Raw genomic sequence first — 71,478 nt, forward strand, 5'->3', positions numbered from 1 at the left:
ACATCCTTTTGTTCCACCACACGTCTTAAGGCACTATCATTCATCATTAAACTCCTACCTGGATTTGACTTTCCAAAATGGAAGACGCCACACTTATCTAAATTAAACTCCATTTGCTATTTCTCAGCCCACTTCCCCAGCTGATCAAGGAACTGCTACAATTTCTGATAACGGTCCTCACTGTAAATAATGTCTCCTAATTTAGTGTCATCTGCAAACCTACTAACTTTGCGTTGTGCACTCTGGTCCAAATCATTGGTATAGATAACAAACAGCAATGGGCCCAGGACCGACCACGAAGACACTCCAGTCCGACAAGCAGACCTCCACCATAGCCATTTGTTTCAGAACATTAAGCCAATTGTGTCCCCAATTTGCCAGTTTACATTGGAGTCCATGCGATCTAACCTTCTAGAGCGGCCTACCATGTAGAACCTTATCAAAGGCCTTACTGAAATCCATATAGACTATGTCCACCATCTTTCCTCGTCAACCTTCCAAGTCACTTCCTCAAAAATCTCGATCAAAATTTGTCAGGCATGATCTTCCACGCACAAAGCTATGCTGACTGCTCCAAGTCAAACTCTGTCTTCTCAAATGCATCCATATCTTATATCTCCAAACCTTCTCAAGTGGTTTCCGAAACAGATGTGAAGCTTACTGGTCTATATTTCCCAGGCTTTTCTTTGCAGCCCTTCTGAATAAGGACACAACATTTGCTACTGCCAAGTCTTCTGAGACCTTGTCCCTGAACTACCTTCTCTCGCCTTGTGCAGTGCTCTTAGATATATCTGGTCAGGATCAAGAAATTTATCTGACTGCGCATTCTAATATGTCCAACAGCAACTCTAATGTGATATGGACTGTACCAAGATATCACAACTAACCTCCCAAAGGTCACAGGTCTTCATGTCTTTCTTCATGATAAATACAGAGGGGAAATTGAGGACCTCACCCATCTCTTGAGGTTTTACACATACATGCCCATTTTGGATTGTAAGGCGTCCTATCTCCCTCTCGTTGTTCTTTTTATTTACTATACTGAATTTGGATTCATCTTAATAGCTCAGCCAAGGCTATCTCATACCCCATTTTAGCCCTGCTGATTTCCTTCTTCAGTAAACTCCTGTAACCCCTGTGTACCTCCAGAGATTCCCTTGGAACCAGCTGCCTGTACTTGAGTGACGCCTCCTTTCTTTCTGGTCAGAGCCTCAATATCTCTTGTTATCCAGGGTTCTCTCTTCCAGCCTCACTTTCCCTTCACCCTCACAGGAACATGCAGACCTTGAACTCGAGCTATCTCACTTTGAAGCCCTCCCACTTGCCCTGGATCCTTTTATCTGGAAACACACTACTCCAATCAAGCCCTGCAATCCCCTGTCGAATTTCAACAAAATTCGCCTTGCCCCAATTTAGAACTTGAATCTGTGGGTCAATTCTTTTCCCTACCATACCTATTTTAACATTAATACATCTCTGGTCACTTTTCCCAAAATGCTCCCCCACTTTACCTCCGTCACCTATCCTGCCCTGTTTCCCAACAGTAGGTCGAGTTTGTCCCTTCCCGAGTAGGATCCTGTACATGCTGCTTGTGGAAGCTTTCCTGAACACACTTAACAAATTACGTTCCATCTAAGTTCTTAACCCTCTGGAAGTCCCCATATATGTTAGGATAATTAAAATCAACTATTATGACTACCCTATTGTTCCTGCAAGTCTCGCCAGTCTTCCTGCATATGTGTTCTTCTAATTCCCATTGATTATTTGAAGGCTTATTGTGCAACCACTATAACGTTACCAACCCCTATTATTGTTTGCATCATTTACAAGATCTCATTGGATATTATCTCAATTATTTCATCTTTAAATACTAGAGTGATACACGCCTTAATCAGAACTATTGGCATTTGAATTGTTTCCATTTACTTCTCTTCCTCGCAGTGACCTTCACATTAGCAGCATCCCTTGTCAAGGCACAGTGGAGATATGGAGCTGTAAATGGATGGGAGCTGCACATCCTGTCAGTTCCAACATTGGTTGCAATTTCCCCACACTGAGCTGCGATCGAACACAGTGTAACCGAACAATGCAACAATCTGGGTTGATATATTAATGAACCAGTGCGGACTGCACAGCCCCCCCCCCCCCCCCCCCCCCTCCACGCTGGACATTTAGCCCAGGATTATAGATCCAGCATTGGTGTGGGCTGCACAGAGTTTCACTCTGGATATAGCTGGGTTGCATTCAGCAGTACACTAGCCGGATCTACACAGTGGTCCATCCTGAATATGTAATGGTTATGTGAGTTAGATTGCGAATGTGAGAGAACTAAACATCTGGCTATGCCTTTATTTTTGTTTTAATTCTTGTGATTGGACTCTTCAAATCCTGACTCATCCGGTTAGACCAGACCCTCTGGATGAGTCATGGTGACTGTTGTTACAGCATCTGGGTCTGCAACATGACCAAAAAAATGGAGCAGAGGCTGCAGTGAGGGGCAAATCTGTAAAATGGAATGAGGGAATCACCATCAGATCAGCCGTGGTCTTAGTGAATGTTGGGGCAGTATTGTGTGGACCACTGATGCATCTTATCATATATTTCTGTTTGTTCCAGGCAAACTCCCCTTCTCTCCCAGTGTCCCATACTGGTGGGGAGTGAGTCACCTCCTCCTGTTCCTGCGTAACAGGATCCTCGGGCCTCAGTAGCCTCCAGATTTCCCTGTGACCCAGTTTTTAGCAGTTTAATAACTGGCTCCTGTTCCTGTGTCCCTGTGTCGAACAGTTGAGTGACTCCCTCCTGTCCCTGTGTCCCAATTTCAAGCAGCTGAGTGACACCCTCCTGTCCCTGTGTCCCAGTCTCGAGCAGTTGAGTGACTCCCTCCTGTTCCTCTGTCCCAGTCTCGAGCAGTTGAGTGACTGCCTCCTAATCGAATTTTTGTGAAAGTAGATGTTCTCCTCCTCCTCCAGAGTAACAGGCTCCAATCGCTCTGTGCTCACCTGCTGCTCCTGTGGAATGGAGGTGAGGGCCTGAATGGCCTCTTCACATTCCTTACAGCTTCTCTTGACTAAAAGCCTTTCTCCTGTTTCTATAAAACACCATCAAAATCTGAATGATGTATTTTTGTATTTGACTGTCAGTAATTGAGCAAACCAGCTGACTGACAGAATTCAGAAGCTGAATAACCTCCTTCTGTTCCCGTGTCATACACTCAAGAGGGAATAGAGTTTCAGAGATGTACATCACGGAAAAAAGACCTTTCAGTCTGATCATCCATACCGACCAAATATCCTAAATAAATCTCGTCCCCCTTGCCAGCACTTGGCCCATCTCGCTCTAAACCCTTCCCATTCATGTATCCATCCAAATGCCTTTTAAATGGTGTAACTGTGCCTGCCTCCACCACCTCTTTTGTCTGTTCAATCCATACACACAGCAGTCTCTGTGTGAAAATGTTGTCCCTCACGCCCCTTTTTAACTATTTCCCCTCTCACTTTAAACCTTTGCCTTCTAATTTTGGACTCGCCTATCCTGGGTAAAAGACGTTGACTGTTTAAGTTTTCTATGACCCTCATGATTTTATAAACCCCTTTAAGGATCCCCCCCCCCACAGCCTCAACACTTGAAAATAGCCCCAGCCTATTAAAACTCTCCCTGTAACTCTAACCCTCCAACACCTGCGACATTCTTTTAAATCTCTTCTGCACCCTTTCAAGTTTGATAACATCTTTCCGACAGGAGAGAGACCAGAATTAATGGCAATATTACAAAAGTGGCCAAACCAATGTCCTGTACAGATTTAACATGTCATGCAAATGCTTCGACTCAAAGCACGCACCAATAAAGGGAAGATCACTAAATGCCTTCGTCACTGCGCTGTCTACCTGTGACGGCACTTTCAAGGAATGGAGAACCTGCACTATGACGATAGCTTTGCTGCCTCACAGGGCAGTGACCTGGGTTGAATTCCATCCTTGAATGACTCGCTGTGTGGAGTTTTTACAGTCTCCTCGTGTCTGTGTGAGTTTCCTCCGGGTGCTATGTTTTACTCCAACTGTATAAAGATATACAGATAAGGGTAGATTGGCCATGCTAAATTGCGCACCGTACCCAGGGATGTGTAGGGTAGGTGGATTATGGTAGATTATGGTAGATGGGAAATGCAGGCTCAGAGGGATAGGGCAGGTGTTTGTCCAGTGGGATACTGTTTAGAGGTTCGGTGTGGCCTCGATGGGCCGAAAGGCCTGTTTCCTCACTGTAGGGATTCGATAATTTCAATGGAGTTCTCCTTCACTGGCAGCTTTCTATACGGCACTACCTGTAAGTCTTACCATGATTTGTCTTGCCAAAATGCAACACCTCATATGTAACTAAAATATACTCTATCTGCCACTCCTCGGTTCACCTAAAAAGGGCCCATTATAGTCTGAGAGATCATTCTTCACTGTCGACCACACCACCAAATTTGTTATTATCTGCAAACTTACTGACAATACTTCATATACTCAAAAGTAAATGATTTGTATCAGTGACAAAAGGCAGTGGAACCACTATTGATCTTTGCAGCACGCCACTGGTCACAGGTCGCCAAGTTTAATGAACAAATGTCCACTGTCACGCCCTGTCTCCAATATTCAAGAAAATTTCGGATCTAAACGGCGAGTTCTCCCTGGATCCGATGAAGTCTAACCTTGCTAACCAGTCTACCATGTAGAACATTTTGGTAATCTTACTGAATTCCATAAAGACAACATCCACTCTCCTGCCTTCATCAATCATCTTCATCACTTCGTCAAAAGATTACACCGAGTCAGTGAGACGTGAGCTCCAATGTACAAAGCCCACTTCAGTCCTTGTGTTTTCAAATGCATACACATCCTTTCCCACAAAATCCCCTCCAACAATTTAGTCACCATTGACGTCAGGCTCAGCGATCTATGGTTACCTGTTTTTTTTTCCTTACTTTTTAAATAAAGACACTATGTTGGCTGCCCTCCAGTCTTTTGACACCTCACCTGTGGAAATCAATGATACAAATATATCAGCAAAATGCTGACCAATTTCTTTCCTAGCTTCTCACAAACATTTGGGACACATCTGATCAGGTCCTAGGGATTTGTTCACCTTTATGTGTTTTAAAATGTCAAACACCTCCTTGTAATATAGACACCTTTCAATGTTTCACTATATATTTATTCATTCTCTCGCCCTTGTAACCTCCTCCTCATTAAATACTGAGGAGAAATTTTTGTTTCATATCCCTCCAATCTCGGGTGGTTCCACACATAGGTAGTCTTACTGATCTTTAAGTGGCCCAGTTCTCCCCCTAGTTAATCTCTTACCATTAAAGGATTTGTAGAATTTCTTCAATGCCTCGTTAACCCTATTTCTAAATCCATCTCATGTCCACATTTTTCTGGCCCGAATTCCCCGTTGACTATATACTTATTGCCCTTATACTCCTCTCGGGATTCACATAAACTCAGCTCTGTTTACCGGACATATGCCTCCTTCCTTACCTTGACCATAACATCAATATATCTAGCCATCCAGCACTCCCTTCACTCACCAGCCTTGCCCATCTCACTAATAGGAATACGTTGGCTCTGGACTCTCTGAAACCAGGTTTTGATGGCCTTGCATTTTCCAACCATCCCTTTACCTGTGAATGGGGTATTCCAATCAACCTTTCACAGGGCTCGCCTAACACTTTCAAAATTGGCCTTGTTCAAAGTTAGAACATTAATGTTGACATCAGGTATTTCCTATTCCACAACTAATTTAAAACTACTATTTATGCGAAACAGACTTGAAAATTAAATTAACACTTCCTGCCCCTCTATAATGGGCTTGACAGTCTGACTAGGCTCCTCCTGTCCCTCTGTAATAGACTCAAGAGGCTTAATGTCCTCCTCCAGTTCTCTAAACACACTCGAGAGGCTGCATGGCCACCTCCTGTCCCTGTGTAACAGATCCGAGACACAGCAACCCGTGGATTACGAGCAGCCGTTAAACTGTATCTGATGGAGGTCCATCCTTTCTCAGATACAGAAACACAGACAACACAATGTACTCCAGGTGCCCTCTCAGTTACACTTTATGCAGCTGCAGCAACACATCTCTTTGTTCTGAATGATTCTGTTGACAAAATGTGCCAATATTCCAGCTTTCCACTTTTTCAAGTAGCAACAGGCAAATATGGGCTGAATGGTCTTCTCTTCTCCCTCTGTAAGAGGCCCATTGGGAGAGAATTTCTTCGGCCTGTTCCTGAGCAGTAGTCCCAATGCTCTATCTCAAGGTTATGAAAGGATTTGATAACAGGGCATTAAAACCAGGAGTGGCCGCACACTGGTCAATAAGCACCATATTTTGTGTTCACGTATCTAGAAACTTGCCCCCCCCCCCTTTTTTTATGCAGCCGATCTGTTATTTTATAACTGCCCCCTTTCATAGACAGAATGGAACATACATAGACCCCTGCAGCGTTCTGTTAATACTCTCATATACAAGGAAAAAACGATATAAAATATTGAAAGATTTATGGTCCATCCCTCAGCAACCTTATCCATTCCGTCCAAAACCAGTATATGAAAAGTGATTTATTGAACAGGTTAACTGAGCCTATTTGTTCAGTGACTGCGATTAATGCCAATCTCCATGGATTTTAATTATCCCAGTGGAGGGTTTCCATCTTTTAATGATAAATGGGCTCCGTTTAATGTGTCAACCCATAACATGAGCAGAGCATCACCGACAGCACTGACAGGGATCAGCAGATCCAGAGAGAGGGGAGGAGAGATCAGAATCTGAGAACATGAGACTGGAATGTTTCAACAATGGATCAGAATTTGAGAACATTAGACTGAATTATTCCAACAATGGATCAGAATCTGAGAACATTAGACAGGAATATTCCAACAATAGACAGGAGCTTAGCCGATTATGTTTGGTGTCTTTCTGCATTTGATTGGATGTCATTATCATCGCGGATCTATTACGCTCTTCTCATTATTCAATAATTTTATTATCTCTTCCTGCTATCTTTGGTGTTCCTGGTGAGTGTCATTATCCAGATTTTGTTTTCTATAAACCAGTTATGACTGTATTATTGTTATTTCATATCGTCTACACTTCCTGCCACTATAATTGTTCCAATCCAATCCAATCTCTCAATCTAGATATTCACTCTACAGACCACTACTAACGACATCAATGAAGGTCTTCAATTACTGTCTCCCTCTCTGCTCTGACAGTGTTACTCACGGATCTCTATGTTGCACTATTCAGTTTCAGGGGAGAATCATAATGCATCGTATCATTGCCTTTGCTGTTCAGAGCATGGAGGTCACTGTCTACTGTTCTGGTTACAAACTCCACTTCCTTCCACTGTTTCCATCCCATCCCTGGCCAATATCTGCAGCTGAAGCAGACAAGTCACAACTGTGGTAGATCCCTTTGACAATGTGCTGATTCTTGACACCATTCCCTGACATTTCTAACTTGAAATACTCACTACTCCAGAATATATCTCACTGGTTTATTCCATCTGCTGTTTGAACCTTGAGCTATGAAGTACAGGCTTAATGAAGCCAATAATCTGCTGCTGATGCTCCCGGCTTCAGACCTGCCGAAGCAAATCTGATTCGAACTCACACCAAACTCCCATCCATCTGTCATTCATGTGCACGCAGATGTATATTGCTGTTTTGTCTGGCAATGCCTTTATTTTAACATTCTCAAATACTTTACCTCATCTGTCCATGAACCTTCCCTCGTTCTCTCTATTGACAAACAAAAAGCCTGCCAGTTGTTCTTATTTAAAATTGTTTTCTCCATGTGCGTTCCTTCTCAAACAATGAGTTTCACATTCAACTACGCCTATCGCGCACACTCTCACAGTCTCTGATGAACACACAGAGAGAGCAAACCTTCCCATTATAGGCAGTAATCTGATGCGACTATAGTTAGCATATGTTAGTAAAGTTTGCAATACTCTCCAGATAGTGCAGTTCACTGAGCAACACACTAGCATGGTGTGCACAGCTCTCCATGCTGGACTGTCATCTTGTCCCAGTTTATGTTTGTTTGTGGTGTTCGGTGAAGCAGATTCAGAATTTGATGTAACAAACCATTCCAGCTGATCTGACAATGCCTTTATTCAATGTTCTCATTGTTGTAATTTTACTCACGAAGATCTCACTTCTGCAGTTAGTCCCACTGCCCTGTCTTTTCCCCCAAATTTACACAACATCTTTTCAGTTAATTAACTGCCTGTTTCTGTCTTTAATGTGAATCTCTCTGTCCCTCTGTATCTTTCCCTGGCCTTGGGTTTTGTCTCCCTAGTGTATCGAGTGCTGGCATTGTGTAGCTCCGAAATAATGAAATGGCGTGTGTCAGGCTGTTGTTCACTTCCCGGTATGTCCCATGTGCTGGTTCATGGACAGGTGTATTTCAGAAGTTATGAGATACATCCTTGTAACTTGGTGTGTACCTGTGGCTGTCCCTCTCAGGTGACCTTGCGATCAGTAACACGAGAAAGACCACTGAGTAAAGGACCAGGCATCTAAATTGCCTGACAATGCTGTCACTTTTTAAATAAAATGTTATTTTCTCCTTATTTTTAGTAAGAGGTCTTAAAGGCCAAACTTCCTACTGAAAACGGCTCAAGTAAATAACTTATGGGGGTTTTAGGTTTTTAATAAATAGTAGTAACCATGGCCAGCTCGCATCGACCAGGCTTTCTAGGTTTCTTTTCATTGTAGCAATAATAATCACCAGGTGCTTGGGGTCCCAGAACGGGTGTAAGTTTTAGTAAATTATCCCTAGCTGCTATTCTCTCTGGAAGCTCACTTGATGCTCTTTCCTCCTGGATTGGAGAACTGTATGCAAGAATGCATGTTTGAATCTTCCTTTTTGCCAAGGGGTGTGTTTAGGTGATTGTAGTATATTGGAACAGTTCTTTTGTAGAAGGTACTGTATCCATTATTCTGTTATGGTTTCCAATAGTTAAGTTAGTCTAAATTCCTCTTCATTGTGTATGGATTTTGATTACAGTGTTTAAATACATTGTGTTTTGTTTAATGGCGAGTGGTTTGACGAGTACCATCACATCTGGAACACCCACTTCACATCTTCCTTTAAAATAAGGAAAGGTTGGCATCCAAGATAGCTCCTTAAACAAGTTTGAGTCAGTCTGGTTGGTCTATTGCAAACTGGAGACTCTTATCTGGTTCTAAATCGGTCACACCAAATTGGGTTTAGAATTACAATCCCTACAGTCCGCAAACAGGCCATTCGACCGAACAAGTCCACACCAACACTCCGAGGAGTAACCTACTCAGACCCATTCCTCAATCCTATTATTACACATTTACCCCGACTAAGGCACCTATCCCACACATCCCTGAAAACTACAAACAATTTAGCATGGCCAATTCACCTGACATGCACACTTTTGGATTGTGGGAGGAAACTAGAGAATCCAGAATAAGCTCATGCAAACACTGGAGAGTATGCACTGGGAGGGTATTGGGTTCAAAGGTCCTGTATGGTAGTTGTTAGTGTCTTGGGTTCCGGATGTTGAATTCAGATGGTTTAAACAGTGTGTTGAGTAGAAAGACAATTTTCGTCACGAAGAGTTCTCTGGGTGTGGAAGAAGTAAAGTTAGGGGTTTTACAAAAGGTAATGAAGGGAAGCTGTAGGAATTGGCAGACAAGCTGGAGTTGGGGTTGTGTTTGTCTGTGCGAAAATGAGAGATAATTACAGCTAGAGCTCGGCAATTACATTTGGTGGAAACGCCATCAGAGTCTTTGGAAATGGCTAGAATTCAATTTCAAATGAGGCTCCTTGAACATGAAAAGGAATTGAAACAGTTTGAATTATGATGAAAAGTTGAAATAAAAAAAAGGAAATGAAGACGAAAGAGAGAAAAAGAGAGAAGAAAAGCAGAGAGTTTCAACTTCAAAAGTTAGTAATTCGAGAGGAAAGTTGACATAGAAGGTGGAGATGAAGGCAGACAGTCGGCTGGATAAGGAGGATAGTGAGGATGAGCAACCCCATATAGCAAAAGGACTGATGGGAATCTGTTTAAATACATCCAGGTATTATCTAAATTTGATGAGAATGATGGAGGGAGCCTTTTTAATATCATTTCAGAAAATGGCTAAACAAATGCAGTTGCCAGAGAACATGTGGATATAGTTGATTCAAAAAAAGCGGATAGGCATGTGCATCCCTATCAGAGGAGGTGTCTGCTGAGTATGAGGAGTTAAAGAAAGCTATTTGAAGTGCATATGAGCTTGTGCAAGAAACTGACAGACAGTGTTTCAGGAATCTAAAATAGCATGCCTGGTTAAACGCACGTTGTGTTTGAAAGGATCAAACAAATTTTGAAAGGTGGGGAAGGGTATTAAAACAGAGCAAACCTATGACCCTGAGAGAGATTCTTATTTTGGAGAAGTTCAACAATTTACTTCCTGCAGTCATGAGAACCTCATGTGGAAGAGCAGAGAGTAACAATGGGAAGGTTAGAAGCTAAAATGGCTGATGATGATGATTGAGTTCAGAAATCAAAGTTTGGTTTCTGTGAGAGATTGAGAAGAATGTGTGAGATTTTCTTAGAACATATCCCTGTGAGAGTAAAGTTTACTGGCATAGGCCAGGAGTAGCAGGTAAAGAGGTTAAAGCATTAAGAAGCAAAGAAGGAGGTAATTCTTTTATGCTGAGACATGAGGAGCTATGTCATTCAGAAGGACTATGGGAGAGATGAGAAGTGCTCCATTATGTAACGTGTGGTTGGAGTGTCCAGTGGAAACACCAACAGATTGATTCCCCAATGGGGAAGGAGGCCTTGAGCTTGGTGTTGGTGTTACAACATTTCAGCATTTAAATTGCAAATAACGTATCTGAGACAAATCGTTTTCACTGATCGTGACCCCTTAAAGTTTTTGGAGATGTTTTGGGAGAAAAATACCAGTCTGTGTCGACTGAGCTTATTATTTCCGCCATTCAATATGAGATTATACATGTGACAGGGTTAGAAAATCTAAGTTTTGACACGTTGTGGAAACTTGAGTGAAGAAAGACAAAGGCATTCTGTGGCAGGAGTAAAATGACTGAAATCGAATCTCGTGAACATTTGTATGCTCAGAGTCAATGTAATATATATGCATTGCAGTCAATAGACAATAGACAATAGGTACAGGAGTAGGCCATTCTGCCCTTCGAGCCTGCACCACCATTCAATATGATCATGGCTGATCATTCCTAATCAGTATCCTGTTCCAGCCTTATCTCCATAACCCTTGACTCCACTATCTTTGAGAGCTCTATCCATCTCTTTCTTAAATGAATCCAGAGGCTGGGCCTCCACTGCCCTCTGGGGCAGAGCATTCCACACAGCCACCACTCTCTGGGTGAAGAAGTTTCTCCTCATCTCTGTCCGAAATGGTCTACCCCGTATTATTAAGCTGTGACCTCTGGTTCGGCACTCACCTATCAGCAGAAACATGTTTCCTGCTGCCAGAGTGTCCAATCCTTTCATAATCGTATTTGTCTCAATCAAATCCCCTCTTAGTCTTCTAAACTCAAGGGTATACAAGCCCAGTCACTTCAGTTTTTCAGTGTAAGGTAATCCCGCCATTCCTGCCACTCTACTCATAGAGGAAGATTAGGAGGTCTAAAATGAATCACTTTTTGTATATTGATGGATCAGTTTATTAAAGGTGGAGTTGTGAGTATACTATCACTATAAAAAGGTTATTTTATCTAGGGATTTTTTTTTGAAGAGAGGTTATAAAGACAGAGGTGCAGAAATGCTGTCTGAAAACAGTTTAAGTAAATAATTGAGAAAGCCTTTAGGTTTTATTAAAACATTGGTAACAATGGAAGGGCAGCGGCCAGCTCTCCCAGACCAGGTTTTCTTGGTTTGTTTTTAGCTGCAGCATTCAGAAGCTGTTGAGGATCCCGGAAAGGGTTGGAAGTTTCAATACCTGATCCCCAGCTGCTTTTCTCTCTGAGATCTCTGTTGATGTTGATATCTCTTCGATCGGAAAACTGCATGTAAGGATCTGTATTTGAATATATCTTTGTGCCAAGCAGTGCATACCAAGAAGATACGGTATCTATTGTTTGTGTAAGTGTTCAAACAGAAAAGCTATTTCAAAATGTTCTTTTCTTTAAGTGCATTTTAACTAAAGCATTTCAATAGATTATATTTTGCTTAATGTCGAGTAGTTTGACCAATCACAACATATCTGGAACGCAAACTTCACATCTATTTTAAAAATAAGGAAAGGTCTAAGCGACCTTCTTAAAATATTTTGCAGGGATCTGGTCTGGTCTACAACACTTATAGATGAGGAGTTTCTGACTGACTCCTGTTATTAAAAATGTAGTGGAGGGGTTGGGGATGGTTTGCTGGAGGTTGTGCTGTGAGCTGCCTGAGACATTCAGGGAGACATGAGGATTTGCTGACCCATCTTTGGGTGGAGCCTGGGGACTGTAGTTACAGCATCTGGGTCAGTAACATGAGCAACGAATGGAGTAAAGGTTACAGAGTGGGGAAACTCTGAAAACACAGTGTTAGTGTATGTGTGGAAAGGGATCTGTTGGAACCACCCGAGTTTTCCATTAACAGCCTCGCAAGCTACACTTAATCCAAGAGCAGAGTGTGAGGGGACACTGATTAAACAAGGAGCTGGTCACAGAGCAGTGTCACCTCCTTTAACGCGTCCTGCAGCTTCACCCCAGGGGAAAGGACGGTGCTGCCAGTGGCTGTTCGGGTCACAGTTTCATTCAGCTTCTATGTTCTGGAACTTTCCAAACAGGACTGGGTGACATAGCAGTCATAGCCCAGTATGTTGCCATCAATGTAACCATTCGGTGACAGAGGATATATATGGTGGATGAGGTAAATACATTGTTTCACCCTCAGCAGGGAGCTGCCGGGTGTATCCAGTATAATGGGATTCCCGATGGTGTACATGGCATCTGCAGAGTACCCATGTCAATGGGGAGAGGTAGAGGAACTGAAGTAGCTCTCTCTCTGTTAATGTTACCGTGTGGCCATGCACAGTACACTATGTTGGTGAATACCTCTCTCCTGACAGCAGCCACAGTTCCTTCATTCACAAGCAGACAGCATTCCCATCGTCTTCGGGTCTCCATGTAGAAAGGAATGAATGTATCTTGGATAAAGGCCGTCCCCTTAATACATGCTTGAAAACAGTATCCCCATCACCAACCAAACACTTCAAAACATTCCATGGGTACGGAGAGCAATGGGGTCACTTGGAGTGTCTGGGAGCAGACGATCAAGATGGAGAAAAACCTCACATGTCTGAACGGGTCTGAGTGAACCCCCCCAGTACACAGTATCATTAATCCCTGTAATCCCTCTCCATTTCAGTAACATACTGCCTTCCATTATTACTGTAAATGAAATTACAGGTTATATCATGTTATATTGCACCTGCCAAATTATTATCCATTGCCTTTACATCTCTTGATAATTTAATCTCTTGCTTATCACAGCAACATGACCAAACTCAGTATCTCTATATCTGTTCCATCCTCCTGATCATTGATTTCGATTGTCAATAGTGGAGGACCCAGCACTGGTCACTGTGTGACTCCACTGGTGACGTTCTGTCAAAGTGATTTAGACTGATTTTTCCGGAGTACCTGCTTCCTGTTTGATACACAGTCCTCCCCCATTACTGTGTAACACAGTGGAAAAGCTGAATATGAATGAGGAGAATCAGTCAGGAATCCAAACTCTCGAATCTGCTCCGCCATGGAATACAATCATGGCTGATGTCATCGCGACCACTGTTCCACATCCCTGCTATCTCTCGATCGTTAAACTCTGGTCTCTTGTTGGAGATTGCGGCTGATGAAAAAAATATCCACTCCACATCTGCACTTTCAATTATATTTCGCATTTTACAGACCTCAATGAGCTCTCCTATCGTTCTTAAAAAATCGAGAGTATAGGCCTGAACTGCTCAATTTCTCTTCATAAGACAAACACTTCAAATGTGGAATCATTCTAATGAAGCTCTTCTGAATTGCGTCCAATGGAAATACCTCATTCTGCAGGACACCCAAACTGTACTCCAGTTGCAGCCTCACTAATGCCTTGCATAGCTACAGCAACACTCCCTACCTTTCTACTCTATCCTTTTACAAATAAACGATGAAGTTATACTTGCATTTCTCAGTATTTGAAGTACCCGCAAGCAAGTTTTCTGTGATATGCAAGCAGGCACCCAGATCCCTCTGCACTTAAGCTCTTTGAAGTTTCTCTCCATTTAGATAATAATTTGCCTTTTTATTAGACTGGCCAACTTGAATAACCCCATATTTATCCACTTTAGTTTTCATTGCCAAATGTTTGCCCATTCATCCAATCTATACATATAGTTTTTAAATCTCTTGCATCATCATTCCGAAGTAATTTCCCGCCAATGTTAGTGTCATCTGAAAATGTAGCTGTAGTATTTTCTATCCCGTCAACCGAGTAATAATGTCGATCCCAAATGGTTGAGGCATGAGAACCGAAATCTATGGCACCCAACAAATTGCATTTTCCAATATAAAATGATACATTTAATTCATCTGACTGCATTTTGTTGGTTTACCAATCCTCCATCCAAGCCAATAAATTACTCCTAAACTGATGCTGTCTGATCTTACCACTCACTCTTTGGAGAAGCGACATATCCGATGCCTTCACAAAGACCAGATATATTCCATCTCCAGGATTCCCACTATCCACCTTGTTTGTCACAACTTTAATAATTCAAGAAAACACCTCAATCGTAGTTTATCTTTTGTAAAACCATGTTGAGTCCGATGGATTGTGGTTGACGTTTGCAAATGTCCTCAACAATGGATTCTAATAATTTGCCTTAAATTACAATACTTTATTGTGACATTTTACTCCCTAATGTATACAGCTATTTTAAGTTCTTCCCTTTCTAAAACCCTTACGTTTTCTTTGAATTCCTGTTTGATGGGCAAAAGGGTTTTAAGAGATGTGCTCCAATTGCTGCATAAGCGGTATTTGTGGCTGACTGGACTCATCATCCTGCTGGTGTACAAAGTCAATGGGATGAAGTCTTTCTGGGGTTCCCATGTTGTCATCCAGAAGGCCAGAATGACCACCTCCTGTTGATGCGTTAGAGGGGTGGGGGATTATGGAATCTTCCCGTTGCTGTGTAACATTTTGAGAGGCTGATGGGTCTTCTCATATTTCTCCATAATAGGTGAAGATACTGAACGGTCTCGTCATGAATCCCAGAGATGGGACGAAGGGAGCAATTGGTCTTCACTTGTTCCCATACAACAGACACATGTCTGAATTACCTCCTCCTTTCTCATGAAATAAATCTCAGATAGTTTTTATCCTAACACATTTCCCTTGCAACAGATTCGGTGGGTCTGAATGGCCTCCTGTTATCCCAGTGTAACAATCTCCAGTCATTGTGTGACCTCTTCCAGTTCCTTTGTTACGGACTTGAGGAGGCTGAATGGACTGATCCTGTTGCTGTGTAACAGGATACTGGTGCAGCATTGCCTACTCTGGGTCCAGTGTTATAGATTCAAGGGGCTGATTAGCCTCCTCCTATAAATATACATCAGGCTCGAGGGGCTGAACAGCCTCAACCTATTCTGGTGTAACAGGCTCGAAGGCCTGAATATCCTCCTGTTGTTCCTGTGTAACAGGCTGGAGAACGGAATGGATTCCCCCACGATCTGTGTAATTCTCTTCAGTTCTTGGCTCCTTACTGTCATCAATGTTGAAATAAGATCATCCTTTATTTTTGTAAACTCCAATGGATACTGGATGAACCTGATCATCCTTTCGTTATAAGCTAGCACCTTCATAGCAGGAATCAGCTGAGGGAACCATCTCTGAGCTGCCTCCAACATAACAACATCCTTTCTTCATTGAAGAGGTTAAATCTGTACACACTACTCCAGATGTGATCTCACTAAGATCCTGAACAGCAGCAGCAATGCTTTACCAGCCTGCTGTAAGGTTCCCACCCAGGTTAGAGCAGTCTCAGCTCTCTGGGGGAATACAGAGCATTTATGAACGATCATTGTCCTTCTCTACTCCACTAGCATAACGGGAGATCTGGAGAAAATGTCACAATGATGCTTAAGAAGATCATAAATGATGTGGCGAGATGATCCCTACCATTACTCTCTCCAAATCCCACATCGCTCAGATTCTCCAGAATCTAGTAAGGTGGAGTGCAAAAACAGCAAGGAGAAGGAAACATTGATGGGAGTTATATATCAAAGTGAAAGCTTCAATACAAATGCTGGACATGTTATAAAACAGGAAATGTGATATACACATTTGTGTCTACTGCAGTAATAACATACTGTTGACATTATATCTAAACTGTGTTAACCCAACTGAATGCTAATGCTGATAAAAATGGATTTCATGAGCATGTGTTAGATAGCTGGCATTAACATTTTGTCGAGCACTGAGCGAGAGATCAGGTTATTTAGAAATTGATGTTGAATGATCAAAAGAACTAATTGAAAACTTTGCTGTAAAGGAACTTTTGGGAACAGTGACCACAATGCATTGGCTTTCTTTTATGCTGTTTGAGTACACTGTAGTTTTTGTTTTATTTGAAGTAACTGTCATAAATCTGAATCATGCAAGCTCTGAAGGTGTGAGGAGAAATTGGGGACTGCAGATGCTGGAGATCAGAGTCGAGGAGTGTGGTGCTGGAAGATCAGAGTCGAAAAGTGTGGTCCTGGAAAAGTACAGTCAGGCAGCGTACTAGTAGCAGGAGAATTGACGTTTTGGGCATAAGCCCTTCATCAGGAATGAGGCTTATGGATGAAGGGGGCTGAGAGATAAATGAGAAGGCGGCGTGGCAGGAGGGAGTTAGCTCAGAATGCGATCGGTAGATGAAGGTGGGGTTGAAAGTGATAGGTGATGAAGGGAGACAGAACGCCTCATCTACTACATACATTAAAGCCAGTGTGGTCTTCTCTACATTGGTAAGGCAGGTGGATCATTTCAGAGAACATATCTGGGATAGCCACATTGACCAACTCCACCGCCTTGTGGCTGAGCACATTAACTCCCCTTTCCACTCTGCCAAGGACGTGAGAGTCCTGGGCCTGCTCCATCGCCAAACCCTAACCACCCGAAGCACAGATGAAGAAAGGCTCTTCTTCTACCTTGGGACCCTCCAACCACAGAGGATTAATGTAGGTTTCACCGGTTTCCCCATTCACCCTAACTCCACCTTTTCCCAGTCCAATCTTCCAACTCAGCATCCTCCCCCCTTTTGAACGTTCCTATGTGTTCATCTTCCTTCCGATCAATCTGGTCCACCCACCTCCCCGACCTCACCCTTTCAGCCTCATCTTCCACTATCTAGTAGATCACAGGAATTAGCTTCGAAAAATGCCAAGTACCGTAGTAAGCCAGGGGATTCGGAGAAATATAGGACCCAGTAACGGATGACCAAGAAAAGAAAATCAAAAAGCGAAAAAGCATAAAAACAAAAGAAAAACATAAAGACTGCTAAAAAAAAGTACATCAGTGTATGAAACAAAAATAAAAACAAGGTCAAATATGGAACATGGGTGTGCGGACAGAATAATTTATTGAAGACAACAGAGAAATCGCAGGGAAAAGAAACAGTTTCTTTGTGTCTATCTTCAAGGCAGAATATCCAGAAATTCTCCCAGAAATACCAAGTGACCATGGGGCTTGTGTAAGTAAAGTCTAAGATTATTCTTATAAGTGTTGAGGTCATGTTTTAAAAGAAAGCTGGATTGAGTATTTATAAATCTGACAGATCAGATGTACTTGATACAAGAATTTCAGAGGAAGCAGCAATAGGCATATTGATAGCATCGCAGATTATCACGTTGTTTTCCAATACATTCCCGAAAGATATTTAGCCAATCTGGATAAGGCAAAGGTTACAAATATTATCCAACAGTTTAAGAAAAGATGAAGATGGAGAGTGGTGAACTACAGATCAGTAACTTGTCATCCGCGGTCGGGTGTCTGTTGGGCTCGATTATAAAGAACGTGTTACTGGATATATAGAAGGTAATGGGAAAACTAGGGAGGATGATAATGCATCGATGAAACGAAAACCATACGTGGCAAACATTTTTTGGAATGGTTTGAAGATGATTCTTGTGGACGTAGGCAATGAGGAGCTAATGGATAACGTATCTTTGGATATTCAAGAGGATCTTTTTTTTAAGAACTCTCCCACTAACATCATAAGAAAAGTTAAAGTAAAAGGAATTGGGAAGAATTAGGTGGCACAGTGGTTAGCACTGCTACCTCACAGCGCCAGAGACACGGGTTCAATTCCCGCCTCAGGTGACTGACTGTGTGGAGTTTGCACATTCGTCCCCTGTCAGCATGGGTTTCCTCCGGGTGCTCCGGTTTCCTCCCACAGTCCAAAGATGTGCAGGTCAGGTGAATTGGCCATGCTAAATTGCCCGTAGTGTTCGGTAAGGGGTAAATGTAGGTGTATGGGTGGGTTGCGCTTCGGCGGGTCGGTGTGGACTTGTTGGGCCGAAGGGCCTGTTTCCACACTGTAATGCAATGTAATCTAAACACAAGCAAATAGGAAACGAAAAATTAGGTTTACATTCATGTGAATGTAATTGAAATATAGAAGATGCCATGCGCCACCTGCACAGAGTGTTGCTGAGACTAAACTGAGAGTATTGTGTCCCGTTTGGAGTCCCAATCTAAGATAGAATATACTACAGACGAACTGCAAAAGGTATTCTCCAGATTAATCCCTAAAATGGCAAGATTGTCTGATGTGGAAACTCAGCCTGTGATCTCGAGTTTTAAAAGATGAGAGGTGATTTTACTGAAACGAAGAAACATAGAGGGGAGAGAATAACCGAGGGACATGAAGAAGTGCAAGCAGGAGAGATGAGGGAGAATCCCATGATATTCTACACGGACAAGTAGAACAGAATAATCAGCAAACAGTTAGTATCCATTAGAAACCAAAGGGGCAATCTGTGTGTCAACCTGGAGAACATTGATAGATTGTTACATGTAAACATCACAGCTGTTTTACTTGGGAGAAGGAGGATGCAGGTACAGAATTCAGGAAGATGGACTGGAAAGCTCTTGGAAAGAGATTGATGTAAAATACGAGCGGCGGTTTGAGGCTTTGTCTGGTATAAAATTGGACCAATCTGCAGGTCTGGATACTGTTGGAGTCAAGGGAGGAAAGACGCTGACTGGAAATTTTAATTAGAATCTGACAATAGGGGAGGTGCCAGAGGACTGGAGAACAGCTATTATGATTGCACTTCACAGTAAGGGTGGTAGAGATAGACCAGGAAACTATAGACGAGCGAGTATTAAATCACTGTTCGGGAAACTACTGGAGAAAATAGAGAAGGAGAAAATTGAACTCCAATCAGAATGGCATGGCTTGATCAGGGATAATCATCATGACTTTATCAGAGTGAAGTCACACTAATGGAGTTGATTCAATTAGTTTGAGGAGGTCGCTTATTTAGTTTTGATGCAATGCCTTTGACAAAGTTCCACATGGGAAACTGAAAAAAATAAAGTAAAATCTCAGAGTATCAAGGATAACTTGAAAAGTTACAGCGAAAATTGTCTTAGTGTCAGGAGGCAGAGGGTGGTGGGAGAAGGCTGTTTGTGTGACCGGAGACCAGTGTCCCCTGGTGTACCACAGGGATCAGTGTTGTGTCCCTTATTGTTTGTAGCATTCATAAATGGGAGAGATGTGAATCTGGAGTGGGAGTGGGTGGAGGGGTGGGAGATGTGGTAAGCAAGTTTGTGTTTGACACAAAGATTGGCCGGGTGGTTGGCAGTGAGGAGGAAGTTCTGATTTTACAGGAACATACAAGTGGAATGATCATTTGGGCAGATCAATGGCAGATGGAATGTGATCCTGATAAATATGAGGTGATGTACTTTGGAAGGAGGAACCAGACATAGGGTGTACACAATGATTGGCAGCACACTAGGGAGCTCACAGGGTGTTTCTCCACACATCCCTGAATGTGACTGAACAGGGTAATGGACTAGTTAAGAATTAAACCTTGGGTGGAGCGTTTATTAATCAGGGAGTAGTTTATAAGTATTATACAGGGCTTGGTTGAGTCCATGATGGAGTACTGTATATCGGTCTGGGAGCCTCATTATAAGGAAGGATGAGATTGGACTGGAGGGGGTTGCAGAGGAGATTCACCAAGATGTTCCCTGGAATGGAGCATATCAGCTATGGAGAGAGGCTGGATAAGCTCAGGTTGTTTACTTTTGACAGAGAGGCTGAGGGGGGATGTGATTCAGAAGGATAAGTTAACAAGAGGCATCGACAGAGTGGACAGACAGCAACTGTTCCTTTTATACAGAGGATCAAGAACAAGGGAGCACACTTGTAAAGTGAAGGGTTTGAGGTTCAGAGAGGATTTAAAGATGACGTTTTCTTCACCCAGAGGGTGTTGGGGTCTGGAAAGTACTTTCTGAGAGGGGAGTTATCAAGGTTAACCTCTCAACTGTTAAAAGTATTCGGCCAAGCACTTGGAAGTGCCATAACATTCCAGGCTATCAGCCTTTTGTCGGAATGTGGGACTAATATAGATCGTGCTGTATTTCTGTTGGCACAGAGACTATGCTCCTGTGAGTATATGATGTGGAAGGTCAATGATTGAGCCGCTTTACACAAGAATTGATGGGTTTCTGAAGATAATGTTCACAAAGGTTATAAGAGTGAACTGTTATAGCTTGTCAAATTATGTCAATGTGAGAAGTATGAAAAAGAAGTGGAGGTTTTTTCCAGTTTGAAACCAGAGAATGGAGAATGGGAAACAGGGAAATGGCAAAACTATGAATCCACTGCTTCAGTTCTGTCTTCACAGTACACAGACAATACCAAGAAAACCAAGTCTGGCGTGGAAAACGAAATAGTCCATGGAACATAGAACATAGTAAGTAAATCGTTTGGGAGAAATTATTGGGACTGAAAATAATGGTCATAGTCAACACTAACACAGATTTATGAAATGGGAATTATGTTTGAGAAACAGACTGGGAGACAAATGAAAGAGAAGCAATGGATGTAAAACATGTGGATTTTCAGAAAGATTTTGGTAAAGCTCCAAGCCTAGTTTGCAAAATCAAATCTTCGTGGATTGGGGTGAATATATGGCCATCCTTCTAGAATGGGACAGCTGGCAGGAGACAGTGAATAGAAATAAACAGACTTGTGAAGCAACAGCCTGACATTGTATTTAAGGTCTGATTCTGTGAGTATGACTATACCCCTGACACCCCATCACCTTCCCCGGATATCTCCTCTCTCACCAGCAGGACAGACAAAGCAGAAGTGGTGGCACCGTGGGATACAGTTTGAAGGGAATTGTTCTGGGAGTCCTCAACAGTGTCTCTGTATCCCATGAAGTCTCATGGCGTTAGTTTACACATGGGAAAGGAAACCTCCTGCTGATTACCATGTACCAGCCTCTTCCAACTGATGAGTCAGTACTCCTCCAAGCTGACCAACACTTGGAGGAAGCTCTGAGGGTGGCAAAGGCACAAAATGTACTCTGGGTTAGGGACGTCAATGTCCACAAAAAGAGTGGTTCACAGCAGCATTACTGATTGAGCTGGTTGGGTCCGAAAGGATATAACTTCTCGACTCGGTCTGCGGCAGGTGGTGAAGGAACCCACAAGAGGGAAAAGCCATATTTGACCACAGCCTTACTAATCTGCCAGCTGCAGAAGTATCTGTCCATGACAGTATCGTGTAAAAGTGACCACTGCATAGTCATTGTGGAGATAAAGTCACATTTGCGTATTGCGAATAACCTCCACCATTTTAGGTGGCACTGTCACCATGCAAAATAGGACAGACTTTGAACAGATCTAGCAGCTCAAGTCTGGGTTTCGATAATATGTTGTGGGTCATCAATAGCAGCAGAATTGTGCTCCAGCACAACCTCATGGCCGAGCATATCCTCCTCACAACAATTACCATCAAGCCAGAGGATCAACCTTGATTCAATGGAGTGTGCAGGAGGGCAGGAGCAGCACTGGGAATACCTGAAAATGAGGTGTCTGCCTGATGAAGTCACCAACCATGACTACCTGCGTGCCAAACAGCATAAGCAGTTCGTCATAGACAGAGCTAAGTGATCCCACAAGCAACGGTGCAGATCTCAGCTCTGCAGTCCTTCTACTTCTAGTAGAGAATAATTATGGACAATTAAACAAGTCATCGGAGGAGGACATTCCACAAGTATCCCCATCCTTAATGATGGAAGAGCCTAGCACTTCAGTACAAAAGATAACGTTCATGCATTCGCAACAATCTTCAGTCAGAAGTGCTGAGTGGATGATCCATCTCGGCCTCCTCCAGTGGCCCTCAACAATTCAGTTACCAGTCATCAGCCAATTTGATTCACTCCACAAGATATCCAGATTCAGTTGGAGACACTGGATACCTCAGAGGGTACATAACCTGACAACATTCTGGCAATAGTACTGAAAAGTTGTTCTCCAGGCCTTGTCACTGCCCTCACCAAGCTGTTCCAATACCGTTACAACAACATTTCCCCGATTACATGGAAAATTACCCCAAGTATCTCCTGTATATAAAAAGCAGACCAAATCCAATCCGGCCAATACCACCGCATCAGTATACTCTCGATCATCAGTAAAGTGGTGGAAGGTCTCAGTGCTTTCAAGCAGCACCTGCTCAACAATACCCTGGTCAATGACGCCCAGTTTGGGCTCCACCAGGGCCACTCAGCTCCCGATCTCATTACCGTGGTTCAAACATGGACAAAAGAGCTGAATTCCAGAGGTGGGGTGAGAGTGACAGCCCTTTAAATCAAGGCTGCCTTCGCCCAAGTGTGGTATCAAGGGGCCTTAGCAACACTGGAATCAATGGGCATCAGGGGCAAACTCCCCGCTGGTTAGAATCATACCTGACACGGAGGAAGGTGGGCATGGTTGATAAAGGTCAGTCAACTCAGCGCCAGGATAAATCTGTAGGAGTCCCTCGGGCAGTGGCCTAGGCCCATACATCTTCAGGGCTGCTTCATCAATGACCTTCCCTCCATTTTAAGGTCAGAAGTGGAGATGTTTGCCAATGATTGCACAATCTTCTGCAACATTTGTCGCTCCTCAGATACTGAAGCAGTCCATGTTCAAATACAATACCTGGACAGTATCCAGGCTGACAAGTGGCAAGTAATATTCACGTCACACAAATGCCAGACCGTGAACATCACGACTAAAATACAATCTAACCTGCCCCTTGGCATTCAATGGTGTTACTGTCACTGAATCCACAGTGGTCTGCAGCGGTTCAACAAGGCAGCTCACCACCACCTTCTCAAGGGGCAACCAGGGACAGGCAATAAATGCTGGCCCAGCCAGTCACACCCAGATTCAGGAAATAAATATCATTTTTAAAAAGAATAACAGAGGAAGTTTTCTGGGATATCACAGAGATCGGTGCTCAGGTCCCAGTTGTTCACAATACCCATTAAACATTTGGTTGCAGGAATCAAATACAATATATCCCAACCTGCTGATAGAACTAAAGGATGTTGGATTGTGAGTGGGTGAGGAGATTGTAAAAAAGCTTCAAGGTGACTAAGACAAGTGGAGTGAATGGGCGAATACGTGGCAGATGGAGAGCAAGGTGGGTTGAGGTGACAGTGTGCCCTTTGGTTGGAACAAGAGATTGGCAGCTTTTCGTTTGAAAAGGGATTGTTTGAAACATGTTGATCTGAAAAGCGACGTGTGGGCCTTTTTGTTGTTTCCTTCTGCGCGGCCCTTCGAGGTCCCTGCAGCACAGTGAGGTCTGAACCCACAAGGCAATACTGGGAATGGCATTCACACACTGCCCAGTGTACATAGACCTACCAAGTGGGGAGCTGTAACATTGCAAAGGATCTGGATCTCCCTGTAGACCAGTCACTGAAAGCAATATTGCAGGAGCAAGAACCAGATAGGAAGATCAATGATGTGCTGACCTTCATTTCAGGGGGATTTGAGTCCAGGAGTAAGCGTGTCTTACTGCAGCTGTAGAGAGCTTTGGTGAGACCCTATCTCAAACACTGTGCAGTATTCTGTGCAGATTTGGTCTCAGTACATAATAACGGACAAACCTGACATTGAGGGAGAGCAGTGAAGGATGACCAGACCGATCTCTAGGATGACAGGCTTGTTGTGGGAGCAGAGTTTGGGGCGACTGGGCCTGTATTCCATGGGGTTTAGGAAAATGGGTGGAGATCTCAGTGAGATATATAAAGATCTGACAGGGTGAGATGGATTGGAAGCAGGGATTATAATTCCCCTGGCTGTGGTGTCTAAAACAAGGGCCCACAGTATTAGGTACAGACAGACCATTCTGCAATGAGATGACAATAAATGTCTGCACTCAGTGACTGGTGAACGTGGGGAATGCGCTCGAACCTGGAAGCCAAGACACTGAATATAAATAAGGATTTAGAGATAGTAAAGGAATGGTGGGAGAGAAGGAGAACGATATGGAAATAAAGGGCCAGGTATCATGATATTGAATTGGGTAGCAAACACGACAGACCAAATGGACTACTGCACTTCCTACTTTATAGCTTCCTACAGTAATTCACATTAAGGGATGTGTACAGTGTGTGGAAAAAGTGCATTGTGTACATATTTGAACATGAACTGGAATGTGGAAGGCTCAATGTGTTGTATGACCTACTCCATTCCCGATGTTTCTGTGCAGTCTGTAAATGTTGTCACAAGCTCTCAGATGTTAGGAAGGAGGTCTCTGCAGGGTCAACAGGACTGTGTTTCTCATTCAATTATTCCGATACGGAGGCTGGGGCCGGGTGTTCTGTCTGGTTTTATCCTTTAGACCTCGGAAGAGTTTGATACAATAGAATGTCTTGTTTGGCGGATTCAGAGACCATTGAAGAGTTTATCACATGTCTGTGTGTCTGCAGTCACGTTTAGGCCAGACCAGGAAAGCACGGGAGATTCATTTTCTAAAAGGACATTTGTGAAGCAAATTGGTGTGAACAATCGACATTGGCTTGAAGGTCACTATTTACGGACACCAGATTTTGCATCTTAATATTTTGTCAATTGTGTTTAACTTCCACCAGCTGCCAGTGCATTAGCCTGGTCTGGATTAGTAATCCAGTGACCTTTCCACAGCAGCACCATCTCTACATGGGGACCTATCTGAAATCATACTGAGCAGGTTATTTCTGTGCTGTTTGATAACTCTGTCAAAAAGAACTCCCACCAATTTGACTGTCGAGGTGGGTCTGAGGGGGAGGTAACTGGTCAGATTGTAATTATAATCCTCTTAGGAACTGGACATAGTTGAGTAATTTTCCACATTACCAGGGAGATGTCAGAGTTGGAGCTGGAATGAAACAGTTTCCCCAGGGACACGGCTTGTTGTGCAGCACAAGTCTTCAGTCCTATTACAGGAATGGGGTCAGGGCCCATTGCCTTTTTCGTACGTACTGTGTTCAGCTGTTTTTTCATGTCACGAACAGCAAATTGAATTGGTTGAAGACGGGCATCTGTGATTCTGTGGGTATCATGGCGAGGGTGAGGTGGATCATCAACTCCACACTTCTGGCTGAGGGTGGTGCAGATACCACATCCTGGTCTTTTACACTGATGTACAGGACTGTTCAATTATTTAGGATGGGGATATTTGTGGAGCCCTTTGCTCCAGTCATTTGTTTAATCATCCATCACCATTTATGACAGAATGTGACAGGATTGCGGAGCTTCGATCAGATCTGTTGGTCAAATGTGGTAGCTTTAATGGGTTCACGTCAGGTTTAGGTTCACGTGGTTCTGACCCAGTCATGTTCACTCACAGTCATTACTGAAACATAGATCGTATTGATGGTAATGGCAGACTGAGGAAATTATTCGAGGCTAAAAGTTACAGGTTGTGGTTGAATGCTGTTTTGCTTCTCCTGCTGTAGTCTACAGCACTACATAAATACGCAGTTTTGAGCTGCAATATCTGCAATGCAATTCTGCTGTCTGTCCCTTAGTTCACATCGATACCCATTCACCCATCAGTCATGTACTCAGTGACCTACTCTGGTTTCTGGTGTGGTAACACTTCCATTTTCATACTCTCATTCTCCTGAGGGTCTCTCCCTGGGTCATGCTTTCAATCTGACACATTCTGCAAAACAATTAACTGATTTTAATCAATTGTTTAATTCATCTGAATCTTTTTTCTTGAGTAATACCATTTTCTGTGTTTAAAGTGAATGAGTTTCCTCTGTTTCTCTCCCTGACCATGATTAAGAGCTCTGTTGTGTCAGTGATGCCAGCCTTATGGAGTTTCAGAGCCAATGAATTCTCTGGATTCCCAATCATCTTCACCACATTGTATGTTTCTTTTTTTGGTTTGATGCCTTATTACTCATGGTTGCCTTGTCCTGCCATGAGTATGTTTCATCTCCTTTGGGATGAATTTCTGATATCCTCCGAAATATCCCCAGAAATTCCTGCTTTTGCTGTTCCATGGTCTGCCCTGCTCGGCTCCCCTTCCAATTAACTCTGGCCAGCTCCTCCCGCATGCCTTTGAAGTTACATTGTTCAATTATAATCACATTACATCAAGAAGAGAGCAATAGATATAAACCGAAAGAAGGAGCTTTGAGAGAAGAGACGCAAAGAATAATTGGTAAATTTCTTAACTAGATACAAAGAGAGAAAGAGCGAGACAACATAGATGAGGAAATGTGAAAAATGAGAAAACTAGATCATCGAAAGAAATAGATGCATATCCCTCAATGTTTTGGCAATTCCTGTGCGCTGTGGTCCTTTGTATAGTGCATGGACAACAGAGCAATGTGTTCAAATGCTGGCTCTGATGCCAGAATTTTTATTTCCAATAATATGACAGACACTAGCTTTGGAAAATATCCAACAGGCCAACATATTGAATTCTGGTAGAAAGGGGATTAACTGAAATAAGTTGGGACACCAGAAGCAAGCATTTATAACACATCCTGATAAGAAGGAGAGATTGGAGTGGAGAATTCCAGAAAAGGAGGGATCGTTGAGAGAAAGGGAACATATCATTTTAGATGAGAATCAAATGATGTTTTAATGTTTTATAAATTCTTTACATCATATGCATCACTTTTTGTTAACTGTGTCTCCGTTATTCATTTAGAATGTGTTGTGCACATATGAAAAATGTTACTTATCTGCACACACACATTGATTAAACAGTGCATATAAAATCATTGTTCCACCATTGAAACTGTCCTGTTGTTGTGTTACGCGGATACACGAACACCAACTAGCCACCAAAAGACAGGACGCACTATCACTATGTTCCATACATACAGACAAAGAAGGGCACCACTTTGACTGAGACAAAGTACACATATACTAAGACACGCAAGGACATTCTGAGAGGAAAGGCATTCTGACCAGAAGTCCATCAATAAACGCATCAATTTAGATCCTATCTATCTACTCTTGTAAAACAAAAGAACTGGAAATGACATCACCCATCTTAAGAACCCAAGACCTATAAATAGAGAGGCGCAACATACCACCAGCACTTCAGCAGAGACTCTCACTGATGATGTTACCTAGTCATAGTATCGAATCATCAGAAAACAAACCTTCAAGCACAGCGGGCTAACTTGCATACATACAAACTGTTATTTTTCTTTTATTAGTGGAATTTGGGAGTTCTTTGTCACTCATGTATTAACAGATTACGAGGTGAGGTGAGCTTTCTTGGGTTTGTGGTTTTAATTAACAGAAGTGCTCGACATAGATGTCTCCACAGTTTGGGGCCATGCCGTAATGGACTGGGACAGATTTGAACAGATTTCAGGTACAAAATGTCATAGCAAATTCCAACACGTTGCAATTAGTGACCTAGATCTTCAAATAAAACCGGTCTGAAAATCTGTTTAATTTTGTTTACTGGTGGTTGTTTAAATTAAAAGTGAGGGAAAATGCTTTTAAAATTACTAAAGAGGTTCCCAAATTTGCCAAGAAAGTTTAGAAAGACAGAAGCAGGACATTTTTTAGAATTAGCAAATAGGTTGGAATTGGGTTTAACCAGGGACAAAAGGAAAGCTGAAATTGTAATAGATTTGGTCAAGCAATTTGATGTATCAAAGAAACAGACAAGTGCAGTCGAGTTAGAAAAAACTTAAATTGCAAATATGGCAACTGAAGTTAGAAGATAAAGAAAGAGACGGAAACAGAGAGAGAAAAAAGAGGAGAGGAAAAAGAAAGAGAGAGAGAATTTGAGATTCAGAAGTTGGGAATTAGACAAGAAAGTTGAATTAACAGGATGGAGATGAAGGGAGAACGTCGGGATGTATACAAATATATTAGTACCTTGCCATATTTCGGTGAGAAAAATGTCAAAACTTTTTTTATTTCATTTGAAAAAAATGACTCGGCAGATGACGTGTCCAGTGAACTTGTGGGGAATGCTCGTTCAGACTAAGCTGGTGGGCACAGCTGGTGAGGTATGTGTAGCGCTGTCAGATGAGGGATCAAGAGATTATGCAGGTGTCAAATTGGCTATTTTGATTGGCTATGAATTGGTACCAGAAGCATGTAGACAGAGGTTCAGAAAAATAGAGACGGAACCAGGTCAGACTTATGTTAAGTCTGAAAGAATTAACTGCAGTCATTTTGATAGTTGTGTGCTGGACTTAAAAATAGATAAGACCTGTGAGGCTCGAAGGGAGATTATTATGCTGGAGATGTTTAAAGACTCATTTCCAGAGATGGTAAGAATTCATGTGCACGAACAGAAAGTTCAAGAAGCGAGAAGCGCGGCAGAAATGGCAGGTAAATATGCATTGGTGCATGAGATGAAATTTAGCTTCCGGGAGAATTTACATGCAATGAGGGATAGAAATTGGGAGAAGGGAAGTTCACACATTACAAAGCAAACAGTAGCGCACAATAGTTTACCACAGGTGAAAAAAGAAGCCCAAAGGGGTTGAAAGGAGGTGAAAGGCCTCAGGTGTTCTCAGTATAAGGGAGTGGAACACAGAAAATGACAGTGCTGATGGTTTAAGGAGGGCACTGGGAAAAGGTGTTTTCATTGAAGTAAGCTGGGACACACTGTGATGGTCGTTGAAGGAAGGCACTTTGGGGAAAGATGCGGTAGAAGAGGCTAAGCCAGTGGCATTAGTGAAACTGGTAAAGGAGACCCTAAGTAGAGCGAGGAGCTGCTGGAGAGTGCACAGCCGAGGCAGGGTCTGGGTATGGAGTCGGTACCTGATCTCTGAAAGAATTCACCTCTGTAGATAAAGTTTACTCTGAAAGATCAGGGGGAGAAGGACATGTAGTTATAATTTTGTGAGATATGGGATCTGCTCAGTCTCTAATAGTTGAGAAGAGAGACGCTGGAAAAGCACAAAAGATCAGGCAGCATCCAGACAGCAAGACAATTGAATATCAGGCAGAAACCCATCGTCAGGAATTTGGGGGGGGGGGCGGAGACAAGGGGGCTGAAAGATAAATACGAGGGTAGTAGCTGGGCTGGTGGGAGGGTCACCGGGAAGGCAATAAGAAGATGTAGGTTGGAGTAATAGTGATATATCGGTTTGGAGGGTGGAGTCGGTAGGTGGGAAGGAAGATGGCCAGTTAGGGCAGTTCAAGAGGGCAGTGCTAGGTTGAACGGTTGGATATGGGAGAGGTTGGTGGAGGGGAGATTTGGAATTTGGTGAAGTCAACGTGGATGATGGTTCTAGTTTGAGGGTTCTAGTTGTCCTACCACCTATCCACAACACCCTCCTCTCCGAGCTATCACCATCACACCCCACCTGCGTCTACCTATCGCCTTCCAAGCTATCTTACACCCAGCTCCACTCCCACTCTCCTATTTATTTCTCGGCCCCCTTCCCCCTCCCTTACCCCACCTCCCACTTTCCTGATGAAGAATTTATGCCTGAAATGTCAACTCTTCTGCCCCTCAGATGCTGCCTGGTTGGCTATGCTTTTCCAGCCCCACACTTTTCAACTCTCACCTCCAGCATCTGCAGCCCTCACTTTCTCTCGGCCTCTAATAGTGAGAGATGAAAGTATTTTCACTCTTTCTGACATATTAATCAAGATCGTGACAATTTGTGGAATGGGGTTAGAAATTAAGTATTCCCTTGTGTAACATCAGGATGGAATGCCAAATCAAGGTTGGGGAAGTAACAGTGACAGTGAGTAACAGAGTGTCATTTCCAGCAATACAGTTTATTCTTGTGAAAGATTTAACAGGATCCAAGGTGGGAGTGGCACCCCTTGTGTTGGAGAAGGCAAAAGGAAAACTAGGGAATTGGGGAGTTAAAAGAAAAATACCCAGGATTTTTTCCAGACTGTGTAGTAACAAGATTCCACTGTCATAAGTTAGAGCAGGAAGGAAAACCGAAATAAAAAGCCAAAGGAGTTGATGCTCAGTGAACTGACACCCTGTTTGATGTCACGGTGCAGGAAAAACCTGAACAGGCAGAGGATCAGGCAGAGGGGTTTAGTCCAGAAAGGCTCATGGACTTACAACAGATATATACACACACATTCACACACACATTCACATGCACACACACAGAAAAGGAATCAGAATATATTGTCGAACATTATTAACTTAAAGATAGAATCATAAAATTAAAATGGAGACCCCGATAGGTTACTGCAGAAGGGAAATGGGCTGAAGTGCACGATATTGTGTTAGCAGTAACATACAGTGTTACGGGTAGCACATAAACTAACTGCAGGGGGTCACCTAGGTGGACAGAAGAATCAGGTTAAGGTACAGAGGCATTTCTAGTGGCCTGGAATGCACAAGTACGTGGTTTTTTTTTTGTTGCACATGTCAAACATTCTAAACGATAGGTCAGTCACAGGCAGTAATAAAACCAGCACCTTTGTTACCAATTCCTGCATTCGAAGAACATTTCACGTAGGTTATGATTAGTTGTGTCGCTCCCCTATCTAAAAAAAAGGTGGAAACCATTATTTGCTAGCCATAATGGATGTGTCTACCAGATTTCCAGAGGCAATTCTATTATGGAGTGTTAAGGTAAAAAGGGAGGTGGAGGAGTTGGTATCTTTCTTTACTCACTGTGGGCTCCGCAGAGAGATTCAGTCAGACCAAGGTCTCATGTTACCGCTCAGCTGTTTAAGGAAGTCATGGATAGCTTAGGCATACAGCAGTTTAAATCAAGGGCGTCCCATCCTGAATCCCAGGGAGCCTTGGAAAGTTAGCATCAGACGCTGAAGACCATATTAACAGTGTACTGTCAGGATTACCGGAATGATTGGAATGAAGGTGTCTCATTGAATTGTTTGCCATTGGACAAAAATTATTTGCCCCAAATAAATCTACTCAGTTTACTTCCTTTGAGTTAATATATGTACATGAAGTGAGAGGTCCTTTGAAATTAATTGAATATAAATTGACAGGACCGAAGTCAGAGATCTCACACTCGGATTATGTATCTGAGGTGAGGGAGAGATTAGATGGAGTCGGTGAGTTCGCTAAACAGCACCTGAAGGGCACAGCATAGAATGAAGCAAGTGGCAGATAAAAACTCTGAAATTTTGACGATTTCCTGTGGGGATGACGTATTAGTATTGTCACCAGTGATAGGAATTCCCTTCACAGCCAGGTTTAGTGACTCAGGAACAGAGTTACAGTCAGATGAACAAATTGTGCAGTTTCGCTGTATGATGTAGTGACCTTTAGCAAGTGATTGCAAGTTCACACGTTACAGTTGGCAGAGCATGTTGAACGATTACAAGAAGCAAACTTGGTAATAAACTTAAAGAAAACAGCATTCACGAAGGCAGAGGTAATGTTCTTGGGACATTACATTAGACATGGAAGATTGACCCCATGGAACACAAAGACGAAGGGCTTTGAGGAATTTCCACAACCATCCTCGAAGAAAGAGGTGCTTCGATTTTTGGAACTGAGTGGATTCTATCGGAAGTTTGTTCCAAACTTCAGCAGCGTATTGGCACCACTGATGGACTTAGTAAAGAAGAACACAGAATTGTGGTGGACAGAACAATGCCAGGAGGCATTTGAGAATTTTAAAGCAGGATTAATCACCGCACCAGTTTTAGCCATACCAAATATTCTGAAACCCTCGGGATATAGGGGTCGGAGATGTATTGATTCAGAAAGATGATGATGGGATTGAATGGCCAATTGGCTACTGGTCAAAAAAACTCAATATCCACCAGAAACAAAATACAACAGCTCCATTACTGAAAAAGAATGACTAAGTTTCGCACTGGCCTGACAATATTTTAATGTTTATGTGACAAATAAATTGTTGGAGATGGTTGTGGACAACGACAAACCTCTCGCGTTTTTTGGAATATTTAAAGACCAGAATATGAGAATATTTCATTGGAGTCTTATCACGCTGACTTTAAACTTACACAATGTACATGCTGTGGGTCCTAAAATGTGATAGCAGATGTGTTATCGCGGATTTAAAGGAACAGGTGTTGATAAGATTTGACTTATCCCAGTGTTTTATATGTGTGCAAAATTAATATGAATGATATAACTGAGATTAATACTTTTGTATTTCATAATAATGGGATTAAGAATTAGAGGAAAGGAAACGAAGCCATCTTTTCATTCTGATGGTTCTTTTTTTTTCTGAAGGGGGGTGGTGTTATGAAGCCGAAAGCAGGTCAGGTCACTTTAAGACAGAACGGGTTTTGTTGAATACAAAGTACAGCACAGATGCCAGCTAAATGTCTGATTGTTCCATATGTCACAATTAGCTGGGAAATGATACCTGGGTTTTGGTTGCTGTTTTGACAACAATTCAAATACAACCAAAGAGTTTAAATAACGTTCAGGATACCAGAAGCCAACGGAATTTGAATATTATTGTTTGGGTACCTGGAAAGCAATCAAATGTGAGAATTATTGTATCATTGGAAGTATATAAATCCAGCATTTTGAACACTCGAGGGAGAGCCACTGCCATCCAACAGCAGAGTAACTGCTGTAGAGCAGGAGTGCTAACTGACCATCCCAAACACTCTCTATCAAAGATACATGTTCATGTAAACCTACTTGCAATAAAAACATGACCCAGGGAGATCAGCAGCTGGAAGAGTGAACACAGCGGGGAAGATGGAGACTGTGTGGTCTTGAGATTGTTATGTTTCATATGTGGGTTGTTGGAACAGCAGATTTTGACAGAGTCAGAGTCAGATAGTAAGTAGCTAAGAAAAGAGGGGCTTGTATTTGTGAAGCCCCTCTAGTGTTCACTATTAAAGTTAAGAAACTAACTTGTTAATTTTTGTTTAAATAGTGGAATGTAGGAGATCGCTGTCGCTCATATTTTAACAGATTACGAGGTGAGGCGAGCTTTTCTGGGTGTTTGGTTTTAATTAACAGAGGGGTTCGAGTCCACCTTGTAAATGTCCATCCACGCTAACCCCAATTCCCTGCAGTTGGCCAATATCATCCTAGACTTTTCCTATCCACATATTTATCCAAATGCTTTTGAAATGTTGTTAATGTACCCCCCTCAACCACATCTGCTGGCAGCTCATCCACGTCCCAGCCCTCTGTGTAAAGAAGTGGCCCCACAGGTTCCCTTTTATTCCTTCCCCTTTAACCTTAAACTGATCCCCTCTAATCCTCGATTCTCTACACCTTGGAAAAAGACTGAGAGCATTAACCCTACCATCGTGATCTTATTCAGCTCTATAAGGACTCCCTCAGTCTCCTTCACGCTAAAGAAAAGGTGCTAGCTTGTCCAAACTCTCCCTATAACTCAGACCAATGGGTCCTGGCAACGTCCTTGAAAATTTCTTCTGCACTCTTTCTAATTTAATAGCATCCTCCCTATAACAATGTGACAAAACTGAACACAATACTCTAAGTGCAGCCTGACCAAAGTCCAGTATAACTGCAACATAACTTCCCAGCTTCTCTGTACTCAATGTCCTCCCTGATGAAGGCCACTGTGCAAAAAGCCTTCTTCACTGCCCTGTCTACCTGTGACTCCACTCTTAGAGAACCGTGCACCTGAACTCCAAGGTCTCTCTGCCCACTACACTCTTGAAGATCTTTCCATGCACCATGAAACTCCTACCTTGATTTGAGTTCCCAAAATGTAAGACATCACCCATCTATATTAAATTCCATTTGCCATTTCTCGGCCCACTTCCCCACCTGATTAAGTCCCTGCTGCAATTTCTGATAAACTTCCTCACTGATCACGCTACCACTTATTTTAGTGTCATCTGCAAACTTACTAATCATACCTTGTACATTCTCAACCAAATCATAGATAACAAACAGCAATGGGTTCAGCCTCCGGTCTGACAAACAACCTTCCACTAAACCCTCTGCTTCCGACCATCAACCCAACTGTGTATCCAATTGGACAGTTCCCCCACCATTCCACGTGATGGAACCTTCCTGAGCAGCCTGCCATGTGGAACCTTCTCAAAGGCCATACTGAAATCCATAGAGACTACGTCGACTGCTCTGTCCTCATCAACCTTCCTGGTCACTTCACCAAAGAACTCTAAGAAATTTGGGAAGCATGATCTCCCAATCACAAGTCTATGCTGACTGCTCCGAATCAAACCCTGTGTAAGTAATGGGTGCAGACAATGGTATGCTGTCCTTCATTGTAAGATGATTCGAGTACATGAGTAAAGCCATCTTCCTTCTGTTGTAGAGCCTTGCTGAAAGAGCATTTGGGGCACTCTGTGCAGATTTGATCTCCTTTGTAAGGAATGATCTCCTTTCCACAGACACGGGTGATGGTAACATGAGGATAGAGTGAATAAGCTGAGTGTTTAATCTGTAGAGCTGTGAGAGACGAAGAAATGGTGATGCTGAAACACGAGGAGTGGCAGCGATCACTTATTTCCAAAAGAGACATTGATAGGGTGAGAAATTCCATGCTTTACCCAGGATTGATTGGTTTGATTTATTGTCACGTGTACCTCAGTACAGGGAAACACGTTGTTTATGAGCAGTGGGGGAAGATCATATTAAGCAAGGCCAGACAAATCATAGGGTGGAAATAGACTTGGACAAAGTAAGGCACACAGGTTACACTGAACAGGACATGCACTAGACAAGGTCAACATGAACAAGATCACCATTATTTGAACTTAGAGAGTCCATTCATCAGTCTATCGTGACTTTCCTAATAGTTTATTTGCCTAAATTAACTCTCCCCACGTTATTGTGCAGTCGGCGTGTGAACCCTGTACTGAACATCAGGTTATTCACAATCCCCAACAGCAGCCACAATACCTTCCATCGGAAACAGGTAGCCATTCCCACCAGCTTCCACCCTACATAGAGAACACCAGGCAGCCTTCTCGGAGATGGTACATGCCTTCTTGAGATTTCACACAACACATATGATTTCCCTGCTCACCGCGAGTAACCCACGTTAAAGTCCCACATGTGTATCATGAGCGTTGGCGCCACGAGGTACTACGTGGAGCAGTCTGTCTGTGCAGCCTCTGCTCCAATTGTTCATCACGTTAGAGCATCTATTAGGAGACAGTGAGGACTGCCCATGCTGGAGATCAGAGTAGACAGTGGTTTGCTGGAAAAGCACAGCAGGAGAGTCGACATTTTGGGCATAAGACATTCATCAGGATCAGCATCAATTACCCTATTCTGCCCCCGTGTAAGTGCATTGAGGTGGAAATGGCCTTCTACTGTTCCTGTATAAGTGGCTCAACTGGCTGAATGGCCTCCTCTTGTTCATGTGTAAGTAACTCAAGGGGCTGAATGGCCTCGTTCCGTTTCTGTGTAATTGACTCAGGGGACTGAATGACTTCTTCCTTGTCCAATTGGACAGGGCCAAGGGCCTGACCTTTTACCCCTGGTTCCTGTTTGAAAGCTCGATGTACTGACAAGTGTGATGATGCTGCAGCTTTAAGAGGTTATTTTGTCCTGGTTTCTTTTAAGAGAGAGATTGAATGATCGTTACCAAGCTGGTTAGTTAAGACCACTTGAGTAAACAGCGAGGGAGGCCTTAGGTTTATTTTAATGCAGCCTGAATGGGTGTGACCAGCTCTCACAGATTAGGATCTTTGAGTTTGTGGCAATCTGTGACTGAATATTCAGTTTTGCCAAAGGCTGTCTTTATGGGATTTTCGTATATCGGAACAGTTCATTAGTAATATCTCCACGCTATATTATTCTGATAACTTGTCCAATAGAATTAAGTTATTCTAATTTCCTTTTTCTTTGGTTTCATTTTATCTTTCGTGTTTAAATAGTGTTGAGTTTCACACCGAGTAGTTTGACCAGTCACATTGCATCTGGAACAGACAATTTACATTCCCTTTAAAATAAGAAAACATTAGAGTCTAGGAGACTGCCTTCCAATATTTTCGAGGGGCTCTCGTGTGGCCCATCACACTAGACTCCTTCTCTTCCTGAGTAATAGGCTGGAGGCACTGAATGGGCTGTCCCTGTTCTTCTCCAATAGTGTCAATGGGCTGAATGGCTTCCTCATATTCCTGTGAAACTAGCGTGAGGTGCTGAATGAACTCTATTTTTACTGGGGCAATGTGCAGTGACAGGCAGTGCTGTTACATGAATGTTACTGATACTTTAACAGCACAAGTCTCAATGGAGTCTGGGTCTTGTTGCACATGAACACAGATCAGTTCAGGAGCTGAGAGGGGAACAAAATGTTCTGAACATAGTGGAATCTTCAGTGACTATCCCCACTTCTGTTCTTATGTTGAGCAGGGTGAGGTTGGGGAGACATTGATGAAGCAGCTGAAGATGTTTGTGAAGAGGAAGCTACCCTGAGGATCTCCCACAGAGGTGACCCAGGACTGAGATGATGACCATCTTCCTTTGTGCCATGTTTGACACCAAACACTGGAGAGTTTACTCTGATTCCCATTAAGTCCCGTTTTGTTAAGCTCCTTTATGTCAACAGACTCAACCACTGTCTTGATATCAGGGTCTGTCATTTTTACCTGAACCCTTGTCTCAACCTCTTTTGTGCACATCAATAAACCATGATATAGGAGCAGCAAGTGTTTTCTTCAAACAGGTGGGATTGAATGTCAGGATTTCTCTTCTCAAGAGTGTTCGGGGAGCGAGATGTCTGAAAGTATTTGAAGAGGAGGGAGATGGATATTGATCTGTCAGAGAGGTGAGGGCTATGAGGAATTGGATATGAAAGAGGATTTGAGACCAAGAGCAGATCAGTCACGATCTTAGTGAAGGGCAAGGCAGGTTTGGGGAGTGAATGACCTGCCCCTGTTTCTGATGTTCTTACATTCTGTTATTGGAGTGTTAGTGGGTGTTATTTTCATGAATGTGCAATTACTAAATATTGCAGTCAGGGAGACCAGATGATTTTGTGAGCCAACTCTGGTTGAGGTATGGGGGCTGTATTCACAGTGAATCTGGGTCTAACCATGACCAACAAATGAAGCACAAGTTGCAGAGAGGGGAAGCTCTGTAAAGAGAGATGAGGGGCCTCTTTCATACCCGTGCCTGGGCTTTCCAATTACATTTCCCAAATCACCTCAAAGCATGTGTAACAGTCTTGAGAGGCTGAATGGTCTCCCCTGTTTCTGTGCAACAGGTTATAGGAGTAAATGGCCTCCAACTGTCCCTGTCTAGCAGGTTTGAGGGGCTGAATGGAACACAGGAACATGGGACTGAGGAGCAGGAGTGGGTCATTAGATACTTTGAGCCTTCTCCACCAGGCACTAAGATTGTCTCAGCCCCACTTTCCTGTCTGTGTCCCATTATCTGTGACTCACTTCTCTGTCAAATATTTAACTAATGCAGCTTTCAATCAATGTGAACATAGAGGCACGATAAACTTCCAGAGAAGAGAATTCCCACTTGAAAGGTCCTTTCAGAATTTTTCGTCATCCTTCTTATAGGACCAGAGAGTCATGCAGAATGGAAACAGACCCGTTAGTCCAATCTGTTCATTCCGATCAGATATCAAATCTGATCCAGTCCCATTTGCCAGCATTTGACCAATATCCCTCTTCTTTCAGATACTTTTTAAATGTGTGATTGTAACCGCCTTCAGAACTTCCTCTGACAGCACTTTATGTACACACACCACTCTCTGTGTGAAATATTTACCTTCAGGTCCCTTCTAAATCATTCACCCTCTCCCCATCAACCTATGCCCTCCCCAATCCTGGGGAGCAGAATGTGGCTGTTCAGAATATCCATGCCCCTGATGGTTTTATAAACCTCTATAATGTCACCCTTCAGCCTCTGACACTCCAGGAGAAAGCACCTCAACCTAGCCAGCCTCTTCCTACAGCTCAAACCTCCAGTCCTGGAACATCTGTGTGTCAGTCATTTCTGCAGACAACCAAGTTGTACGCAATATTCTTAAAGTGGTCTCACCAACATCCTGTACAGATGCACCATCCCACCGCAACTCCTATATTCAATCCTCTGACTGATTAAGGCAAATGTGCCAAATGTGTTCTGCACCACACTGTCTATCTGCGACTCCACTTTCAAGGAACTATGCACCTGCAGCCCTATGCCCCGTTGTTTCACAACATGCCCCAGGACCTGACCAACAATTGTATAATTCCTGCCCTGGTTTGCATTTACAAAATGCAAAACCTCGTATTTATCTAAATTAAACTTCATCTGTCCATCCATGCCCCTTTGTTCCATCTAATTGTGGTCTTGTTGTACTCTGAGATAATCGACTACACCACCTTTCTGATGTCATCTGTAACCTTTCGAACTATGGCCCCAATATTCACATCTAAATCCTTTACATAAATGATGAAATGCAGTGAACTCAGTACTGATTCTAACAGCACACTGCTGCTCACAAGCCTCCAGTCTGAAAAATATCCCTCTTCCTTCAAGCCAATTGTGACGAGCTTCCTCTGTATCCCATGCGACAGAAAGTTACTGATCTGTCTACCAATCGGAATGAAATACTAGCTATGAAGAGAGGCTGAGTAGGTTAGGTTTATTTTCACTGGAAAAAAGGAGATGGGGTGGGGGGACCTGATTGAGGTTTACAAAATCATGAAGGGTGTAGCCAGGGTGGATAGAGAGGGGCTTTTTCCCAGAGTGAAGGATTCAGTAACGAGAGGTCGTGCTTTCAAAGTGAGAGGTGGAATGTTTAAGGGGGATACACGTGGTAAGTACTTCACACAGAGGGTGGTGGGCATTTGGAACGTGTTGCCTGCAGAGGTGGTCGAGGCAGGCACGGTAGATTCTTTTAAGATGCGTCTGGACAGATGCAGGAGTAGGTGGGGAGCAGAGGGGTACAGATGGTTAGGAATAGACCGACAGATTTAGACAGTACATTTGGATCGGCTCAGGCTTGGAGGGCGAAGGGCCTGTTCCTTGGCTGTAAATTTTCTTTGCTCTTTGTTCTTTAAATGAACACCTTGCTGAAGCCCATATAGACAATGTCTACCAAACTGCCTTCATCAATCTTCTTTGTCACCTCTTCAAAAAACTCAACCAAATTAATGAGGCATGATTTCCCATGCAGAAAGCCATGTTATCTACTCTGAACAGCCCTTTCCTTCCCAAATGTATGTAAATGCTATTCCTCAGAATCCCCTCCAACAACTTACCCACCACTGACATCAGGCTCACCGGTCTAGAGTTCCCCGGCTTTTTGGGGTCACTGTTTCCTTTTCTAGTCCCACTCCTCCACTGCTTATAACAAATGTTAAATGTAACCAGTTTGGTGATGATATCGGTCTCAGACTGGGTCAGGGTCAGTTTTAGGAACAAGTCAGGCTAGTTTCTTTAATCTGCTCAAACAACACGTTTATGATCGAGAGCAATGTTACTCCAACTATGGTGGAAAGATTAATGGCAAATTGTTTGGGTATTGCAAATATATAATCAATGGCTTAGAAAGGATGGATGCTAAGAAATTGTTTCCGTTAGGCGAGGAGACTAGGACCCATGGATACAGCCTTAGAATCAGAGGGGGTCAATTCAGAACAGAAATGCGGAGACATTTCTTCCGCCAGAGAGTGGTGGGGCCTGTGGCATTCATTGCTGCGGAGTGCAGTGCAGGCAGGGATGCTAAATGTCTTCAAGGAAGAGACTGCTAAATTCTTGATGTCACAAGGTATTAAGGGCTACGGGGAGAATGCAGGTAAGTGGAGTTGAAATGCCCATCAGCCCTGATTAAATGGCAGAGTGGACTCGGTGGGTCCGATGGCCTTACTTCCCCTCCTATATCTTATGGTCTAATATTTCCCTTTCTAAACACACATACACAGACACAGACACACACACACACACACACACACAGACATACACACACACACACACACACACACACACAGACACACACACACACACACACACACACAGACACACAGACACACAGACACACACACACACACAGAGACACACACACACACAAACACATGCATACAAACACATGCATACACACACACACACAGATTAACAAAATTTCCGCAATTTTAACTTGAAACAACTTTGTCCAGATATTATTGTAACTCCTGATAAAAGTAAAAATTGAGATTGTCCAAAACGTTATTCTGCTTCTGAAGATATTGTACTCACACAGCTGCTAGCAATGGGATTTCATCCTGGGAGAGTTGAATTTGGCTGAATTCCCTTTGGTTTAGGCAGTGAGGAGATTCCAGTGAATTCGGCTCAGGGAGCACCCAAAGGGTAGCACGGTGGTTATCACTGCTGCCTCCGAGCACTAGGAACTTGGGTTCAATTCCAGCCTTGGGTGACTGTCTCTGTGGAGTTTGCACATTCCCCCCTTATCTGTGTGAGCTTCTAATGGGTGATCCAGTTTCCTACCACAAACTGTGTAGGTTCGGTGGATTGGTCACGCTAAATTGTCTGTAGTGTTCAGGGATTTTTAGGTTAGCTTCATTAGTCAGGGGTAAATATAGGGCTATGGGTTGGGAAGGTTGGTATGGAGTTGTTGGGCCGAAGGGCCTGTTTCAACGCTGCAGGGATTCTATAAAAATAAGAATGGTAACGATGACTGCAGATTTTTTTTTAGCTCGCGCACGTTGCTGTGATGAGGAACCACAAAGGAGAGAGTGCAAGAGGCCATTCTTTTTCGGGCAGATTACAGTTTCTCCCTCTCTGAGTTGAATCACACAATAATATCATCCTCTCCCAAACTGGACCATGTGAGGTCTCCTTGTACATTGTCAAAACTATGTCTCCATCACATTCCCTGTTCCATGTAGGTACATCATTGCTACTGTCATACACCGAGCCATATCCTTAGCAGAAAATGGTCTCGGCCGATTTGAAATATGTTTACATGGCCCTGCGTCAATAAAAAATAAAATAATTAATGTATTCAGAATACCTGTGTTAAAATGCATGCATTTTGTAACAAATACAGAAATTTGCTGGAAAAGCTCAGCAGGTCTGTCAGCATCCAGATGCCTTTTACATGCAGTAGTTGGACCAGCCTCCATCACTTCCTCTGGCAGCTCATTCCATACGCACACCACCCTCTGTGTGAAAAGGTGCCCTTTAGGCCTCATCAAAACTTTTCCCCTCTGGTTCAGAGTCAGGGACACTACCCACTACACTACCATACCCAGACTTGGGTCATATTTTAGTGCCCACTTTCAGCTCAGTGTGGATTTATTATAATCAGGTTCCCATTACTGAACTACACAAAACACTTTGTATTGTTAAACAAATACAAGATATTTGTCTCAACTGTAGGATATTGAGTGTACTTGCTATGCTATCAAAGTTAACTATAAACATCTTTAATTGCTATTATCTGTAGTCTGCAATATTAAGGAAAGAAATCCTGCAAACACACTTTGCCCAATGAAGAGTCTTAAATAGATATTTATTACTGAACACCAGAAACGAAGGAAGAGCTTAATTTCTGGTCCCAAAACACCGATCACTCTTACCCACCTCTAACGTGCGACTGCCCTCTTCCTAAAACCATGAAGTGACACCAGGCCGGTGATTACTGTCCAGCCTCTCCTCCCCACTGACTGTGTCTGCAATCTGTCCCTCCTCCCCCTAACCACACAAGGCAAACCAAGCTCAGGGTCTTTGTGATAATCAAGGCCGGAGTGTGCAGGCCTCCTGGAGAGGAATGGGCGTTTTAAAATTGAAGGGTGAGGGGGAGGTGACAGTCATATCACACACTGGGCTGAGGGGTGGCTGATGGAGTTTAGTTTGGATTAATGCGAGGCATTGGATTTGGTCAATCAAACAAGAACAGGACCTATACAATTCAAAGTAGAGCCTTTGGCAGTGCTGTAGAATAGACACCTAGGCCGTCAGGTATAATTCTTTAAAATTTGCATCTCATATAGATAGTGCAGTTAAGAAGGTGTTTAACACACTTTTCTTCATTGGTCAGACCCTTTGAGTATCGGAATGGGGATGTCATGTTGAGGATGTACAGGACATTGGTGAGACCTCTTCTGGAATACTGTGTCTGGTCTGGTCATCCTGCCCGCTCACTCCATAGGCACACCACCCTCTGGGTGAAAAAGCTGCCCCTTAGGTCACTTTTAAATGTTTCCCCTCTCACCTTAAGTCTATGTCCTCTAGTTTTGGACTCCCTGTGCCCTAAGAAAATACCTTGACTCTTCACTTTAATATTACTGACCTTGATATTATTAAACTGGAGAGGATTCAGAAGAGATTAACCTGGATGTTGCTGGGAAAGGAGGGAGTGAGCTACAAGGAGAGGCTGGATCGGCTGGGACTGTTTTCACTGAAGCATATGAGATTCTGCGGTAACTTTACACAAGGGCTGATGTCTTTTCCCTAGAGTTGGGGATTCAAAACTGAGGGATATTTTAAGATGTGAGGAAAAAGATTTACAAAAGTCAGGAGAGGTAATTATGTAAGACAGAATCTGGCTTGGGTGTGGAATGAACTTCTAGAGGAAGTGGTGAAAGCAGGGACAGTTACAATGTTTAAAGGACATTTAGATCAGTCCATGGATAAGACATCAGTTAGGATGGTGCGGTGAGCAGCTGCCTTCTCCCTCCCCCTCTCTGAATGAATCTCTGTTGGTTTTTACCCTCTGCCAATGTCTGTGCAGTGGCGTGGGGAGGCCAGCAGAGGGTGGCATTGCATCACTTTAAGCACCACAGAGACTGCCTTACCTGCACCACACACAGACACACAGATACACAGCAATCGTTAGGACACAACATTGAGCTCATCTGGTAATATAAACTAAACATAAAGAAACGCTCAATTTGTCTTGTAAACTGTTAAAATATGAGTGACAGAGAACTCCCAAATTCCACTGTTTAAACAAAAATATCAATTTATTTTTTAACTCTGAAAGTGAACATTTTACATCAACTATTCACAACTCTGAGACCCCCTTTCTTTAACTGCTTATTACCCTACTCCAACTCTACAGCAATGTACTGTTTCAAAAAGACACTTATTAAAATTACATAAACGTAATTTCAAACCCACACAGCAGCTGTTGTTCCATCTGACCTCACACCAAAATCCCTTTTTCCCATCTTTCCTGGGAAGACAAGCTCATGTTACAGGATGCTATCGAAGTGTCTACATTTCAGCATTCTGAAACCTGGGAACACATCCTTCCATGACACTGTCTCTCAGTTTCCCCCTCTCTGTCTATTTCCTAAACCCCTCCCATGTGGTGATATTTAAACTGAGTCCCCCGCCATCTCTCTCTGGCAGTGAGGTTCATACCCACAGCACCCCCTTGTCAGGGCAACAATGGAGATATGGAGCTGTAAATGGGTGGGAGCTGTACATCACGTCACTTCCAGAACGGGCTGCAACTTTCCCCACACTGGGCAGGGGTCTAATACAGTGTTACTGAGGAATGCACTGGGGTGGGGTACACAGTCCTACATGCTGGGAGGGTAACTGCTCCTGGTTTACAGATCAATGTACTGGGGTGGGGTACACAGTCCTACATGCTGGGAGGGTAACTGCTCCTGGTTTACAGATCAATGTACTGGGGTGGGGTACACAGTCCTACATGCTGGGAGGGTAACTGCTCCTGGTTTACAGATCAATGTACTGGGGTGGGGTACACAGTCCTACATGCTGGGAGGGTAACTGCTCCTGGTTTACAGATCAATGTACTGGGGTGGGGTACACAGTCCTACATGCTGGGAGGGTAACTGCTCCTGGTTTACAGATCAATGCACTGGGGTGGGGTACACAGTCCTACATGCTGGGAGGGTAACTGCTCCTGGTTTACAGATCAATGTACTGGGGTGGGGTACACAGTCCTACATGCTGGGAGGGTAACTGCTCCTGGGTTACAGATCAATGTACTGGGGTGGGGTACACAGTTCTACATGCTGGGAGGGTAACTGCCCCTGGGTTACAGATCAATGCACTGGGGTGGGGTACACAGTCCTACATGCTGGGAGGGTAACTGCTCCTGGGTTACAGATCAATGTACTGGGGTGGGGTACACAGTCCTACATGCTGGGAGGGTAACTGCCCCTGGGTTACAGATCAATGCACTGGGGTGGGGTACACAGTCCTACATGCTGGGAGGGTAACTGCTGCTGGGTTACAGATCAATGCACTGGGGTGGGGTACACAGTCCTACATGCTGGGAGGGTAACTGCTCCTGGGTTACAGATCAATGCACTGGGGTGGTGTACACAGTCCTACATGCTGGGAGGGTAACTGCTCCTGGATTACAGATCAATGTACTGGGGTGGGGTACACAGTCCTACATGCTGGGAGGGTAACTGCTCCTGGATTACAGATCAATGTACTGGGGTGGGGTACACAGTCCTACATGCTGGGAGGGTAACTGCTCCTGGGTTACAGATCAATGTACTGGGGTGGGGTACACAGTCCTACATGCTGGGAGGGTAACTGCTCCTGGGTTACAGATCAATGTACTGGGGTGGGGTACACAGTCCTACATGCTGGGAGGGTAACTGCTCCTGGGTTACAGATCAATGTACTGGGGTGGGGTACACAGTCCTACATGCTGGGAGGGTAACTGCTCCTGGGTTACAGATCAATGCACTGGGGTGGTGTACACAGTCTTACATGCTGGGAGGGTAACTGCTCCTGGATTACAGATCAATGTATTGGGGTGGGGTACACAGTCCTACATGCTGGGAGGGTAACTGCTCCTGGGTTACAGATCAATGCACTGGGGTGGGGTACACACTCCTACATGCTGGGAGGGTAACTGCTCCTGGATTACAGATCAATGTATTGGGGTGGGGTACACAGTCCTACATGCTGGGAGGGTAACTGCTCCTGGGTTACAGATCAATGCACTGGGGTGGTGTACACAGTCCTACATGCTGGGAGGGTAACTGCTCCTGGGTTACAGATCAATGTATTGGGGTGGGGTACACAGTCCTACATGCTGGGAGGATAACTGCTCCTGGATTACAGATCAATGCACTGGGGTGGTGTACACAGTCCTACATGCTGCGAGGGTAACTGCTCCTGGGTTACAGATCAATGCACTGGGGTGGGGTACACAGCCCTACATGCTGGGAGGGTAACTGCTCCTGGGTTACAGATTAATGCAATGCGGTGGTGTGCATAATCCTACATTCTGGGAGGGTAGCTGCTCCTAGTTTACAGATGAATTCATGGGTGATCACTGCACAGGTCGCTGTGCTGGTCAGACTATCTAGTTGAAGTTTATAGATAATACAGTGATGTAGTCTGTGCAGCTCCCAATGTTGGATGGATATTTGTTTCAGGTTTAGACATTAGTGTCCTGTTCTGTTTTGCACAGCTCCCCGTCCTGGACAGATATCTAGTCTGGGTTTATAGATCAATGCACTGCTGTGGTCTACACAGCTCCCCGTCCTGGACAGATATCTAGTCCGGGGTTATAGATCAATGCACTGCTGTGGTCTGCACAGCTCCCCGTCCTGGACAGATATCTAGTCCGGGTTTGTAGATCAATGCACTGCTGTGGTCTCCACAGCTCCCCGTCCTGGACAGATATCGAGTCCGTGTTTATATATTAATGCATTGCTGTGGTCTGCACAGCTCCCCGTCCTGGACAGATATCCAGTCCGGGTTTATAGATCAATGCACTGCTGTGGTCTGCGTTGCTTCCCATGCTGAATACTCGCTGGAGGAACACCGCAATCCAGGCAGCATCAGGAGGTATAGAATTTGATGTTTCAGGTGTAGCCCTCCTTCAGGATCCTTACAGAATGGTTACACCTCCTGATGCTGGCAGGATTGCTGTGTTCTCCCACCTTCCTGCCTGTCTTCTTTGGACTGCAGCATCTGCAGCTTTTCTCTCTCTATCACAGCTTCCCAAACTGGACAGATGTCGAGCCTGCGTTTGAAGATAAGTGCCCTGACATGATCTGTGTGCATTGTTCCACTCTGGACAGATTGCTGGGTTGTATTGTCCAGTGTAATGGATGAATCTGGACAGATTGTTGGGTTGTACTGAGCAGGACACTGGCCTGGTCTGCACAGTGTTCCACGGTGAACAGATATCTCCTCTGGGTTGATGGTGTCTGGGCTGGTTCTGGGAGGTGGATTGAGAATGTGGTATATCTCACCATTTCAGCTGGTCTGGGAAAGCCTTTAGTTCCCATTCCTGTGATTGGACCCTCCGTCTCACACCCCATTAATGTTACAGAGTGTCCAGGCACAGGACATCAGGTTGGTGGGGTGAGTAGGGGGGAAAGGTCATGGACAGGTCAAGGGGTTACCTGGAACGTTCTGTCCCCGACATTCTATAACTGCCATTCCCCGGAACGTTCTGTCCCCGACATTCTATAACTGCCATTCCCCGGAACGTTCTGTCCCTGACATTCTATAACTGCCATTCCCCGGAACGTTCTGTCCCCGACATTCTATAACTGACATTCCCAGGAACGTTCTGTCCCTGACATTCTATAACTGACATTCCCCGGAACGTTCTGTCCCTGACATTGTTTGTGAACGGCCGGACGTCAGTGAATTGAACAAACGATAATATCCCGAGGGAAGAGATCCCGTTCCAGGGAGAAGGAGACACTGTTCCGAAGGCCCCTCAGACAGTTAAAGGGGGGAATACGTTTTCCCTGCGTTTACATTTCTCCACGACACAGGATCGACCACAATTTAGACCAAAATACAGGAATTCCCAAACTCCGTTTGTCTTCAGGAAACTGGGAGAGAATCCTTCAGGACAGCAACGTTTCCACCCTCCGTATTAGGAACTGGGAAGGAGTGACCTGTGTCTGTTCTCGAGTGATCGAGTGTGTGGGAATGTTCTAGAAACCATCTGTCCTATGGATGTGTCTCTGTGTGTTTGGGGAGGGAGGGTTTCTTGTGGTTTATGTCACATTTTTGTCAGTAATTCCGACCTTCCCATTTGTTATTCCAGCTCCAATTATTTTAATAAATCCCTGAATGCAGGGACACATTTGAAAATCTCACTGGGTCCCCGATCAAACGGGTCCCTTTGCCTCCAGGCTGATGGATAATGGGTTTGTTTTCCTTCCTCACAGTTAACGTAGTGACCATCTCCGTCCTGCTTTATAAAGATTGTGGATTGTCTCCATGTGTCAGACGTTACCTGGGGGCCATGGCAGTGGCGGATCTCCTGGTCATTATCCTCGACCTGATCCTGAGACACATTCCCATTGTTTATGGGGAACAGTTTTATTTCCTGAGGGTCTCCGTCCCCGTGTGTAATATCCACGCCGTCCTGCTTTATGCAGCCACTGACTGCTCTGTCTGGTTCACCGTCACTTTCACCTTTGATCGGTTTGTGGCCATTTGTTGCCAGAAGCTGAAAAGTAAATATTGCAGTGAGAAAACGGCGGCTGTGGTTCTGGGAGCAGTGACTGTGCTGAGCTGTTTAAAGAACATTTCCTGGTATTTTATGTTCACGGCTCGGTATTCGCTGGGGAACCTCCCCTGGTTTTGTGATGTAACAGTCGGTGTTCGATCCTCCATTGTCTGGGTCACAATCGAGTTCCTCCACCACATTCTAACCCCGTGTGTCCCATTTCTCCTGGTTCTGCTGCTCAATGTTCTCACCGTCAGACACATTTTAGTGACCAGCAGAGCCCGCAGGAGACTCCGCGCTCACACCAATGGGGACGCTCAGTCTGACACTGAAATGAGAAACCGAAAAAAATCCATCATTTTACTGTTTGTGATCTCGGCCAATTTCATCCTGTTATGGTCAACGTTAATGCTGTTTTCTATATGGAGACGGATGTGGTATATTGGGTATAAGTCTGTGTATCTCCATCCCTTTGTGCGGGAATTGGGCTTCATGCTGCAGCTCCTCAGTTGCTGCACAAACACCGCGATTTATGCCGTGACCCAGACTAAGTTCAGGCAGCAGCTGAAGAATGTGCTGAAATATCCCTTCACCCAAATCCATCCATCCATCAAATTCCCTCATTAATCAATCCATCCGGGATTTTCTCATTTCAGTTCAGTGTTTCAGTGATGGAGCAGCCTGTCGCTATGGTAACAGACTGAGGGTAGAGCTGGTTTGTCCATCCTTATCCCACAGGGGGGTTACAGGGAAACATTTCAATGTTTCTCACAACTCAGAGGCCAGTGAGAAAAGGCACCATCCCACTGACTGTATCCATCACTTCCATTTGTAACCAATAAAAATGTTGATTAAATCGTGCCGAGCAGCAGAGTGACCGATGTTGTTGTGTGTCTTTGTGTTGGAGAAGCTGAGCTGGAGAGAGACAGACTCAGCCCCAAGTCCTGGTCCTCAGGGAAGGGGAGGACACCGCGCCCTGAGCTCAGGAGCTGGGTTTAACTCCCTCTGTCCCCACACTGCAGCCTGGCCTCCCCATTTCCTCACCCCCACTTTTCCTCCTCAATTCTCTCCCCCTCTCTCTCTTTCTGCACACTCTCTCTTTCTCACCACCTCTCCCTTTCACTCTCCCTGGTCCCCTCTCAGACAGTCCCCAACCCCGGTTTCTCCACCTGCCTCCACTATTCTTTCTGCCTCACTCTCCCCTCTCTCTCACACCCCCAACATGAATTTCTCCACCTGCCTCCATTCTTCTCTCTCCCCCTCACCCTCACTCTCTCTCTCTCCTGCCGTCTCTGTCTCCCTCCTGCAATTCCGTCTCTAACCCCATTTTCCCCGAACTCCTACATCCCGCATCTCTCTATCGTCTCACCCCCACCCCCCACACGCAGCCTCAAAACCACCCCCAGTCTCTGGGTCAGAGGCAGAGGGAAGGACCAGGGAGATCGGACTATGTCAGATCTAGAGGAAGGGTGGGAGAGAGATTCAGTCAAAGAGAAACGATGGGAGGTGGGGAGAGAGAGAGAAACGGAATTCAGGGGATCGAGAGTAAGAGAAGGTGGAGAGAGAGTGAAGGAACAGGGAGAGAGAGAGCAAGAGAGAAATAGGGTGAGAGGGGGAGAGAGAGAGAGAGAGAGACAGGGGAAGAGATAATAAAGAGGGGCGAGAGAGAGGGGCGAGAGAGTGAGGGTGAGAGAGAGGGGAAAAGGGTGGAAGAGAGGGGGAGAGAGGGGAGAGAGAGCAGGGGAGAGAGAGTGGCCAGAGAGAGTGGGTAGAGAGAGTGCGGAGAGAGAAAGTGGGGGAGAGAAAGAGGGGAAGGAGAGAGAGGGGAGAGAGAAAGGGGAGAGAGCGTGGAGAGAGAGAGGGAAGAGAGAGCAGATAAAGGGAGAGGGAAATGAGCGAGAGGGGAGAGAGTGGGAGAGAGAGGAGGGAAGAAAGAGGAGGGGAGAGAGAGGGGGGACAGAGAGGAAGAAAGAGAGGAGGAAGGAGAGAGGAGGGGGAGAGTGGAGGGGACAGGAGGGCGTGAGAGAGGAGTGGGGGTAGAGAGAAGAGGGTAGAGAGAGGGGGTTAGAGAGAGGGTGAGGAGAGAGTGGGGTAGAGAAAGGGGCATAGAGGGAGGGGCATAGAGAGAGGGGGTAGAGAGAAGGGAGAAGACGGGGGGAGAGAGTGAGATGGGCAGAGAGAGGGCTGGGGAGAGAGACAGGGGAGGGAGAGGATGGGGGAGAGAGAGAGGGTGGGAGAGAGAGAGGGGAGGCCGAGGGAGTGGAGGGTGAGAGAGGGGGCGGGAGAGTGAGGGGGAGGGAGAGTAAGATGGGAGGGTGAGTAAGAGGGGAGGGCGAGAGAGGGGATGGAGAGAGAGGGGAGGGACAGGGAGAGGGGAGGGAGAGTGAGAGGGGAGGGAGATTAAGGGGAGGGAGAGTGAGAGGGGATGGAGAGTGAGAGGGGAGGGCGAAAGAGGGGAGGGAGAGAGAGGGGAGTGGGTGAGAGGGGAGGAAGAGTGAGAGGGGAGGGAGAGTGAGAGGGGAGGGCAGGAGAGAGGAGAGGGAGAGAGAAAGGAGGGAGAGAGAGTGGAGGGGAAGGCGAGAGTGAGGGGAGGCGAAAGAGAGAGGGGAGGGCGAGATAGAGGGGAGGGCAGGGGTGAGGGTGAGAGGGGGGAGGGCGAGAGAGGGGGAGGGAGAAAGAGAGCAGAGGGTGAGAGAGAGGGGAGGGAGAGTGAGAGGGGAGGGAGAGTAAGAGGGAAGGGAGAGTAAGGGAAGGGAGAGTGAGAGGGGAGGGAGAGTGAGAGGGGAGGGTGAGAGAGGGGAGGGAGAGTGAGAGAAGAGCGAGAAAGAGAGGGGAGAGAGAGTGAGAGGAGAGGGAGGGTGAGGGGGAGGGAGAGTAAGAGGGGAGGGAGAGTAAGAGGGGAGGGCGAGAGAGGGGATGGAGAGAGAGGGGAGTGGGAGAGAGTGGAGGGAGAGTGACAGGGTAGGGAGAGTGAGAGGGGATGGAGAAAGAGAGGGGAGAGAGAGTGAGAGGAGAGGGAGGATGAGGGGGAGGGAGAGTAAGAGGGGAGGGAGAGTAAGAGGGGAGGGCGAGAGAGGGGATGGAGAGAGAGGGGAGTGGGAGAGAGTGGAGGGAGAGTGACAGGGTAGGGAGAGTGAGAGGGGATGGAGAAAGAGAGGGGAGGGTGAGTAAGAGGGAAGGGAGTGTGAGAGGGGAGAGAGAGTGAGAGGGGAGGGCGAGAGAGGGGGAGTGCGAGAGGGGGGAGGGGAGGGCGAGAGAGAGGGGAAGGACAGTGAGGGGGAGGGAGAGAGAGGGGAGGGAGAGTGAGAGGGGAGGGAGAGTGAGAGGGGAGGGAGAGTGAGAGGGGAGCGTGAGGGAGAGGGGATAGAGAGAGAGGGGGAGAGCGAGGGGGGAGGTCGGGGGAGGGCGAGAGAGGTGAGGAGAGGGCGAGAGAAAGGGGAAGGACAGTGAGGGGGAGGGTGAGTGAGGGGGAGGGAGAGTGAGAGGGGAGGGAGAGAGGGGAGGGCGATAGAGCAGATGGCAAGAGTGGGGAGGGCGAGAGAGGCGAGGGAGAGAGAGTGGAGGGAGAGTGAGAGGGGAGGGAGAGAGGGAGGGAGAGTGAGAGGAGAGGGTGAGAGACAGGAGGGAGGGAGGAGGGAGGTAGAGAGTGGAGAGCGAGAGTGAGAGGGGAGAGAGGGGGTGGGATGGAGACGGGAAGGAGAGGGGGGAGAGTGAGAGGAGGGTGAGAGAGGGGAGGGTGAGTGAGAGGGGAGAGCGAGAGAATGGAGGGGAGGGTGAGAGAGATTGGAGGGAGAGTGAGAGGGGATGGAGAGAGGTGAGGGCCAGAGAGGGGAGGGTGGTAGAGCGGATGGTGAGAGAGGGGAGGGAGAGAGAGGGGAGGGAGAGAGAGGGGAGGGAGAGAGAGGGGAAGGAGAGAGAGGAGAGGGAGAGTGAGAGGGGAAGAAGAGTGAGAGGGGAGGGAGAGTGAGAGGGGAGGGAGAGAGAGGAGAGGGAGAGTGAGGGGAAGGAGAGAGAGGGGAAGGAGAGAGAGGAGAGGGAGAGTGAGAGGGGAAGAAGAGTGAGATTGGAGGGAGAGTGAGAGGGGAGGGCGAGAGGTGAGGGCCAGAGAGGGGAGGGTGGTAGAGCGGATGGTGAGAGTGGGGAAGGCGAGAGAGGGGAGGGAGAGAGGGGGGAGGGGAGGGCGAGAGAGAGGGGAAGGACAGTGAGGGGGAGGGAGAGAGAGGAGAGGGAGAGAGAGGGGAAGGAGAGAGAGGAGAGGGAGAGTGAGAGGGGATGGAGAGAGAGGAGAGGGAGAGTGAGAGGGGAGGGAGAGTGAGAGGGGAGGGCGAGAGAGATGCAAGGAGAGAGAGAGGGGAGGGAGAGAGAGAGGGATGAGAGAGTGAGAGGAGAGGGAGAGTTAGAGGGAGGCAGAGTAAGAGGGGAGGGAGAGTGAGAGGGGAGGGAGAGTGAGAGGGGAGGGAGAGAGGGGAGGGATGGAGACGGGCGGGAGAGAGAGGGGAGGAGGAGTGAGGGGAGGGTGATCAATGAAAGGGTGAGAGAGATGGAGGGAGAGTGAGAGGGAAGGGAGAGAGAGGGGAGGGAGGGTGAGATGGGAGGGCAAGAGCGAGGGGAGAGAGAGTGAGAGGGGAGGGCAAGAGAGGGGAGGGAGAGTGAGAGGGGAAGGACAGTGAGAAGGGAGGGCGAGAGAGGGGAGGGATAATGAGCGGGAGAGTGAGAGATGGGTGGGAGGGAGACGGGTGGGAGACAGAGTGGAGGGAAAGTGAGAGGGGAGGGAGAGAGGGTAGGGATGGAGACAGGAGGGAGAGAGAGGGGAGGAAGAGTGAGGGGAGGGTGAGAGATGAGAGGGTGAGAGAGAGGGAGGGAGAGTGAGAGGGGAAGGACAGTGAGAGGGGAGGGCCAGAGCGAGGGGAGGGAGAGAGAGAGGCGAAGGAGAGAGAGGAGAGGGAGAGTGAGAGGGGAAGGAGAGTGAGAGATGGAGGGAAAGAGAGAAGGGAGGGCGAGAGAGATGGAGGGAGAGAGAGGGGAGGGAGAGAGAGGGGAGGGAGAGAGGGGAGGGATGGAGACGGTAGGGAGGGAGAGAGAGGGGAGGGAGAGAGAGGGGAGGGTGATCAATGAGAGGGTGAGAGAGAGGGATGGAGAGTGAGAGGGAAGGGAGACAGAGGGGAGGGAGGGTGAGATGGGAGGGCAAGAGCGAGGGGAGAGAGAGTGAGAGGGGAGGGAGATTGAGAGGGGAAGGACAGTGAGAGGGAAGGGCCAGAGCGAGGGGAGGGAGAGAGAGAGGCGAAGGAGAGAGAGGGGAGGGAGAGTGAGAGGGGAAGAAGAGTGAGAGATGGAGGGAAAGAGAGAGGGGAGGGAGAGAGAGGGGAGGGAGAGAGGGGAGGGATGGAGACGGTAGGGAGGGAGAGAGAGGGGAGGAAGAGAGAGAGGGGAGGGAGATTGAGAGGGGAAGGACAGTGAGAGGGAAGGGCCAGAGCGAGGGGAGGGAGAGAGAGAGGCGAAGGAGAGAGAGGAGAGGGAGAGTGAGAGGGGAAGGAGAGTGAGAGGGGAGGGAGAGAGAGATGGAGGGAGAGAGAGAGGGGAGGGAGAGTGAGAGGGGAGGGCGAGAGAGATGGAGGGAGAGAGAGAGGGGAGGGAGAGAGAGGGGAGGGAGAGAGGGGAGGGATGGAGACGGTAGGGAGGGAGAGAGAGGGGAGGAGGAGTGAGGGGAGGGTGATCAATGAGAGGGTGAGAGAGAGGGATGGAGAGTGAGAGGGAAGGGAGAAAGAGGGGAGGGAGGGTGAGATGGGAGGGCAAGAGCGAGGGGAGAGAGAGTGAGACGGAAAGGAGAGTGAGGAGGGAGGGTGAGAGAGAGGAGGGAGAGTGAGTGGGGGAGGGGAGGGCCAGAGCGAGGGGAGGGAGTGAGAGGGGAGGGCGAAAGAGGGGAGGGAGAGAGAGTGGGGAGCGCGAGAGAGAGGGGACGGAGAGTGAGAGGGGAAGGAGAGTGAGAGGGGAGGAAGAGTGAGAGTGGAGGGCGAAAAGAGGGGAGGGCGAGAGTTGGGGGAGGGAGAGAGAGTGGGGAGCGCGAGAGAGAGGGGAGGGAGAGTGTGAGGGGAAGGAGAGTGAGAGGGGAGGAAGAGTGAGAGGGGAGGGCGAGAGAGAGGGGGGGGCGAGAGAAGGGAGGGAGAGTGATGGCGAGGGAGAGAGGGTAGGGATGGAGACGGGAAGGACAGAGAGAGGAGGGAGAGTGAGGGGAGGGTGAGAGAGGAGAGGGTAAGAGAGAGGGTAGGGAGAGTGAGAGGGGAGGGAAAGTGAGAGGGGAGGGCGCGAGCATGGGGAGAGCGAGAGAGGGGAGGGACAGTGAGAGGGGAAGGAGAGTGAGAGGGGAGGGAGAGAGAGTAAGGGGAGGGAGAGTAAGGGGGAGGGAGAGTGAGAGGGGAGGGAGAGTGTGAGGGGAGGGCGAGAGCAAGGGGAGGGCGAGAGAGGGGAGGGACAGTGAGAGGGGAAGGAGAGTGAGAGGGGAGGGAGAGTGAGTGGAGGGGAGGGCGAGAGAGAGGGGAGGGAGAGTGAGTGGGGAAGGAGAATGAGAGTGGAGGCAGAGAGAGGGGAGGGTGAGAGAGGGGAGGGTGAGAGAGGGAAGGGCAAGAGATGGGAGGGGGAGAGAAGGGAGGGCGAGAGAGAGAGAGGTGAGCGAGAGAGGGGGTTGAAAGAGAGGGGAGGGTGAGAGAGAGGGTAGGGAGAGTGAGAGGGGAGGGAGAGAGGGGAGGGATGGAGACGGGAGGGAGAGAGGGGAGGGATGGAGACGGGAGGGAGAGAGAGAGGGAGGAAGAGTGAGGGGAGGGCGAGAGAGGGGAGGGAGTGCGAGAGGGGAGGGCAAGAGCGATGGGAGGGAGAGTGAGAGGGGAGGGAGAATGAGAGGGGAGGGCGAGTGACACGGGAGGGATAGTGAGAGGGGAGAGTGAGAGAAGGGAGGGAGGGAGACGGGAGGGAGAGAGAGAGGAGGGAGAGTGAGAGGGGAGGGCCAGAGCGAGGGGAGGGTGAGAGAGGGGAGGGCGAGAGAGGGGAGGGCGAGAGAGAGAGAGGTGAGCGAGAGAGGCGGTTGAAAGAGAGGGGAGGGTGAGAGAGAGGGAGGGAGAGTGAGAGGGGAGGGCGAGTGAGAGAGGAGGGATTGAGACGGGAGGGAGAGAGGTGAGGGCCAGAGAGGGGAGGGTGGTAGAGCGGATGGCGAGAGTGGGGAAGGCGAGAGAGGGGAGGGAGAGTGATAGGGGAGGGATAGTGAGGGGGAGGGAGAGTGAGAGGGGAGGGTTAGTAAGAGGGAAGAGTGCGAGAAGGGAGGGAGGGAGACAGGAGGGAGAGAGAGGGGAGGGAGAGTGAGAGGGGAGGGAGAGAGGGGAGGGATGGAGACGGGAGGGAGAGAGAGAGGGAGGGAGAGTGAGAGGGGAGGGCAAGAGAGGGGACGGAGTGCGAGAGGGGAGGGCAAGAGCGAGGGGAGGGAGAGTGAGAGGGGAGGGAGAATGAGAGGGGAGGGCGAGTGACACGGGAGGGATAGTGAGAGGGGAGAATGAGAGAAGGGAGGGAGGGAGACGGGAGGGAGAGAGAGAGGAGGGAGAGTGAGAGGGGAGGGAGAGTGAGAGGGGAGGGCCAGAGCGAGGGGAGGGTGAGAGAGGGGAGGGCGACAGAGAGGGGAGGGTGAGAGAGAGGGGAGGGTGGGAGAGGGGAGGGCGAGAGATGGGAGGGAGAGAGAGGGGGAGGGTTAGAGAGGGGGATGGAGAGTGAGAAGGGAGGGCGAGAGAGGGGCGGGCGAGAGAGATGGGAGTGAATAGAGAGGGGAGGGCGAAAGAGGGCAGGGAGAGAGAGGGGAGGTAGAATGAGAGTGGAGGGAGAGTGACGGGGAGGGAGAGACATTGGAGGGCGAGAGAGAGGGGAGGGTGAGAGAGAGGGGAGGGCGAGAGAGAGGGAAAGGCGAGAGAGAGGGGAGGGCGAGAGAGAGAGGGGAGGGTGAGAGAGAGGGGAGGGTGAAAGAGAGAGGGGAGGGTGAGCGAGAGGGGAGGGTGAAAGAGAGAGGGGAGAGTGAGAGTGCGGAGTGCGAGAGAGTGGAGTGTGAGAGCGCGGAGGATGAGAGAGGGGAGGGCGAGACAGAGGGGTGAACGAGAGAGGGGGTGAGAGAGAGGGGAGGGCGAGAGAGAGATGGGAGTGCGAGAGAGAGGGGAGGGCAAGAGAGAGCGACAGGGAGAGAGAGAGGGGAGGGCGAGAGAAGGCGACAGGGAGAGAGATGAGAGAGAAAAGGGTGCAAGAGCGTGATTGAGAGGGTATGAGAGATCGAATGAGGGAGAGAGTTTATGAGAGAGATGGGGGAGCAAGGGGGAAGACTGAGAGAGAGGGAGGGGATAATTGAGTGACAGAGACAAGAGACAGAGAGACAGAGAGAGGTGGGGTGGGAGAGAGAGGGGTGTAGAGAGAGACAGAGAGAGGGGAGTAGAGAGAGAGAGGGAGGGGGATAGAGAGAGGGAGAGAGGGGACAGATACGAGAGAAAGTGTCTGACAGAGAGAGAGAAAGAGAGACAGTGAGCGAGCAAGAGAGATGGTTGAGAGAGAGAGAGAGAGAAGGGGCGGGATAGAGAGAGAGAGAGAGAGAGAGAGAGAGAGAGGACTGCAGAGAAAGAGAGGTGGGAGAGTGAGAGAGAGAGGCTGTGAGAGAGAGAGAGAGTGAGAGAAGGGAAGCAAGATAGAGAGACGGGCCAAGTGAGAGGTAGAGAGTTGAGAGAGGGGCGAAAGAGAGAGAGGTCGCAAGAGATGGAGGGAAGGCCGAGAGAGACAAAGACAGACCGAGACAGAGGGGGGAGAGATGAAGAGAGGGTGCGAGAGCGATGAGGCAAGAGCGAACGGGGGAGAGAGGTGGCGAGAGAGAAAGAGAGAGGCAAGAGAGAGAAGCAAGAGAGAGGGGCGAGAGAGAGAGCGAAACTGATGGGAGAAAGACAAGAGCGAGACAGATTGAGAGAGGAGAGAGAGGCGGGTGATAGAGGGAGGGATAGAGAGAGAGAGGGAGAGAGTGACTGAGAGTGGGGTGAGACAAGGGTAAGAAAGAGTGAAAAAGAGAGAGAGAGAAAACGAGACAGAGAGGGAGAGGGGTGAGAGTGAGAGAGCAAGAGAAAGGACAGAGCAAGGGTGGGAGAGAGGGAGAGTGTATATGGAAGAGAGGGTGAGGGAGAGAGGGAGAGAATGAGTGAGAGAGAGCAAGAGAGGGACGACAGAGGGGCGAGAGAGGTGCGACAGAGAGAGAAAGGGGAGAGAGAGGAGTGAGAGAGAGAGAGAAAGAGGAGAGAGGGGGAGAGAGAGGGACAGAAACTGCGAGGGGGAATAGAGAGAGGGATAGAGAGAGAGCACAAGCGAGCGAGGGAGACCAAGCGAGTGAAAGAGAGACGGGGAGAGCGAGAGAGAGGAGGACAGAGAGAGAGAGATGGGGACAAGCGAGAGACAGAGTAATGAGAGAGAGGGGTGCAAGAGAGAGAGGAGCTGGGGGGGGGGAGGACTGAGAGAGAGAGAGAGAGAGACGGAGAGAGAGAGCAACAGACAGACAGAGAGCGAGAGAGAGAAAGAGCAAGAGTGAGAGAGAAGAGTTGAAAGAGGGAGGGAGGGCAGAGAGAGGGAGACAGAGAGACAGACAGACAGACAGAGCACAAGCAATAGAGAGAGAGCACGAGTGAGAGAGAGCGAGCAAGAGAGAGAGTGAGATGAGACAGAGAGGGAGGCAAGAGAGAGGGAGAGAAGGAGGGAGAGAGAGAGCGTGAGAGCGTAAGGGAGGGTGAGAAAGAGCGAGCGAGATGAAGAGAGTGAGAGGAAGAGTGAGAGAGAGAGAGGGGGCAAAGAGAGGGATAGAGATAGAGCGGGAGAGAGAGAGAGGAAGAACAAGAGAGAGAGGATGCGAGCGAGGGACAGAGGGATGAGAGAGAGAGAGGGCACAAGAGCGAGACAGAGGCAGTGAGAAAGGGAGGGAGAGCTGAGAGAGCTGAGAGAGACAGAGAGACAGACGGTGTGAGAGAGATAGAGGGGGCGAGAGAGAGATAGAGGGATGAGAGAGAGGGAGAGAGGGGCAAAAGACAGAGACAGAGGCAGCAAGAGAGGGAGGGAGAGCTGAGAGAGCAAGAGAGTCCGGGAGACAAAGGGACAAAGTGAGAGAGAAAGAGGGGCGGTGGGGGGGTGGGGGGAGGCAAGAGGGGGATGGAGAGGGGGAGGGAGCGGGAAGGGGGCAAGCGAGATGGCAGAGAGAGAGGGCAGAGAGAGTTGGGGAGAGAGAGGGGGGAGAGAGAGGGGAAAGAAAGAGGGGGAGAGTGGGTAGAGAGAGTGGGGGAGAGAGGGGGAGAGAGAGGGTGAGAGATAGGGGAGAGAACGGGTGTAGAGTGGGAGTGAGATTTTGGGGAGAGGGTGGGGGAGAGACAAGGAGAGAGAGGGGGGAGAGAGAGGGGAGGAGAAGGGGGAGAGAGAAGGGGAGAGAGGGGTGAAAGAGAGGGGGAGAGAGAGACGGGGAGAGGGAAGGGGAGAGAGAGGGGAGAGAAAGGGTGTAGAGAGGGAGTGAGAGTTTGGGGAGAGAATGGGGGAGCGACAGGGAGAGAGTGGGAGAGAGAGAGGGGAGGAGAGAGATAGGCGTGAGAGAGCGAGGGTGAGAAAGAGAGAGAGTGAGTGAGAAAGAGCGTGGGTGAGAGAGAGGAGGGTGAGAGAGGGGTTGGGGGTGAGAGGGGTTTGAGAGAGAAGGGGTGAGAGACAGAGGGGGTGGGACAAAGAGAGAGAGAGACAGTGTGGTGAGAGAGTGACATGGGAGACAGAGAGGGTGAGAGAGAGAGAAAGAGAAGGTAAGAGAGAGAGAGGGGTGAGAAAGAGGGAGAGTGAGTGAAACAGAGAGAGTTTAAGTGAGACAGAAAGAGCGTGAGTGAGAAAGAGAGAGCAGGTGAGAGAGAGGAGTTTGAGAGAGAGGGGGGGTGGGGGTGAGATGGGGATGAGAGATAATGGGTGATGGAGAGAGTGAAAGTGGGGAGGGGGAATAGGGAGAGTGGAGTGAGAAGGAGAGGGTGTGAGAGAGAGTGGGGTGAGCGAGAGGGGTGAGCGAGAGGGGTGAGAGGGGGAGGAGTTAGAGAGAGAGCGTGGGGTAAGAGAGAAAGGGTGTGAGAGGCGATGAGAGAGAGGGGTGAAAGTGAGGGCGTGAGAGACTGAGGGTGTGAGAGAGTGAGGGGCTGAGAGAGTGAGGGGGTTTGAGAGAAGGGGTGGTGAGAGAGAGAGAGGCAGTGAGAGAGAGGGAGTGTGAGAGAGAGGGGTATGAGAGTGAAGGGTGAGAGAGAGGTTGAGAGAGAGAGGGGGTGAGAGAGAGAGGTGGGTTGAGAGAGAGAGAGGGGGTGGGGGTGAGAGAGAGTGGGATGAGAGAGAGAGAAGGTTGAGAGAGAGGGGTGGGAGAGAGAGCGGTGAGAGAGTAGAAGGGGTGAGAGAGTGACAGGGTGGAAGAGAGGGGTGGTGGGAGAGAGAGAATGAGAGAGAGAGAGCTGGGTGAGAGGTCGGTGAGAGGGAGAGGTGGGAGTGAGTGACAGCGAGGAGGTGGGAGAGAGAGGGGGGCAGAGAGAGGGAGGGTGAGAGAGAGAGATGGATGTGAGAGAGAGCGAGGGGTTGAGAGAGAAGGGGAGAGACTGAGGGGGTGAGAGAGTGAGGGGATGAGAGATTGAGGGGGGTTGAGAGAGCAGGTGGTGAGAGAGAGGGGTGTGAGAGAGAGAGGGTTGACAGAGAGAGGTTGAGAGAGAAAGAGAGGGGTGAGAGAGAGTGTGTGAGAGAGAGTGATGAGAGAGAGGGGCGTTGAGAGAGAAAGAGAGGGGTGAGAGAGAGAGGAGAAGAGAGAGAGAGTGATTGGTGAAGGGGGTGAGAGAGTGAGGGGATGAGAGAGTGAGGGGGGTTGAGCGAGAGGGTGGGGGGTGAGAGAGAGGGGTGAGAGAGAGCGGGGTCGAGAGGGAGGGGTTGAGAGAGAGAAGGGGGTGAGAGAGAGTGAGGGGTTGAGAGAGTGGTGTGAGAGAGGGGGCCGAGAAAGGAGGGGAGAGAGGAGGGGAGAGAGCGGGAGAGGGGGCAGAGGGAGAGTGAGAGGGGGCAGGATTGGGGGCAGAGAGAGAGGGCGCAGAGAGGGGGGAGAGAGATTGGGAAGAGAGAGGGGGAGAGAAGGGTGAGAGAGAGGGGGAGAGAGAGGGGGAGAGAGGGGGAGAGAGATGGGGAGAAGAGGAGGAGAGAATGGAGGAGATGGGGAGAGGGAGAGAGGGGGGGAGAGAGGGGGGTGAGAGAGAGTTGTTGAGAGAGAGGGTGTGAGAGAGAGGAAGTCAGAAAGAGCGGGTGAGAAACAGGGGTGTGAGAGAGAGAAGGGGTGTGAGAGAGAAGCGGTGTGAGACAGAGGGAGTGGGAGAGAGAGGGAGATGTCGGCTAAGAGAGAGAGAGAGTGGGGTGAGAGAGTGAGATGGGAGTGATAGAGAGAGGGTGTGAAAAACAGGGGGAGAGAGGGTGTAGAGAGTGGGGTCAAGAGAGGGGGTAGAGAGAGGGGAGAGAGAGAAGGGAGAGAGTGTGGGAGAGAGAGGGGGTGAGAGAGAGGGGGTGAGAGAGAGTGGGTGAGAAAGAGAGAGAATGTGAAAAAGAGAGAGTGGGAGAGAGAGAGGTGTTGAGAGAGAGGGGTGGGTGAGGGGGTGAAAGAGAGAGAGTGAGAGAAAAAGAGAGAGAGTGAGAGAAAAAGAGAGAGAGTGTTGAGAAAGAGAGAGTGTGAGTGAGAAAGAGAGAGCAGGTGAGAGAGAGGGGGTGAGAGAGGGGTGTGGGGTGAGAGGGGGTGAGAGACAGAGGGGGTTGGACAGAGAGAGAGAAACTGTGGTGAGAGAGAGAGGGTGAGAGAGTGAGATGGGAGTTAGAGGGGATGTGAGATAGGGCTAAGAGAGAGAGGGAGTGAGAGACAGGGAGTGTGAGAGAGCGGGGTGAGAGAGCGAGGGGTGCGAGAGAGAGAGAGGGATGAGAGAGAGAGAGGATTGAGTGAGAGGGAGGTGGGAGAGAGTGGGGTGTGAGAGAGAGAGGGGTGAGAGGGTGAGAAGATGGAAGAGAGGGGGTGTGAGAGAGAAGGGGGTGTGAGAGAGAGAGGGGGTGAGAGACAGTGGGTGTGAGAGAGACTGGGATGTGAAAGAGAGTGAAGGAGATGGGGAGAGAGGGGGTGAGAGAGAGGGGAGAGAGGGGTAGGGAGAGGGGGAGAGAGGGGGGTGAGAGAGAGTTGGTGAGAGAGATTTGTTGAGAGAGAGGGTTGTGAGAAAGGGGGTGAGAAACAGGGGTGTGGGAGAGCGAAGGGGTGTGAGAGATAAGGGGTGTGAGACAGAGGGGGTGGGAGAGAAAGAGAGATGACGGTTAAGTGAGAGAGAGAGAGTGGGGTGAGAGAGTGAGAGTGGGGTGAGAGAGTGGGGGTGTGAGACACAGGGGGAGAGAGGGAGTAAAGAGTGGGGTGCAAGAGAGGGAGGGGAGGGAAAGAGTGGGAGAGAGAGGAGTTGTGAGAGAGGGGGTGAGAAAAAGGGGGTGAGAAAGAGAGAGTGAATGAAAAAGAGAGAGAGTGTAAGTGAGAAAGAGAGAGCGTGAATGAGAAAGAGAGAGTGGGTGAGAGAGAGGGGGTGAGAGAGGGGGGTGGGGTGAGCGGGGTATGAGAGAGAAGGGGTGTGAAACAGAGGGAGTGGGACTGAGAGAGAGAGAGACTGTGGTGAGAGAGAGAGGTGAGAGAGTGAGATGGGAGTGACGGGGGTGTGAGAGAGGGCTAAGAGAGAGAGGGAGTGAGAGAGATGGAGTGTGAGAGATAGAGGTGAAAGAGCGAGGAATGAGAGAGAGGGGTTGAGAGAGGGGTTGAGAGAGGGGGGTGAGAGAGAGGGAGCGAGAAGGAGAGAGAAGGGAAGAGAAAGAGGTAGAGAGATGTTGGGAGAGAGGGAGGGGGTGAGAGAGCGAGGATGTGTAAGAGTGTGTGTGAGAGAGAGGGTGATGTGAAAGAGATTGGGGTGGGGGAGAGAGGGGTGATGGAGAGAGAAAGGAGAGAGAAAGAGGAGGTGAGAGAGAGATGGATGTGAGAGAGAGGGGGGTGAGAGAGAGAGGGGTGAGAGAGAGGGGTTGAGAGAGAGGGGTTGAGAGAGAGGGGTTGAGAGAGAGAAGGGGTGTGAGAGAGAGAAGGAAGGTGAGAGAGAGGGGAGTGAGAGAGACGGGGTGAGAGAGAGAGGGGTGAGAGAGAGTTGACGAGAGAGAGGGTTTGAATTAGAGGGGGGGAGAGAGGATGAGAGAGAGAGGGGTTGAGAAAGATGGGTTGAAACAGAGAGGAGGTGAGGGGGAGGACTAAGAGAGAGAGAGACGGAGAGAGAGCGACAGACAGACAGAGATATAGAGCAAGAGTGAGAGAGAAGAGGTGTGAGAGGTAGGGTGGACTGAGAGAGATGGAGGGAAAGAGACAGACAGAAAGAGCATGAGCAACAGAGAGAGAGAGCGAGCACGAGCGAGAGAGAGTGAGCGAGAGAGCGTGAGATAAGAGAGGGAGGAAGGCAAGAGGAAGGGAAGAGGCAGGGAGAGAGAGAGAGCGTGAGAAGAGGGTGAGAGAGTGAGAGAGAGAGAGCACGAGGAAGAGAGCGAGTGGAAGAGTGAGAGAGAGAGGATGCGCGAGAGAGAGAGGGGGTGAGAGAGTGGTGCGAGAGAGGCAGGCGAGAGAGGAGGGGAGAGAGGAGGCGAGGGAGCGGGAGGGAGAGGGGCGGGATTGGGGCAGAGAGACGGCACAGAGAGGGGGGAGACAGATAGGGAAGAGAGAGGGGGAAAGGAGGGGAGAGTGGGGGAGTGAGATGGGGAGGAGAGGAGGAGAGAGTGAAGGAGATGGGGAAGAGAGGGAGTATGAGAGAGCCGAAGAGCGAGAGGGTGAGAGGGGGGGTGAGAAACAGGGGTGTGAGTGAGAGAAAGGGGTGTAAGAGAGAATGCGTGAGAGACAGAGGGGGTGGGAGAGAGAGAGAGACGATGGCTGAGAGGGAGAGAGTGGGGTGAGAGAGTGAGAGTGGGGTGTGAGAGAGGGGGTGTGCGAGACAGGGGGAGAGAGGGGGTAAAGAGTGGTGGGCAAGAGAGAGGGTAGAGAGAGGGGAGAGAGAGGGGAGGGAAAGAGTGGGAGAGAGAAAGGAGTTGAGAGAGCGGGGGTGAGAGAGAGGGGGGTGAGAAAGAGAGAGCGGGTGAGAGGGGGTGAGAGAGGGGGGTGAGGTGAGAGGGGGGTGAGAGAGAAGGGGTGAGAGACAGAGGGGTTGGGACAGAGAGAGAGACTGTGGTGAGAGAGAGAGTGAGATGGGAGTGAGAGGGGGTGTAAGAGAGGGCTACGAGAGAGAGTAAGAGAGAGGGAGTGTAAGACAGAGGGGTGAGAGACGGAGGGGTGATAGAGAGTGGTTGAGAGAGAAGGTTGAGAGAGAGAAGGGGTGAGAGAGAGAAGGAGGGTGAGAGAGAGGGGAGTGAGAGAGAGGGGGGTGAGAGAGAGAGACGGTGGAAGAGAGGGGGTGTGGGAGAGAGAGGGGGGAGAGAGCTGGGTGAGAGGGTAGTGAGAGGGAGAGGTGGGAGTGAGTGACAGAGAAGGGGTGCGAGAGAGAGGGGTGACAGAGAGAGGGGATGAGAGAGGGAGCGAGAAGGAGAGAAAGGGGATGAGAAAGAGGCAGAGAGTTGGTGGGAGAGAGGGACGGGCTGAGAGAGCGAGGGTGTGTGAGAGTATGTGTGAGAGTGTGTGTGAGAGAGGGGATGTGAAAGAGATTAGGGTGGGAGAGAGAGGGGTGACGGAGAGAGAGGGGAGAGACAGAGGGTGTGAGAGAGAGATGGATGTGTGAGAGAGAGACAGGGGTTGAGAGGGGGTGGTGAGAGAGAGAGGGGGTGTGAGAGAGAGAGGGAGTGAGAGAGAGGGGTGAGAGAGAGAGGGGTTGAGAAAGAAAGAGGGGTGAGAGAGAGAGGGGAAGTGAGAGAGGGGGTGAGCAAGAGGGGCAAGAGGGGGGAGGAGTTAGAGAGAGAGAGCACGCGGTACCAGAGAAAGGGTGTGAGAGAGGGAGAGAAGGGTGAGCGGGTGTGAGAGAGAGGTGGGGTGAGAGAGGGATGAGAGAGAGGGGATGAAAGAGTGACGGGTTGAGAGAGAGAAGGTGGTGTGAGAGAGAAGGGGGATGAGAGAGAGAGGGGAGTGAGAGATAGGGTGAGAGAGAGGGGTTAGAGAGAGCGGTTGAGAGAGAGAGGGATTGTGAGAGAGGGGTTGAGAGAGAGATGGGGAAAGAGGGTGTGTGAGAGAGAGGGGTTAGAGAGAGAGGGGAGAGAGAAGGGTTGAGAAAGATGGGCTGAAAGAGAGAGGAGGTGAGGGGGAGGACAGTGAGAGGGAGAGAGAGAGAGCGACAGACAAAGAGAGAGAGATAGAGCAAGACTGAGAGAGAAGCGGTGAGAGTGGTAGGTTGGACTGAGAGAGAGAGAGAGTGAGACAGACAGAGAGAGCATGAGCGACAGAGAGAGAGAGAGCACGAGCGAGAGTGAGCGCGAGTGAGACAGACCATGAGATGAGAGCGAGAGGGTGACAAGAGAGAGTGAAAGAGGCAGGGAGAGAGAGAGAGAGAGCGTGAGAAGAGGGTGAGAGAGTGAGAGAGACCGCAAGAGGAAGAGAGAGAGCGGAAGAGTGACAGAGAGAGGATGCGAGAGAGAGGGGTGTAAGAGAGAGGTGCGAGAGAGGGGGCTGAGAGAGGAGGGGAGAGAGGAGGGGAGACAGGGGGTGAGGGAGGGTGAGTGGGTGGGATTGGGGGCAGAGAGACAGCACAGAGAGGGAGGAGAGAGGGGGCAGAGAGGGGGGAGAGAAAGGTGAGAGTGAACTGGAGAGAGAGGAGGAGAGAGAGGAGGGAGAGAGAGGGGGAGAGAGAGAGGGGGGAGAGAGGGTTTGAGAGAGAGGAAGTGAGGGAGAGGGGTGAGGAAGAGAGGTGTGAGAGAGAGAGAGAAGGGGTGTGAGACAGAGGGGGTGGGAGAGAGAGAGACGTGGGGTGAGAAAGAGAGTGAGTTGAGAGAGTGAGAGTGGGGTGAGAGAGTGAGATGGGAGTCAGAGAGGGGGGTTTGAGAGACAGGGAAGAGAGGGGGTAGAGATTGGGGACAAGAGAGGGGGTAGAGAGAGGGGAGAGAGAGAGGGCAGGAGAGAGGGGAGAGAGAAGGGAGAGAGGGGAGAGAGAGAGGGGGTTTGAGAGAGAGGGGGTGAGAGAGAGGGCGTGAGAAAGAGAGAGAGTGAGTGAAAAAGAGAGAGAGTGTAAGTGAGAAATAGCGAGCATGAGTGAGAAAGAGAGCGGGTGAGAGAGGGGGGTGAGACAGAGGGGGGGGATGAAAGGGGGTTGAGAGAGGAGGGGTGCGAGACAAGGGGGGTACAAAGAGAGAGAGACTGTGGTGAGAGAGAGGGGATGTGAGAGAAGGCTAAGAGAGAGAGAGGGAGTGAGAGAGAGGGGTTGAGAGAGTGGGGTGAGAGAGAGAGGGGGATTGAGAGAGAGGGTTGGTGGTGGGAGCGAGAGGGGTGAGGGAGAGAAAGGGTTTAGAGAGAGGGAGGTGGGAGAGAGAGGGGGTGAGAGAGAGAGCTGGCTGAGAGGGCAGTGTGATGGAGAGGTGGGAGTGAGTGACAGAGAGGGGGTGGGGGGTGAGGGAGGGGGTAAGAGAGAGGGAGCGAGAAGGAGAGAGAGGGGATGAGAAAGAGACAGAGAGATGGTGGGAGAGAGGGAGGGGGGTGAGAGAGCGAGGGTGTGTGAGAGTGTGTGTGAGAGAGTGGGTGATGTGAAAGAGATTGGGGTGGGGGAGAGAGGGGTGATGGAGAGAGACGGGAGAGAGAGGCGGGTGAGAGAGAGATGGACGTGAGAGAGAGAGGGATTGAGAGAGAGGGGGTGAGAGACTGAGGGGGAGACAGAGTGAGGGGATGAGAGATTGAGGGGTGTTGAGAGAGGGGGTGGTGAGGGGAGTGAGAGAGAGAGGGAGTGGGAGAAAGAGGGGTGAAAGAGAGGGGTTGATAGAGAAAGAGAGGGGTGAGAGAGAGAGACGGGTGAGAGAGAGGGTGTGAGAGAGAGTGGTGAGAGAGAGGGGTTGAGAGAGAAAGAGAGGGGTGAGAGAGAGAGGGAAAGAGAGAGCGGGGTGAGCCATGGGGGTGAGGGGGGAGGAGTTAGAGAGAGAGCGCGGGTTAAGAGAGAAAGACTGTGAGAGAGAGAGGAGTGGTGAAAGACGGTGAGAGAGTGAGGGTTTGAGAGCAAGAAGGGGGTCAGAGAGAGAGAAGGGGGTGAGAAGGAGGGTTAAGTGAGAGGGGTGAGAGAGAACGGTTGAGAGAGAGAGGGGTTGAGAGAGAGACGGGGGAAAGAGGAGGTGTGTGTGTGAGAGAGAGGGTTAGAGAGAGGAGGAGAGAGAGGGGTTGAGAAAGATGAGTTGAGAGAGAGGAGGTGAGGGGGAGGACTGAGAGAGAGAAAGACGGAGAGAGAGAGCGACAGAGAGAGAGAGAGATAGAGCAAGAGTGAGAGAGAAGAGGTGAGAGAGGTAGTGTGGACTGAGAGAGAGAGAGTGAGACAGACAGAGAGAGCATGAGCGACAGAGAGAGAGAGAGCACGAGGGACAGAGAGCGAGCGAGAGAGACCGTGGGATAAGAGAGAGAGAAGCAAGAGAGAGGGAGAGAGGCAGGGAGAGAGAGAGAGCGTGAGAAGAGGGTGAGAGAGTGAGAGAGAAAGAGCAAGAGGAAGAGAGCGAGCGGAAGAGTGAGAGAGAGAGGACGCGAGAGAGAGAGAGAGAGGGGGGTGAGAGAGTGGTGCAAGAGAGGGGGCGAGAGAGAAGGGGAGAGCGGAGCGTAGAGAGGGGGCGAGGGAGGGGGAAAAGGGCAGGATTGGGGGCAGAGAGATGGGGCAGAGAGAGGGAGCAGAAGGGTGAGAGAGAAGGGGAGAGAGAGGGGGTAGAGAGAGGAGGGAGAGAGAGGGGGAGAGCGGGGAGAGAGAGGGGTAGAGAGAGGAGGGAGAGAGGGGGGGTGAGATAGATGAAGTGCGAGAGAGGCGGTGAGAAAGCGGGATGTGAGAGAGAGAAGGGGTTTGAAACAGAGGGGCAGGGGGAGAGAGAGAGAGAGGGGTGAGAGTGACAGTGGGGTGAGAGAGTGAGATGGGAGTAGAGAGAGGGGGTGTGAGAGACAGGGGAGAGAGGGGGTAGAGAGTGGGGGCAAGAGAGGGGGTAGAGAGAGGGAAGAGAGAGAGAGGGGGAGAGAGAGAGGTGTTGAGAGAGAGGGGGTGAGATAGAGGAAGTGCGAGAGAGGCGGTAAGAAAGCGGGGTGTGTGAGAGAGAAGGGGTTTGAGACAGAGCGGAAGGGGGAGAGAGAGAGAGGGGGTGAGAGTGACAGTGGGGTGAGAGAGTGAGATGGGAGTGAGAGAGAGTGGGTGTGAGAGACAGGAAAGAGAGGGGGTAGAGAGTGGGGGCAAGAGAGGGGGTAGAGAGAGGGGAGAGAGAGAGGGGGAGAGAGAGAGTGGTTTTGAGAGAAAGGGGGTGAGAGAGAGAGGGAGTGAGAAAGACAGAGAGTGAATACAGAGAGAGAGTGTAAGTGAGAAAGAGAGAGTGAGTGAGAAAGAGAGAATGGGTGAGAAGGGGAAGAGACAGGGTGTGATTGAGAGAAAGAAAGTGGGGTCGGGGGTAAGAGAGAGTGGAGAGAGAAGGAGATGGTGTGAGAGAGAGAATAGGCGAGAGAGAGAGGGGGTGAGCGAGAGGGGTGGGGGGAGGGGTTAGAGAGAGAGAGTGAGGGGTAAGAGAGAACGTGTGTGAGAGAGGGAGAGGGGGTGAGAGAGAGAGGGATTCAGAGAGAGGGGTTGAGAGAGAGGGGTGAGAGAGAGAGGGTTGAGAGACAGAGGGGGTGTGTGTGAGGGTGTGAGAGAGTGAGCTGATGAGAGAGTGAGGGTGGTTGAGAGAGATGGTGGTGAGAGAGAGGGTGTGAGAGAGAGTGAGAGAGAGGGAGTGAGAGAGAGGGGTGAGAGACAGAGGGGGTGAGAGATAGTGGGGTTGAGAGAGAGACAATGGGATGAGAGGGAGGGGTCTGGGGGTGAGAGAGAGGGGTGAGTGAGAGGGTTGAGAGAGAGAGAGTGTGGAAGAGAGAGGGGGTAGGAGAGAGAGGGGGTGAGAGAGAGAGAGCTGGGTGAGAGGGGGTGAGACAGAGGGGGGTGAGAGAGAGAGGGGGAGTGCGAGAGAGAGGGGTGTGAGAGAGAGAGGGGTTGAGAGAGAAAGAGGGGTCTGAGAGAGAGAGAGGGGTGAGAGAGAGGGGAGTGAGGGAAAGAGAGGGGTGGGAGAGAGCGAGGGGGATGAGAGCACGAGGGCGTGTGAGAGTGCGTTTGAGAGAGAGGGGATGTGAAAGAGATTGGGGTGGGAGAGAGAGGGGGTGACAGAGAGAGAGGGGGGGAGAGAGAGAGGGGTGAGAGACAGAGAGAGTGCGAGAAAGAGGGGTGATAGAGAGAGGGGTTGAGAGAGAAAGAGGGGGGTGAAAGAGGGGGAAGAGAAAGAGGGGGAGAGAGAGAGGAAGAGAGCAAGACGAAAAGTGAGAGAGGATGCGAGAGATTGAGGGGGGCAAGCGAGGGGAGCGAGGGGGGTGAGGGAGGGGGAGGGAGAGGGGGTGGGAGTGGGGGCAGTGAGAAGGGGAGAGAGAGGGGAGAGAGGGGGGAGAGAGGGGAGAGAGGGGGGAAGGGGGAGAGAGATGGCGAGAGAAAGGAGAGAGTGGGGAGAGAAGGGGAGAGAGAGAAGGGGCAGAGGGGGGAGAGAGAGGGCGAAGGGGGAGAGAGAGGGGAAGAGAGGGGGGAGAGAGGAGAGAGATGGGGAGAGGGGGGAGTGATGGGGAGAGAGTGGAGGAGAGGTCGTGACAGAGATGTGTTGAGACAGAGGGGGCGAGAGAGAGGGAGTGAGAGAGTGGAAGTGAGAGAGAGGGTGTGTGAGAGAGGTGGGGTGAGAGAGGGGGTGAGAGAGAGGGGCTGAGAGAGAGCATTTGTGATAGAGGGGGTGGGAGGGGATGGGAGAGAGAGGGTTTGGGAGAGAGAGCTGAGTGAGAGGGGGTGAGAGAGAGAGGTGAGAGGGGGAGTGGGGAGAGCGAGTTGGGAGAGAGGGGGAGGGGTAAGTGGAGGGTAACAGAGAGAGGGGGTCTGAGAGAGATCACGTTGTTAGAGAGTGGGGGAGTCAGAGAGAAGGGGAGTGAGACAGAGGGGGTTGGAGAGAGACAGAGACGGGTGAGAGAGAGGGGTAAGAGAGAGGGGGGTGTGAGAGAGAGTGCGAGTGAGAGGGTAAGAGAGAGGAGGTTTGAGAGAGAGAGGGAGAGAGAGAGCGAGTGAGGGGGTGAGAGACAGAGGGGTGGGAAAGAGAGGGGGAATGGAAGAGAGTGGGGGTGGGAGAGAGAGGTGGGTGGGAGAGAGAGTGGGGGGGTGAGAGAAAGGGGAGAGATAGAGAAGGGATTGAGAGAGAAAGGGGGACAGCAAGAGAAAGAGGGATGAGAGAGATGGGACGCGAGAGAGAGAGAGCAAAAGTAGTGAGAGAGGTGGTGAGATAGACAGTGAATGACGGGTTGAGAGAGAGAGAGAGACAGCGAGAGAGAGAGAGAACGAGTGAACGGATGAAAGAGTTAGAGGGGTGTGAGGGAGATGGGGTGAGAGAGTGGGCGGTAGAGAGAGAGACAGAACGAGAGCAAGGAGGAGGGAGGAAGAAAGGGGTCAAAAGAGAGAGAGAGAAATGGGGCAAACGAGAGAAAAAGGGAGCGAGAGAGGGAGTATACAGAGAGAGAGAGAGAGCGGGGTGTGAGACAGAGTGCGAGAGGGAAAGGGAATGAGAGAGAGAAAAAGGGAGAGAGAGACAGAAGGCAATAGAGCGAGAGAGAGGGCGGGATAAGAGAGAGGGCAGGGGAGAGAGGGGTGAGAGAGAGAGAGGGGAGAGAGAGAGAGACAGAGAGGTGGGTAAGAGAGAGAGGGTGTGAGCTGGGGAGAGAGGGTGAAGGGGTGTGTGAGAGAGAGAGAGGGGTGAGGGAGAGGGTGTAACGGGGAGAGAGGGTGAGCGGTGACGAGAGAAAGGGGTGAGAGAGAGAGGGTGAGAGACAGCGAGGGGGAGAGATATAACAATGTGAGAAAGAAAGGGGGTGTGTGAGAGAGAGGGCTGAGAGAGAGAGAGAGGGGCTTAGAGAGAGAGAGCGTGAGGGAGAGAGGAGGTGAGAGACAGGGGGTGAGAGAGATAGTGAGTGGGGAGAGAGAGGGAGTGAGTGGTGAGAGAGATGGAGTGAGAAAGAGAGTGGGTGAGAGAGGGGGTGAGAGAGGGGTGAGAGAGGGGGTGAGGTGGTGGAGAGAGAGGGGTGTGAAGAGGTGAGAGAGTTAGAAGGGCGTGAGAGAGAGGGTGTAATAGAGAGGGGGCGAGAGAGTGGGATGAGAGAGAGAGAGGGGGTGAGAGAGAGCGAGGGGAAGAGTTATAACAAGGTGAGAAAGAAAGGGGGAGTGTGAGAGAGAGGGGCTGAGAGAGAGAGGGGCATAGAGAGAGAGGGGGTGAGAGAGAGGGGGTGAGATAGGGAGAGTGAGAGAGAGGAGGGATGAGAGTGGGAGGGGAGAAAGAGGGACGGGACGAGAGAGGGAGGGTGAGAGAGAGAGGGGTGTGAGAGGGGAGGGAGGGGGAGAGACGGGGAGCGAGAGAGGGGGGAGAGAGGGGGAGAGAGGGAGGGTGTGAGAGAGAAGGGTGTGAGAGAGAGGTGAGAGAGAGGGTGAGAGAGAGGGGTGGGGGGAGAGAGAGAGAGGGGAAGAGAGAGGGGGAGAGAAGGTTAGAGAGTTAGAGTGGTGAGAGAGGGATGACAGAGAGAGGAGGTTGAGGGGGGTGTAAGAGGAGGGTGGGGGGATGAGAGGGGGCGGTGTGTGAGGGAGTGTGTGGGGGATGGGGTGGAAGAGGGGGTGAGAGAGGGGGGTGAGGGAGGTGGGGGGGAGATAGCGGGGTTTTGAGAGGGAGATGGGAGAAAGAGAGGTGTGTGAGAGAGCTGGGTGAGAGGGCGGTGAGGGGGGCTGAGAGACAGAGAGGTGGATGAGAAAGAGAGTGGGGGTGAGAGAGAGAAGTTGGTGAGAGAGGGGGGATGAGAGAGAGCAGAGGGTGTGAGAGAGGGAGATGGGAGTGAGAAAGAGGGTGGTTGAGAGAGGGGAAGAGAGAGAGAGGTTGAGAACGAGGGGGGTGAGAGAGAGGGGTTGAGAGAGAGGGAGTCAGAAAGAGAGAGGGGATGAGAAAGAGATAGAGAGAGGGTTGGAGAGAGGGAGGGGGTGAGGGAGAGAGGCTGTGTGCGAGTGTGTGTGTGAGAGAGAGAGTGATAGAGGGAGGTCAGACAGAGGGGATGTGAGAGACATTGGGGTGGGAGAGAGAGGGGGTGACAGAGAGAGAGGGTAAGGGTGTGAGAGAGGGTGTGAGCGAGGGAGAGAGTGATGGGTGTTGAGAGGTGAGGGTTGAGAGAAGGGGGTGAGAGGGAGGGGTTGAGAGAGGGGGTGAGAGAGAGCGGGTGAGACAGAGGGTGTGAGAAAGAGAAGGGGTGAGAGAGAGAGAGGGGTTGAGAGGGGTGGGTGAGGGGGGTGAGAGAGATAGGGTTTGAGAGAGAGGTGGCGAGAGAGGGTGGTAGAGAGAGAGAGGGAGAGAGAGAGGGGGTGGCAGAGAGAG

Source organism: Chiloscyllium punctatum, chromosome 12 (genome assembly GCF_047496795.1).
Source record: "Chiloscyllium punctatum isolate Juve2018m chromosome 12, sChiPun1.3, whole genome shotgun sequence".
NCBI classification, from domain to species: Eukaryota; Metazoa; Chordata; class Chondrichthyes; order Orectolobiformes; family Hemiscylliidae; genus Chiloscyllium; species Chiloscyllium punctatum.